The 72,089-nt window shown below is 37.5% G+C and overlaps 1 long non-coding RNA gene across 5 annotated transcripts; it reads right to left on the bottom strand.

The window, feature by feature from the left end:
• Positions 1–14,687: 14,687 nt before the first annotated feature.
• LOC107312974 lies at positions 14,688–61,049 on the bottom strand. Of its 5 annotated transcripts, none has more exons than XR_001554709.2 (6): positions 60,432–61,044; positions 29,616–29,688; positions 25,622–25,740; positions 25,108–25,293; positions 23,468–23,770; positions 14,688–16,111 (listed from the first exon to the last, which is right to left on the bottom strand). It is a non-coding gene; the product is annotated as an uncharacterized LOC107312974 (long non-coding RNA). The 5 variants fall into 5 exon arrangements; XR_001554711.2 differs by having other exon boundaries at positions 25,108–25,290; XR_004307235.1 differs by having other exon boundaries at positions 25,622–25,679; positions 60,432–61,043.
• Between the last annotated feature and the right edge of the window lie 11,040 nt (positions 61,050–72,089).

Genomic DNA, 72,089 nt, shown 5'->3' with positions numbered 1-72,089 from the left:
ATTTTTAGAGCCTGATTCATGTATTGGTATAATTATTTTGAGCGATTTTGAGTGACGCTATTTAAAAACAATTATTAATAACAACTAGATCCTACTAGAAACAGAATTAGGTGTTAATATGTCATATTTCACATGCTATGTGTCATCAATACAAGCATCAGTACTGGCAAAAGTCTTTCAGTATTACGAAAGCTGTCAGAATATGATATTTGTATATGTTTAACTGAAGTGCAGCAGCACACCTGAATCTCCTTTCTTCCCAACTCACATTTAAGAGACTGATTTTCTTCCTGAGTTTGGTAACCTTCAACTTTCCCTTTGAAGATCCTTCCTGTCTCTGGCCGCAGTCACTAGCATCAGTGCTTGTGACTACTATTCTCATTTTTTCATCAATTCTTTAAGCACTAAGTATGTTGAAAAATGCATGAAAAGCACAAGTGTGTACATAATTCCCATTTTCAAGACAGTACCTTGTAAGGACACCAGAGAAGTCAGGCTTGGAAAATGAAAAGAATATTTAAAATCCCTAAAAATGCACCCATTGGAAGTCTGCCTCTCTTTAAAGGTTAATAAGTAATTTATACATCCTGCATCAGAAAAGCAAAAGGGAAGAACAAGACAAAGGTTTGAAACAGAGACTGTAATATAGGAGGTTATTGAGAGTTGTGAATTCATTTTGACTAGGCAAGTGAAACTATGTAGTGCAGTATGCATCAGAGGCCTAGGCACAAGAAGGACTAGGGAGGCAAGAATAGTAATTGAACTGACAAAGCATCCCCAGACAGCTAAGGTATTAAGTGGCAATGGCAGCTGAGTTAATGATCAAATTTCTTGACATGTTAAGGACTGTCCATTTTCAGTATTCAGTGTTATTTTTTTCAGTCTAAAATGTACCTGTGGCCTTTCCATTTCATTATTTCAGCTTTCTCCCTTTCTTCATTTCACTTCTGCCATAGAAAATGAGGAAGAAAGCACAGAACTGAATAACAGAGAACTTCAACTCTGAATTCAGTGTTCGGGGAATGATACAGTATTTTTTAAGAAACATGATGGGAAAAGATCATTAGAGGAAGCCTCCACAGATAGTTCCCTGATCATTCATTGCTAACAGCTGTGACATCATTAAGAGTGGGGAAACTGGGATCCTTCTAGAAACCCTGATTTATCAGGAGGAAAGCTCAGTTATTTGTAGAAAGGCTTATCTCCTTTCCTTTTCCCCGTGACTCCTTTATGGGGCATTTCTTTCCTCAGAACTGTTCCATCAAAGGTTTTTCACTGACAAAGCATCTTGAAATTATGGGTTGTATAAAAAGCATAGCCTTTCATATTATCTTAAAAAACAAAAGCAAAAAAAAACAAAACAAAAAAACCCCACCAACAACAAAAAATAGGAATCTGTTGTGAAAGTAAAATAACTGCAGGAATGGATTTACTTTTTAGAAGTAAATGTAACTACATCATGAGCTGGAAAAAATGTTTCAGAATTATAAAATTCTGCTTTATATATAATTAGACAGTGTTAGGTATCACACAGAAAAGGTTTCTAATATTTATGAAATAAGCACAGACCCTTTGCTTTTCAGTAACAACAAATCTAGTTGCTATTAGAGATGGAGATATTCAGCATAGGAAATATTTATAAATATGTATTACGCAATTGCATTTTTCTAACTTAAAGGGAAAATGAAATGGCCAGAAATGCAATACCAGAATTGAGTTGTAAATAAGAAGGTTATTTCTCCATAGATCTCAGAATTAAGATGCAAATATGCACCCAACAATTCACGTACAAAATTTAAAATGTTAGTAAGCTGGGAGAGAATGAACAAGATACGGGTTGGAGTAATGAATTGGAGAACTGGTGAAACTAATATAAGCACTGTAACTTGCTACAAGTGCAAGTTCATGAAATGAAGCAATTCTATTTCCTGTTCTTATTGTTTCCAGAGAAGATGTTAGAGAACTAAATAGCAACAATAGCACTATTACTAATATAATACTAATAAGTTTTTTTTCCTACATTTTTTTTTTCCTTTTTGAAACCTACATACAAATTAAAGCAAAAAATATTTTTTTTAAAAGACAATTTTTCACCTTTCCCAGTGTATACATTGGCTGACAGAAGGAAACTTCTGAAACAGCAGGGGGAAGTATATCAGGCAGAGCCTTTTAAAGAACTGACGGATTGAATAAGGAGGCTTGAAAAAGGATCTGGTAGGCGATGGATCGTCAGGATGTGTATGCAGAATTGATGCGACGTGTTCTGTTCCCTGCATCAGTGGGAGGGAAGAGTCTGCATCAACACATCTTGGAGAGGACAGACTGCAAGCCATGGTTTCTTGATCCACAGCCAGAAGGAACAGAGAGCAGCATGGTTTTTAGTCAGATGGAAGTAATAACCGTTCAGTTTAATGGATTTTCTTATTGCACTAATGTTTACTAACACAACTATTTCGTATCTTAATTTTATGCCAAAAATTCTGAAAGGTAAGGCTGAGGGACTCTACTACTCAGCAAAGCAGAGAGTTGGCCACTGGGTTTGCCTGGGCTCTGGAAGGAAGGTTTCTGCTGATACCAAGAATGGGCATAATGCTTGCAGATGCTCTGCCAGGGGCAACTCTACTAGAAAATCTTGTCACCACCAGGTCTGTAGTGTAGTTAGACTTCAGGTTTTGTTGGATCTGTCAGCCTGAAACAAGGAGAAATAAGTATTTTCTCCCCAGTTTTCAGCCTTCATTTCATGTTGTCCTCCTCCTTACCTTGTATTCTTACAGCCACAGTGGGATGCACTCTCAAAGGATCTTTGGAGAGTCGGCCCTAAGCCCTCCTATGGTTTGCTTTCATAGAGAAGGCTGCCAAAGTATTGCTGCTTCTCACCTGTGGAAAGACCTTTCCATCTTTCCTCTGCCCTCTGTTACTTCTTCAAATTACTTTTTCTCTAAATAGGGAAATTATTTGTAACTTTCTTTTTACCAGAAGGAGGCTAAGAACTGTGTATAGCTCCTACACTGCTGCCCATCAAAAATTATTTTCAGTTCTTGAGCGTGACATTTCAAAATCATAGCTACTGTATATATATGTTCCAGCACACTCCCGTGCATGGGAAAAGAAAATAAAGTGAGAGAAGATCAGAAATAAAGGAGAAATAAAGCTTTCTTGTGTTCAGAGAACCAGAATTCAGCACTGACAGGAGTTGCTGAGAGAATGCAGTTTTTAATAGCTTCGTGGATGTAATAGAATTCACTTTTATCCCTATAAACAAACATTAAATATATGCTTAAAGACATGATGAAATGACAGAATAAAGTCAAACTCTATAAATGAGAAATGCATTTCAGCTACAGGCAAAACTGAAGGAAAACTTTAATCAACACAATCACAAGTAATTTGACAGTAAATAATTATAAAGAAGTAGAAAGATGTCAGAGCTCATCTTTATATATTTGTTCCTTCAGATTAGGTATGAAGCAGAAGATTTTGCACAATAAAATGAAACCATATATCTTAGGGGTTGATCCAAATACAGAATTTTTATATTGCACCATGAGATATCATTTAGCTCCTTGTGTTTATGAACTCCAAAGAACCCCGTCTTTCAACAAAAAGATTTAGATATATTAGTCACAGTCACTGCAAACTAAAGTCATTGGTGGACATCAGAGTAAAGAATAACCTGCTTTGGAGACATCATAAATGCAAATAACTCCCGTCCTTTTAAAAAGGAGAGAAGATCACTTAACAAATATTAAATTTGTCATTTATGTTCTTAAGCATGGATTATACTGTATCAAGTCACATAGGGCTGAGTTTATGACCTTGTCCTGCTTTCATGTGTGTAAAATTATGCTAAATCAGTAGAATCACATGAGGGTAAGCGAGGTCAGGATTTGGGTTGATTCTTCAGAGCTATAGGGAAAATTAATATGCTGTTTAATAATCAATCTGGGATAGGGTCATATTTGTGTTTTGCTTGGTGCCAGGTTTTACTACATCTGCTTTGCATATCCTAAGGCTCTGTGTTGCATAACAGGACCTTCTGCAATGCTTCCCTGAAGTAGCAACAAAAACTGGATGTAGAGACATGGCCTGGCAACAGCTGCTATGCTTTACTATTCACATTTTTTCTCTGCATTGTGTTCCCTTAGCGTTTATCACTGCGGTAGCTGAACACAGCACGTCACGTGGAGCTATTAGGTTCCACAAGCAAGGCAAGAAATTATTAACTCAAACTAGGAAACTGAGCCACTGAAGGACTGACAGACTGTAGCAGAGGAGTAACCAGAAGGGACGCCTCCTACTTTGACAGTATTGACCATCTTTCAGCAAGGTCACTGCCCATTCTGGAGTGAAAAATTATGGGAAGAACTTCTCAAATTTAACTGCTGTCAGTGTCAATCATGCTGCAGAAGGACTGGGTGATTTTGTAACTTGGCAGAGGCCTGAGAAGAGGAAGTGCTCAAGAAATTATTGCAGCTAGATGCTATGAGTTGTCACAAATCTAAGCAGGGCTGACAAGGTTTGCTCCTTGAAGATAACCCAAGAGTAATTCATAACAGTTCTGGCAAAGTGTGTGTAGGTGTTGTGCAAGAGGACAAAGTATTTCAGGATAATAATTGTGGTCACTAGGATCTAGTTATTTTGGGAAAAGGATATGTAAGGATAAACTAACACTGATAATTTCAGTGAGTAATTGGATACTACTGTTGTAAGTCCAAGGTAAGACATCACTCTATAAATGCTTCTAAAAAATAATATGATTTAAAGTGCATTCTAAATTATGTTATTTGCGCTTTTTTAGCTTCTACAGAAAGCACAACTATACAAAACAAATGAGTCTTGTATTGATTATTCTCAAAATTCTCCCAGTCAGCTACCCCTGCAGCACACAGTAAATACCTCTGCTTCTGAAGCACTCTTAAAGGCTGCTTCCCTTATCATCCAAAAGCATCTCTGTTTTGATGTGGTTGTGCCTTCCCTTGTCATACCTACAGTGCAGCCGGGATTCATGGGCTGAGCAGCTCAACAGGCTGCAGACTTCTTCAGGCTCACCCCTACACACTGCTCTTATAGCATTTAGGAACAAACAGTGACTGGGTGAGATGAATGAACAAGTACAGTTCCTGGAGCCCATCTCTCCTCCCCAATGAATAGCTTGCCAGCAACATGACATGCTGTTCCTGACCAAAGCAACATGAAGGCAAACACAGAGCAAACACCCAGAGCAGTGCTTAAGCCCCCAAAGGAGACAGCTTTTATTAAACACATTTCATTTATTTTCTTGTTAACAAAATACTGGCATCAGTGGATTCTCTTCTAATTCACCAAATTTATCATGTCTCTAGAACTCATCTTTTTTGTTTGCTTGTTTTTCCCCCCCTTGAGTGCTCAGAACTGCAGAAAAAGATAACATGGACTGGAGTTAACCCTGGTGTATTCCAACATCCTCTATCACAGTCCATGTCTATTCACCAAATAATTCAGAGATTCATTACAAAGGAAAAATAAATAAGAAAAATAAAAATCAAATTAGGTAAAATTGAAGTTTCCAGACAGCAAGAAGTTTCTTTTCAAGTATTAAGAAAGCAAAGTGAAGCATTAGAAAATGATGAATCCTTGCATTGCTACTGTATCTTTTCTAGTGGTTTTTCAAGTTGAGAAAAAATATATATATATTTTACAGAAAAGGACTGAAGTCACCACCTTTTCATCTATTTATCCTGAATTCTCTCTTTACTAGATTCAGTTGTTGTTTTTAGGCCCTCCATTAATAAGCTAAGTAATGTGTTTCTTTCCAGAAGCAGAGATTCATGCTTCTTTTTTTCTTTCAAAAACCCCTCTTTTTTCTTTTATTCTCTCCTCAGGGGAACTGTAATAATTCTTCTAAAGCTCTCTGTCTATATTTTTTGCATAACTACCTTTAGCAGAAAAAACACATTTACTTAAATAATTTTGACTGGAAGCTGAATTACGTGTTCTGTCTCTTCTAGATACAGCCTCTGGCTCATGTAACGTTCTCTTAGTTAGCTGTCAAATAACTCTGCAGATCACTTTGTTCTAACCATTTGTAGTTCAGTGTGTGATTGTTTCAACAGAAGAATCATGGACCCCTGCAGAGCAGAAAATCAAATCTCTTACCTCTACCAAACAGAATGTGAGAAACTGAAGTCTTGTACTGAAACATTCTGACACCAGTGAAACATTCTGCAGCCAGTGGCAAACCACTGATGAAATGAAAATATATGTGATGCCTTAAGGCAAACTAAGTCTGTGCACATAACTGTAGAAAAACAGGTGGATTGGCCTGCAGTGCAGTTGGGCAGTGTATACAGTGATGATATATAACTGTGTCACTCAGTAACTGACCTACTCTTCCAGAAAGTGGGAAAAAAAATTCATAGTGACTCTAGTTTCTATTGATTATGCTTTCAATCTGGAGTTGGAGATCAAAAACATATGCCACTACTACTGAAGCCAAAGTTATAGCCTCCCTTGTTGTGAGAAAGGGGACTTCTCTAAAGCACTCAGTTTGGCAGAATCATCCTTTGTTACCACACCCTAAGGGAGGGCAAAGATCAGTAAATATTAGCCTAAACCTCCAAAGATTATCTAAATTCCTAATAACACTCCAGAAATTTAATCTGCCACAAGGGATGTAATGAAATTTGGAGGCAAACTTGGAAGTCTCAGAAAACTTTGACAGATTTCCTTTTGCCTTGTAAAATAATGAAAAGAAACACAGTCAAAACACCAGAAGATTAACTAGTAATAAGCATCATTACATGGTATTTTAGGAACATTTTTGTTTAGATTATGTGCTTTTCAAATGTATATCTCAATGACTTTTTGTCTGAGTCAGAATGATTATTCTACAAGCCTTGGTAACAGAAAGCTTGTGGTTAATTCGGCGACAACCCACAACAGATATTTTGACTTCCACAAAGAGTTTCTAATCTATTTGGATTAGGATTTCTGCTGTGCTTTTTAAACTCAGGCTTGATGACACATTAGTAACACAGAAACAGTTGCATAATTTAAGTACAAAGTACAAGAAAGAAGAGACTATCTCAATTACAAGAAAATCAAGGTTCTGGTCAACAGAAAGGTCAACCCAAGGAAACATTTCTGTGCCACGAGGACAGTCAAACACTGTAAGAAGCCTCCTAGAGAAGTGATTGATACCTCATGCCTGACTGTTCAAAATGCATTTGGAATATGCCCTCGGTAGCATGCTTTAACTTTTGGGTATCTCTGTATTTCCGAGATAGTTGGGCTTGGTGATCTTTGAAGGTCCCTTCCAACAGAACGATACTAATCTGTTTTAAGATGTCTGCAGACTGCATACTTAGAAAAACCTGGTGACAGAATACCTTAAAGAAAAGGCAGAGTAGTATGTAATAAAATCACAACTAGCTCAAGAGTGATTGGCACAAATTTATTTTAATTTGCAGTACCTTCTGGCTTGTCAGCTTGCATAGGCCCTCTGCTGAACCATGGCTGTATGATCCATTTTAATTCAGGAATCACAGGCAAGATCACATAAATGTTGAAGGATTGTCACAGCTGGCAGACAGTGATAAATATGAAATGCAAAAATCTTACTAATTTTGTAGACAGTCTTGCATTTTTGCTTATTTGGCTTGCATTACTGCACTGCAATACAACAAGTGGCAGCACAATTAATCACTAGCATCACAGGGTAATTTGTTATGACAGAGAGCCATGTGTGCTAACTGAAGGCAACTTGTCTTCTACTCCTTTGTATTATGTGCCTTCCTTTGTGATTCTCATCAAGGAACCGGATTATACAATGCTGTGAAGTATCTCTAGAAATATTTGAGATAAGGGCTCATGGGTGGTGGTTCAACATACTCTGAAGTGCAAAAGGACTTTCTGAGCACCTAACCAGCTTTGCATGCAGGTGATGGAGGGCCCAGAGAACCTGTATGCTGTCCTGCAAAACAAGGATTAGAGAAATCCAAACAGGTATAGTGATAAGATCTGTGCTGTTAGTGTAGCTAACATGCCACTGCCAAGCAGTCTTGTACTGATTCCTTCAAAAACCAAGAGAGAGCAGAGAACCTCCTCTCCCCTGGCCACATCACCTCCCAGAGGATTTTATTAGCAGACAATACATGGGATATGGGCACTGAATACGTAATTTCCCCAAATCAATACGCTACTGATAAACCATTGCAGTTATTGGATGGCTTTTTGTTCTCTGGGAGGATTTTTTTTCTCACAGCATTAAGGTTGTGAGATTAAGATTTTAAGTTTTTTCTTTCCTTATAACTTCTATGGCATAGATGGTCTTGTGCACTGATCCCCTTTAGCTACCTAACTGATGACCTCATTTTCTAATTAAGCTAAATATAAGCATAAACTGTGAAAATCTAACCATTCCCCTCAAGCAGCACAGTATCCACAGACAAAAGTCGCATTCATGACACCTCACCCTGCTGCACACTTTTTTTGCAAGCTTCTTCAGCATTAAATTCTGAATGTCTAAGATAGAATTGTATATGCCAGTGATAAAGACTGGATCTGTGATGCAGATGCAGTAGCTTAGACTACTTCTAGTAAAGCATTTTCTGAGTTCAAATAAAAGTAAGTGTTTCATTGACTTAGTCTTTATTTAATTTATTTGTATGTGGTAGAAACTGAAAGAGCTACCTAAATTCTTGAATGAGCCAGTAATAGATATATTTTTCTCCTAGTTTGTGAAGAACTACACTCAGGCAGAGCTGATAAATAATACTGCCCCAAACCCATTTAATGCTAATGGGTCATAGAAAACATAATATCTCTTGGGACATATGATCTCATACTTGTAACTTGTGGAAAATATTAGGGCAGTATTAAAATATCTCTCTATTCATATTCACTAAGAAATTCTAACATTAATTACATATGGATAAACATGTTTAAGGGAAAGTAAGAAAATGTAACTTAAAATATGTACTTTCCTGTAGGAAATTTTTTAAAAATACCAAAATATTTCTTAGAACAATTCACCTTAAAGGAGAGAACATTTCAAAAGAATAGGCTTTTCAAAACTATCTTTGTACCTAATTATCCTGTGCTTTTTGTTTTGTTTTTTTTTGTTTGTTTTTTTTTATTGTGACAAATAACAGAACTCCTATTGCCTTTCTTGCGTACATATTCTCTACTATTTGTTCTTTCACTTCTAACCCACCTCTTCACAGTTTATTTTAGCATTCAAAATGTCTTATGTAGGAGCTTCAAACATACATTTTAAACAAGAAAAAAAGAAAAAAAAACACATAAAAATGAGAGACCCTCCTCCTCTCCCCACCCCCCACAAATGTCCTCTGATTATTAATGTGCTCTTTCAAAAAATATTGCTTTGACTAGGCTGATACCCACAGTGAATAATACTCTTGATCCAGTAATAGGATCAAGAGAGCATGGGATAATGGAATAACCATGTTCTTCTGAGCTACCTAGGAGAACCTTGTCCCACCAAACCACCCACCCCTTGCCTTCTAAGTCTTTAGACACTGAAGTTCTTAAAACTTTGGCAGACTCCACAGCAAAACACATTAGCAAGAAATCTGAAGGGCTCAAAGCAATACAAGTTGAAATTTTCTGTAGCTAAATGGCTACGTTATTGCCTGGAGGGAACATTGTACATTTTAACCCTTTTAAATCCTTTCATGTCTTTTGAAAGTGAGAACGATATCGGGCTCCTTTTCTTTAAAAGCTTAGTCAGATATGCTATTTTAAAGCTGATAATTAATCAAGATAGCAAGCGTTCAGTTGCTATAAAGTAGGGTTTTTTCCTCTTATTAACAGCACTAGCACCTCATACAAAAGTCTGCTCCTGTTCTCTGTCTGGTCTTTGACGTCAATGCTGATTAAACCCTAGGAAACAACTGAGAAATATAGACAGTCCTGTATTTCTCAGAGTGGATTTATGCATATTTATATAGAAATGAACAGGTGGATCCCTGAAGTCAGACACATTTCTTACAGTGGGACCAGAAGATCTGTCCTCTCCATCAAATATCACTTTTAAGCTTGTGTCCTGTCCTTGGATCACAGGTGGTATAACACAACCAAAGTTTCACAATGTGTGTATAAACATATTACAACAAAGCCTAATAATTTCTTACTGCAAAAAAACAACTTGGCATCTTCCCATCCCTCAAATTTTTAAATTCTTCAGTCAGACGCATTTACATGCACCTTCTTTAGGGTTTCATTGACAGCCCCATGCCCTTATAGGCTGGGATTCTGCATGCCAGGTTAAGCTTTAAAAGAATTTTACCAGGAAAACAAGGTATGAGAACTTATTCACGTTAAATACATATTTCATTTACTGTAATATCACAACTAAAATTTATCTTTCCTAAGAACTACATTAATAATGAATAAACTACTCCAGTACTCAAATTTGTAATTCTATTGTTTGGAGAAGAAATTAAAGAATTAATTCCTCAGTGTTTTGATATGAAATATACATTAAATTTACTTTATTTATCTGCAGAGAAGCCTTATATGGAAAGGATTATCTTAGATTATCCCTTTAATCTCAGTATTCCTGCCATAAATTACATCTGCTTAAAGGCAATTCCACAGTATTTTTGTAAGAGAATCTGACAGCTCCAAAAGTTTTGCCCAGTAAGACCAGTATATTAACATATTCGCATACAAATAGAAGAAGCACAGGTGATTTCTATATGTTTTTACATCTATCTTTCACATTTCTCATACCAAGCTATAATACTCATATTATTTTGTTGCAAGGAAAGATTAAAGTAAATGTAATACCTACGCTGCTATTACAAGGGAGGATGCTAAGATAACAACCCAAACCAATTTAAATTAAACCAATGGGAATATTGTAATCAGATCTGAGTATGGACCTTCAATATAAGCCATATTTCACCAGAAAGACAATCTCTGAGAAATCATATCCGATAAATATGAATCTATTAAATAAATTTACTTAATATTTACATAATGCTGTCATAAGAAAAATGGATTACCAGTTAGGAGAAGCCATAACCTAAAAATGGTCATTTTGGCCCCAAAAACTTTCTTTATATTTTCCCACTGCTCTTTAATTTGAGCTGTGTGAGACATAAACATGTTTGGATATACAGGGTTATAGAACAAATGTGCCATTGTAACACTATAGAAAACACAGCAGTGACAGCAGGGTTGCAAAGTCCTATGCTGCACCAAAAGAAAACCTGATTAAATGCAACAGCCACAAAAACAGAACTAAAGGAAAAAAGCTGCTTACCTTCAGAAGACCTCAGGTAGTCAGGAATCTCCAGCAAGATCCGTGCCTCTGCTGCCAACCCTTAAGTGAGGTCTGGGAAGGGGTGGATCCTGGCTCCACCCTTTCTGTCAGAAAGGTGCACTACATGCACCTGAGCTCCCCTGGGTTGGTCCTGCCTTCCCACCAGTTGCTCATCCACTGGTTCATACCATGACTTGGCATTTCTGCTACAGTAATCTTCTAGTCCTAGCTATTGTCATCAAAGAAACCAGTGTAAATATTCAAGTGCTTCTCTATCTTCTCATACCAGTCTTTGCATCCTTCTGAGTGTTTTCACTAATAGAATTCAGGTTGTACATGGTTAAATTCTCTCTTATAACAGCTGAAAAAAATGATGAGAAGGTCATTATTTAAAAACTTGAATTAAGCAATTGGCATTTTGGAGTGAATAGCAAGCGTATCTATACATGCAGATGTTTGTGTGGAAGGGAAAGAGATACATTCTCACTGGTGTCTTTTCTCTTGCTGTGGTGTAGCTTCCCACATGTCATATATGAATTACAGAAGTACTGAATAATGGGATAAGAGGAAAGTATTTGGCTATGATAATGACAGAAGAAATACCAGTGGATAAACCATTTGATTTTGATCTGTGCTGGTTGGAAAATAAAGTAATATATATATATTTTTTTTTTTTAGTTTAGTTTATTACTGAACAAAAATGAAATATATTCTATGTTGACATTTAACACCTGTTCTGTAAGTTTGCTTAGCCATGGGAACATATGCCAGGCTGTGAGGGACCTGTGCCAAAACCTTCACTGTGGTGCCCCACACTCCCTATAGGTATTTTACCAGCTGGCCACCCTGCAATTGAAAATCCTTCCTCATGAAAACAATATATCTTTGCAAAACAGATTGGCTTTGAAAAAAATCCAAAGCACATGCTGCAAGAGGACTAAGTGGAAGAATATACTTCATTTCTTTTAGACAGTGCATTAAAAGTCATTGTCAAACAGGCAGTTGGCAATTAAGAAAAATGACACTGACATGAGAATTACCAGTAAGTGCTGCCTGATACATATGACCCACCACACATCACAGACAGTTTTAGATTAACAAATACACTTCCTAAAAGTGTCAAAACTGAAGTAATAGAAAGAGATGCCAGCAGCAACCACCCTGATTCTTCAAATTGTGATTATTATAATTTCTGCACAGAAGTTATCTCTCTATTCCTGTTTTGGCTTTTTCAACAGCTTCCAGGAGGTTTTCTGCCAAAAAGTAGCTCCAAACTGATTAATATATAGTGTTTTGTCCACAACATCTCAAAGCAAAAGCTCATTAGCCCAATATCTTCATCGCCAGCACTTTTTAACTTCTGAGCATTTAAACCTGGCACAAGTTTTAGCTAGGGAAAATAGTTTTAGCCTTTGTGATAGCTTAGGTATGCACTGCCAAGTATTTTTTTCTCTTATGCAGACTGTTTTACTATAGCATTTTTGAAGATTGAGGTTAAAGCTTGAGAACACCTAATTAGTTTTCTGTACATAAAAATAGACCTATTCAGCTGAAGGCAATACTCAAAATGCAGTGTATTGAGAACTAACTAACAGAGCAAAAAATATGCTGTAGGGACCACGTGCAAACCAGAATAATCTCTCCTTTGAAGGATGTTTTGATATCCCTGAACAGGTTGAATCATATTTCCTTTTAAAGGTCTGTGACTGATTACTGGATAAAACCTTTGAAGCCTTTCATTTTTGTTTGTCTGAGATAACAGTATCTAATCAATGTCTTGCCACACCCACTGCTGACCCTGTAATATTTGTAGCTTCAGTAGAGGGCATTCAATTGAGTGAGCTGACAGCTGGCTTAACCAAACTTGTCTAAAAAGAATTTATGAACTCACATGATGACTTGCATTCACAAGATGTTGGCTCTAGGCAGAAACCCAGAACAGTAAAACTTCCTGAGAATGTCCTCAGGAAATCTACATAAAACTTACAATTCCTGACTTTTCAACCCTAGCTTTTGAAATTAATGTTAAATATCCTTATTCATAAACTAAGTATGCTGATAATTTATAACATTATAAGAAAGCACTGTTTACTTTTAGTAGTAAAGGAGAGATCCCTTTTTACTTGGTAATACCTATTTGGTAACCAAAACAAATAACCTATTTGTTGTAGCCCCAGCTGCCTTCAGTGTTGACTTCTGAATTCAGCTTTATAATAAGTTATGTCTTTGAAGCATCAAGCAAAGAAGGCTCTGCCCTCTTAGAATCATGGTTCTCTGATATATAGTTTAGCTTTCCCTATTATGAAGGTTGTAAAAAAGGAAAATCAGGTCTGAGGATGGAGAAGTCGGCAAATATGTATATCCATCATACGAACCAACTTACGGGACTACAAGAGATCCAGGGACAGGATCACTGATAGAGCTGGCAGCTGAGATAAAGGAATGGCTGTAAAATGCTTCCTGGCCTAACATCAAAGATGTTGTTCTTTCCTCCTTTTTCTGTCAAGTCGGCATTTCAATATGGCATTTGTTCAGGAAGTGCAACCCATCTCCCCCCTCAGATATAACAAAGAATTAGAAAATCTTCCTAGGGTACATAAAACTGAACTGGAAACAAAACTGACTTGAAAGGATTTTGATATTGGGAATTTTGCTATGGAAAAATATGAAGGCTCAAAATTATCAGTCCACAGTTATGATGTCTATTTGCTACATCTCAGTTTCTAAACTCCTCATGGTGGATTATTATATATTGGAGCTGAAGTCATATATAAAGATATATGGTTAATTAAGTCTTCATCTTTCTTCAAGATTGACAATATTATCCAGCTATACAATGTCATGTCCTTTATTGTTCACCATCATCTCTTGGCTGGTTGTAACTATAGGTAACAAAACACTATAGCGGAGATTGGTATTCATTTGTTTTGTATGACAAATTAGTACATAACTTTTCTTCATGATTATGCTCTGCTTCAGTTCTTACTTTAATCTATGTTTAAAGGAAGCCTTTAACAGGAAACATATGTCTTGCTCCAGTTTATAGGAAGGAGAGGAAGCTCTTTGATATTACTATACCCACCATGAGATTAAGAAACAAGGGTTCAAGTGTTGGTTAGACCGGTTTTTTGCAAATCTTAATCAGGGAGATGGGAAGGGGAGGACTGACACTATTGAGGGTGATGGGGAAGGGAACGTGGACAATAGAAAAGATAGGAAGGAAAAAAAGGTTACTATTTGTGTTTTAATCCCTAGAAATCATAAAAATATTTCTCTTGTATACAGAGATAAAACTTCGTTGTAGCAGTCATTGATTTTAAATCTTACATCTTGGTAGTTTGGAGGTGCACTCAAGTGAGTCCTGCCACAGTATTGAAAATACTGACAAATATGATATGGGATTTTTAATGATCTGAGTACATGAGGACATTTATTAATGACGGTATAATATTCACCAGTGATCTTCACAGATACAAATCAAATGCTCACTGAACTATCTATTATACAGGCCACCAAGTAACTGAATAGTGAATGCTTCATTTCCCTGGCAACTGTATGCTCTACTTATTATCATTAGTTCTTCCAGAGGAACCATATTACACTTTTACATCAGTCAAATGTAAAAGCACTTGAGAACACATGAGGCTCAGTGGTTAAAACAAAAGAGAAAGGCGTCATTGGGACTATTGAAAAATCTAATAAAGATCAACATATCTATGCAAAGTGCAGCTCATTTCCGATGGTGTCTCATTCAAATAAAGAACTACCTAGTTTTACCAAAAGGATTAATACAGGCACATTTGAGGACAACTTAGGACTAATTTATTAACGGTAGTGTGGAAAAGAACACAAAGATCAAAAAGAACATAACAGTTAGCTACCCTAGATCCACAGACAGAGGACATGAGTTCTGTCCTGCCTGCAAACCTGTTGACTTGGGCTTGCAATTCCAGGGGGACACAGTGTGCCTTAATTTGTCCCTAGGCAGATTAATGGGCCAAATGAGTAGCACCCTGGTGCTGAAACTGGTTTAAAATCAACATGTTGAACAATAAGTGGTAAGTTTTACTTCCTATAACCTTCAGAGGCATCATTTTTTAATATATCTTTTATTACACCCATCACTTAGCTTTAAAACAATAAATCTTACAGTATATTTTTCTCTAGAAGTTGTATACTGAGTAACTGTAAATTGCCTTGAATAATCACCCAAGTCCCTTGTGGTTTAAAGTAATCAATAGGTGAAAATAATTTCTACTGGCATGGTAGCTCCCTAATCACTAAAGCTGGATGAAACATTTTATTAAAAAGAAATAACAATTTAAAAACCTTCTTTTTAACACTCTGCTAGACTTCCAGTTTTCAGGCAATGAAACACCTGTTCAGTGGATATCTGTGAGCAAGCAACTCAGTCTGGTCTGAACTCTCCTTCCTGAAGATACCCTTCCTTCTAAGTAGTAGATAAAGAATGTTGCTACAGAATCTTCATCTTTCCTTCATAGGAAGAGATAGTACAGCCACAGAACGTGATGTTTCTTCATTTAGATTACTGGAGGGGAATCTTTCTGTGCTGGTAGATAAGCAGTGAGCAATTGAAAGCACCTCTGTGGCTTGGACTGCAGCATACGTGTTCACGCACCTGTGGGATTTTCTCAGACCCTATCTTGTAAGAGTGATAAGCTGTAGGCCTTGTTACATGGATTATTCTGGTTAAACACAGGGAAAGGAAAAAATAGCACAGACCATTAGTGTTCAAAGCAACAGAAGTGGGTCACAGTAACTTCACTATGAAGAAGAAGAACCTCTGCAAGGACATCTTTGGCTTTCTGCTTCTCCCAGGACCTATAGTATGGACCAGAAATACAGTCTGATTAAGGTAAAGTGTTCACAAAGGACAGAGAAACCCTGAGAACATTTTATTGGAAAATATATTTTCTTGGATTTATCATAGAATATTAAATTCATAGGACAAGGATAAATTGGCCACAGTGTCATATTGTTTTCAAATGAAAAGATGTTAGAAAAAAAGGGCATTAAAAACAAGATCAGTTGGTAGAACAGGACTCAATACTTGGTAAATACATAGGTATTATGTAGAAGCATTCTCATTCAGATATCAGCCAGATGGCTAAAAGCTGCATGTATTTCCACCACATATAACCCTAACCCAACCTTGGCAAAGCCAGGGTAAAGAAAAGTAAGTAACAAAAGAGGAAGTAGAGAGTCCTGAGAGGTGTAGAGAAGGTGTCAAAAGGCATTAGAATGTGACAAGAGATTTGCTTTTAAATGGAGGAAAGTAGCAAGTCATCAATCCACCAGAAACCCAGTTCAATTAGTTCCCCTGTTTGCAAAACAGCTTGTTTTCTATGAAACGACTAACAAATTTTCTCATCACAATTAACAATAAAATTTCAATTAAGTATTGAAAAATTGCCCTTTCCTGAAATGTAGCTAGATGAAGATAATTTTATTGAGACTGATTAGCTTGTGCTTGAAACGCAAGGGAATTTGATGGTTCTATTCATTTGTGCATCTGTACTATTATATGCATTTTTGTACATTCATGATAAGCCTTCTTCCTACTAGTTTCTTCCCCTATAAAGATGGATGGCAAGAGTCAGAATGACAAATCCTGATTCTCTGACTCACTGCAAATAAGAATTGCAGTCAGTTATCTGCTGCAGCCTTGTTGTGGCAAAAATTATCACTCTCAGAGTTACACAGATCCTTCTGGATACGGTGCTTCAAACAGAATCTGCTGAAATAAATGAGGAGTGTCTGAAAGGTTTTGATTTGAGCCTGTTTTATCAGTTTGCTCCCTTAAGGCTAAAGAAATTTTATACTATTTCCTTTTTCTTTTTTTTTCTTTTTTTTTCTTTTTTTAATAATAATATTAATAATATGGAAACTGAATAAGGAAGAAATCTAATAAGGATGCATTTTTAATAACAATAATGCAGATGTTTTTCAAAATGGAAACAGAAACTGGTGGGAAGACTGAAAGACTTCATTATATCCCATAAATTATTGAGTAGTTATTAGACTTTGCTAGTAGGACAGGATAACCTACAATTTTCTCAGGAAATTTAAAAGTTGTTAAAGAAAATGAAAAAAAACTCAAACCCTACTTTAATAATTTGCTTATATTTAGAATTAATTGCCCTATTATGTCTGTCTGTCTGGAACAGCACATATCTGCATAATTTTTTTTACAGAAAACAGATATCAAATATAGTAATAACCTTAGAATTATCTTTCTTTTATTATATGGAAGCCTAGTGATATGTTAGAAGAAATATAATTTTCAGGCATAGTTCTATACTTCCTTTCATCTTTTGTAGGCATAAGTAACAAAGTGAATGAAAGGAAGCTATAAGCCTACCTGGATTAGAAGTACCTCATTTTGCCAATTTTCTTCAAATCTGAGTGATAAACTATCGCTAATCCAGGGGTATAGTGCACAGCTGAATTGCTTCCAAATTTATTTAAAATTTTTAGGGCTTTATATTAGGAAATTTACCTTTCTATGTTTCATGTAGTTTCCTTCTTCCTCTCTCTCTCTCTTTGTCGCTTTGGGTATCTGGATATTTTCTCTTGTAAAAGATGCAATTGCACAGTGGATGTAATCTGTAAAACGGTGAGTTTTTGCTCTCCTGATGTTAATGACAGTTAGCAGACAAGCCACAAAAGAAAGTTCTCTAATGATAGTCAGACATCTGAAATGGCTTAGTATCCTCCTCCCTTTCAGGCCTTTGTGAGGAAAGATCTATACCCCATTTCCTTTTGCAGTTGGGGAACACAGGGAAAACCCTTTGTGATTCACTTCTCATACTAGTTATGTAAGCACGAGCCAGGTTGCAAAGCTTTGTAGGTGCAGTTTCTCTCCTGCCTGGGATTCTTACAATGTTATTCACTTCTTTCATGTAGCTTAAAGCTTCTCCACAGATCCATGGGGTAGATTTATTTCTTGAAAAACAGTAGTAATAATATTTTCTGTGCAATAAAAGCCCAAAGCACTTTTGCAGAGGTCATCGGGCATCATTATCCCTCTCTTATATATTAGAAAATTATAGAGCAGATATTAAAGACTTGCCTCAAACCATAAAAAAATCAGAAGCTGACTTATAAAGTCCAGTTCTCATTTCCAAAGCCTGCCCTTGGCAGTGAGCAGTTATCTACACGAATTTAGGTTTAGAGACCTTTTAGCTGCTCATGCGTCCAGTTGCATGGGTGTGATACAATAGTAAATTCTGTGTATTATGTGCAGAAACTAATTACAAGAAATTTTATTGTTCATGGAAAGAGCTATTTAGATTCAGTCATGCATTATACATGGATTGCATATAATAGATTCATTTCCAATAGAGGAATGATATTTAAATGAACTGTTGTATGTTTAATGTAGCTTTGGTAAGTCTGGTGAACAGTTACAGCAGATTCCATGGGAATTTTGAGACAGAGGGAAAGAACAAGAGGAACAGATGCTGTGTGTAGCTTCAGAAAGATACTGAAATCAAATATAATTCTCACTGTATAACAATGGTAAGGCTCATGACTGAAAAAGAAAAAAAAAAGTGTTTTTTTTTTTCTTTTTTGACAGGTTGACAGGCAATGTACATAAGTACCAAATATGTACATTAGTACAGAACAGTACTGAGTATGCCCTTACATACTCTTAATTTAATTCAAGAGGGAAATGAGAATTTTTGAGTCAGCAGGAAGCAGAGCTAAAAAATATGTTATTTTCTTTTGCCTTTGTTTCCATTTAGATATTTAAGCAATACAGGAAAGAGAAACAAAATATTTGAAACATGTCTTAGTCATTTAATACCTTTGGGCATAAAGCAGCTGCCTTCTGCAAGCTCTGCTTGATCTTAACTTTCTGACTTTATCACCCCAAAAAAATGTAGCAGAAAAACAGAAAAGGTCAAATCCCAAATTATGGAGCAACATGACAGATTGCTTTTATTTCTGCATTTCATATATATAACTGAGCTTCAGAGTCTGCCAGGAGTGGTCTAGTAGATGACCTGCTTCTCTTAGGCTGCTACCTTGAAAAGCATCACTTCTTCCAGCAGAAAAAGACAGAGACTGCTAATAATGGGACAGAATCATGGAATGATCATAGAATCATAGCCAACCCATAGCAGAGGGTTGTTGGAGTTAGGGTACTTGGCTAGGGTGCAGTTGGACTTGATGATCTTTGAGGTCTTTTCCAACCTGAGTAATTCTATGATTCTATGATTCTAACAATTTGACTCCCATTTTGAATATCTGGTCCTTACAAAGTCAACCAAAACAAACAAGCAAACAAAAATGTCAAGCGATAGAATGGCTATTTCTTTCAGTCCTTATTAAAATAGATGAGTTTTGAGGAAGGTCTTTATCTTTGAGATCTTTAAACAGCAGACTGCACTTGTAAAAGAGATGTGGGTTTTTTTGTGGATTTTTTTTTTTTTTTTCATTTTGTTTGGTTAAGAGAAATCAGAAGCAATCAGTCTATAAACACATTTCCAAGCTCATAAACTTCATCTGGTGCACTGGCAATAGTTTAAAATGTGTCTTATTTTTATGAGTATGACTTGCTGCTGTGTGGAAAGCTAAATTGCTACTGGAACCGAATAAACACCACATGAATCTTTAAATATAGTTTCAAACATACTATGGTGAGGTGAATAAATTTCATAATTACCGTGGCAGATTAACCATAATACCCTGTTAGGATACCATTTTACACCCGTACATAAAGCATCACAGCCAAGGGCAGTTATCGTGAGCTTTATGAGGAATCTAAGCTTTGCATAAAAATCTGCATTCTGAACAATGAGTAGAAAGTAGGTGAAAATAATTTTCCATTAGAACCATTTCATGAAGTAGTCTCCAAGGCTTCCAAGTACAAACCTGTCTACAGATACAAACTGCAGTGGGACATAGGCACCCATACAGACCTCTCAACAGTAAGTGGCTCTAAAAAACCTAGCTAACCCCAATAGCTGAGGATTAAGAATTATGCATCATCATATCTTTCAATGTTTACTAGATAATGATGGCAACTGGACCCAGGTTGGCTGCTTCATAGGCACTTGCAGAACACAAGATATCACCATCATCATTAGTTTCCATACATTCACATTCTTTCTTAACATAACTTTCTTAAAAGCACCTGAGCTGGGCCACCTTTTGGGTGGGAGTAGCCCTAATAACTCTTGACCATACACAGGAATCTATAGCTTCACACCAACCCTTGTGTTCTTCCTACAAAAAGGTGAGTCATCTTCCTCCTTCACCAGGGCACAAGACTGTGGGACCTTATTAGCACATCACCCCCCATGAGCACTGGCATGCTACATACATATTCCAGTGACTCTAGTTACACTCCACTCCCCTTCATAATGAATTTAAAGATCTACCAATGAACCTTACCAACTTCCATCATAAGACCACTTTCCACTGGTGGGAGAAGCTGCTCCTACTGGTTACCAGCAGGCCTGGTCTCATGTAAATCAAGCAGATGTCAAAAACCCCAAACCTCTGCTGAGTACGCCAGGCTTGGAGCCAGGTATTAATCCGCTGACCCATCATGTTCAGCCCCTCATCATTCTCTATTACCAGAGGGATAGAGTAGAACACAACTTGTGCTCCCAAACCCTTGACCTGTTGCCCCAAGGCTCTGAAGTCCTTTTTCATAGTCCTTAGGGAAGTTCCTCCCATACCATTGCAGCCTATCTGAAACAACAATAGGAAATGGCAATCTGAGGGACAACTTCATGTGTCATTTGAGGCCTGCTTCATGCATCAAAGCATAATGTCAGCATTAGCATTTTATTTTGATGCAATAACAATTCTTGAAATCATCCTGAAAAGATAACGAACTGCATGTTCAAAGTAGTACAACTGCTACCTTGAAAACAATCAACTCTTGGAAAGTTTTGCTTCATTGAGCATTGGCAATGCTTAAATGATCAGTGTTATATTACCCAGTTTCCAAACCAAGGCTACATTTCTGAGCTAATGACTACAAAAACATAAAGAGGTTTGTTGTCTACTGTAAAAAAGTTAAACATGCACAAAGAAATATTGTTCTCTATTAATAACCTAGAAACATATCCTCATTGAAATATAGACAATAACAACATAAAATTTGCATGGGGCAACAGTATTTCCTATAGCAATAATATTTTTCCTTATGTAAGACGAGAAAAAGACTTTTTTCACCATTATGAACTACTGTCAGAACAGAAGCTATTTGGTAGTTATTTTATGAGCACCTGTGCTTTCTCTATCCAAATAGCTTCAGGATTTCATAAAGCTTGGATGCTACTGGGTATCTTGAATTATTCCTGAGATTTTTGTGCTAAGGTACTATCACACTGGAAATGACTTGAGTATTAGAATCTACCAAAACACAATATATTCTATCCACCACAAATATTCAGTGAGGTAACTTTCTAGAAAAATAGTAAAATTGAGATGTCTTCATAGCATATCACCTTGCAGCAACACATTTGGGAAAGACTCAAATGATGTAGAAGAGATGGGTGGTAGGAATAATAATTTCAGCAAAGCAGACACAAAGGAAGTGCCAGATACTAGAGATAACCTTCCAGCCCTAGTCAAATCTAAAAAATCCATTCTGAAATCATGTATATTCATGGTCTTGTATTTAGGATGTATTTATTCTGAAGAAGCCCTTGGCAGGTGCTCATTCTCTCCCGAAGTGATGCAGTATAACTGGAAATGTCCTTGAGCTAGTGTGTGTATGTCTGTTGTGAGAATGATCTAATACAGATCTGAGGCTGGAAATTAGTCATTTATAGTCACGGCAGAACTTTTTTCTGCCACACCTCTTCAAAAAAAGATTACTATACACTAAAAGCTTGTACATAGCTAACAACACTGAGCAGAGCTTTTCTGAAATGGCTGCTGATACTTTCTGATTTACCACCAGAGAAAATATTTCTTTTACACATCTACAGCCAAACTTTCAGCTGCTAAACAGTCAAACATTTTAAATTCTGAGGAATACTTTTAAAAGATACTATGACACTTGTCCTTGTTCATGTATGAAAGAATCTACTGCTACCCCGAATGCGTTCAATAAATAGATTCTGATTTACCTCCTGTGTTACATATGGATTAAAAATCTTTTCTGTTTCTCACAAGGGAAGATCCAGAAATGATCCTTCTAAATGCCTTTCCTTTGTCTTTCTTTTGTGTCCCGCTCTTTTCTTATTCTTCTCTTCATACCTTCTTATCTCCCTGTTACGCATTTTCTGTCTCTCTTTTCTCCTACCACACTTTTTCTTTCTTCTTTTTTCTTCCTTCCTTCCTACTTTTTCTTCTCTTCTTCCCTTTATCCCTTGTTCCCTCCCTCCCTCTCCCTTTCTTCCTTCTTTTCTCCCTCACTCTGTCCCTTCCATCCTTCAGCTTGTTTCTTTGCTTTTTTCTTTCTTTTTGACCTTCTTTCTTCTTTCTGTCTTCTAGTTATTCCTTTATTTGTTCTTTTTCAGTGTTCCTCACAGAGGAAAAAAGAAGCCAAGACTTGGATGAAATTAGCATAATTGAATAATCCTCATTTGTCTCATTATCCTCTTGGCAAAAGAAAGACTGCATCACTTGAGGTTAGAGATTCTCTGAGTTGTTCTACTACTGCTGTAATTAAAATATCAAGTCTGGTACTGCTTCTGAAAGTTTTTTTTAGATATTTGTTAAGAAAAAGACTGAGGAAGACTCTAAATAATTTTTCAGTGATGTGGGAAAAAGCTATTCTTCTTTATATGTATACCCAAGATAGGAGACGAGACAGGCAGTGAATATCTGTAACAGTTCACATATGTTTTCTAGCAATTCTGTGGCCTTTCCTTATCCCAAAGACTGTCTTGATGAGGTCATAGGAAGTGTTTTTGAGCATGTAAATGGGCAAACAATAATTTTAATGTAATTATTATAAATCACCAAAGGTGAAAGATAATTTTCATGCACAGAGCATTTAAACAAAAGAAAAAGAGAGAGGCAACTGAGAGCTATGGTGTATTCCCTTGTTACCAAGGGAAATAAAGAAAACATAGTGAAGCTAACAAATAATATCTTTTTTTACTGCTTACTGCATGGATTTTGAAGCAAATATGCTCTGTGCAGAAGTCACCTCTTCTCACAGAGAGTAAAATGTAGGTCTTTAACAAACAGCTGGAGACTGACCTTTAGAAGCACATGTTGCCTCTGATGACATCCTTGTTTAGAGGCGGGGGCTTCTGTGACCTGACACTTGACAGTGACTGACGGACTGCATACAGACAAGCAGGAGCCTCCAGAGCCACCTGCTCTGCCTGCCACACCTCAGTTGTCATCCACACCTGAAATGCAGGTATCAGCAAGATTCCCAAAGTGGACCTGAGGTACTGTTCTTCACTGAGATGTTGCCATATGTTGTTCCCCATGCATAGGAATTAAAAAACCCAAGGTCTTGAAAAGGCAACCAGGCAGAATGTAACTGGAGAGATGCTGTAACAAACAATATAAAACAATCTTCAGATTTCTCTGGGTTTTATAGGTCAGTCTTCATACAGATAGAATCAAAGAATGGTCTGGGTTGAAAAGGACCTCAAAGAGAAGAGAAGGCTCTGGGGAGACCCCATCTGTGGCTTTCCAGTAATTGAAGGGAGCATACAAACAGGAGTGCAAATGACTGTTTCCGTGAGTTAACAGTGACAGGACAAGGGGGAATGGTTTTAAACTGAGACAGGGGAGATTCAGGTTAGATATTAGGAGGAAGTTTTTCACACAGAGGGTGGTGAAACAATGGAACAGGTTGCCCAGAGAGGTTGTGGATGCACCATCCCTGGAGACATTCAAGGACAGTCTGGATATGGCTCTGGGAAGCCTGGTCTAGTGGTTGGCAACCCTGCCTATGGAAAGGGAAAGGGCAGCTAGATGATCTTTGAGGTCCTTTTCAACCCCGGCTGTTCTATGATTTAAGGATGAAATTACTTTGATTCTTTTCCATATATAATGCAGTAACAAGAGCACATATTTTTCTTATAATGTTCTGTTTTTAAGAAATGGTCAGAAAATCTAGAGAAAAACTTGCATCTAAACAATTAATTACCATAAATACCCAGCTTGCTGAAAGCATAGCTGCAAACTTAACTTGAAATTGCTTGAATTAATGCATCACTAAGGAAAATTCCAGATGTTAATGAAATACTTTCACCTGTTTGTTGGAATAAGATGGTCAAGAGATTTCAAATGAGTCAGTGAACCACCATCATTAACTAAGAGGTCAGCAGTATACAGGTGAAAAACATATAATGGCTTTTGAAGTATCTACCCTCCCTTGTGCCTTGTATGAAACAAAGATAATGTATCTTTTTTGCCCCATTGACTGCAAAAATGCTTCTAAAGTTAGGACTTTAGAAGTCCTCTTCCAACCTTAGCAATTCTATAATTCTATGATTCCTTTCAGGACTCACAGAACATACTTTTGTGTACCTGTATGTAGATACTGTAGTTATTACTATAATTTAGGCAATTGCATTTAATACAACAACAACAAAAATCTGAGATTAGTAAATAACTTTCTAAGGTAGCAAAGTGGTCCATTTAATATAAATAAACCCATTGTTGCTCTTCCAGGTTTTTATTCTGTTCTTACTTGCATAATGTGAAAGAATTGTTACTATTAGTAAATAATAATTGTATCTGCTCATTTTCAGAATGACTACAGCAGTACAAATATCTAGAAGAAAGAGCTGCAGAAAATTAAGAAATGCATTATTTTGATATTTTACTTTAAAATGCTGATTTTTTTTCTCCTTCTGTTAGCTTTAAGGGATATCTACCTTTCAGTATTTAGTACTGCTGTTTATCTGCTTTTTCCAATTGCAGGGTTCTCTTATTTCAAGTTGAACATGGCACACATGCTTGCTGGGGATTCAGAGCAATCCTTTCCATCTGTACACCTCCTTCCCAAGTTGTCTTCATCATTTGTTCGTGTGGAGGAAAAGCAGAAGAGGTGGTATAGCCTGCTAGAAAATAAACATCTATTTGCTTAAAACTTCCATAAATGCTGAAATTAGAGGAAAACAGTTTGGTGGAGTAAAGAGGCAAGATCTATAAAAAGATATTAGATTGAGCTGTTGGATCAATCTAGTAAAAAAATTACATGAGGAACCTATTAAAAGTGTCTTCAAGCAATCAAACAAATCCACCTGAGTGCAGTGAATATGAAACAGGGATCAGCTTAATTGTACAGAGAGGCTCTTTTTGATCCACAGATGTCTTCTGAGCCTCTTTTCCTGCAGGTTATAAAAGAGGAGTAAGTATTAGGAGACCATAATCATTCTCTGTGCATACCTTCTTGGGTACCAGCATGACCAGTGCAATCTTCAGTCCAGAGAGCTGACTCTGCACTCTGTGAAAGATTTTAGGGTTAGGTTTTTAGTTCAGCATTTTGCACCATATGAGAGATGTTTCTGCAATAATAATGGGAAAACAAAATAATGTCAGTGACAGAGTTTGAATTATATTAAATTGACATGCCTAGCTATAGAATGTACCTTTTTATTTTTCCACATCATTAATATAAAGTACAACCGGCTCTTGATAAACAGAAATATCCATTACTCAGTGGAAATACTTTAGGCTATGTGAATGACTGCTCTGAGTTCAATTCTGACTGTTTCAGTAACAATATTTGAGGAATATACCACTTTTGAGATAAACTGACCCCTCAAAAGTGAAAGTGCTTCACTGTCATGTTTGTGAAACATCATATCATGCAAGTTCTCTGTTTTTTTAATTTGTCCTTAGGCATCACCATGGTCACAGTTAGAGACAAGATATTGGATTAGAAGGGCATTGAATATGATTCAACACTACCTTACATTCTTATGACATTTTAACATTCCTAGCTTTGAAAGTCTGAAATGTAAAAAATGAAAAGGACATTTTTGAAAGAATGTAAAATTTTTTTTTTAGTGCTTTTGAAGCTACTTTGTCAAGAACTTTTTTTTTAAAAAATTCTAGAATATGCACATAATAAAAGATGATTCATCCCACATATTTTATGTCACAACTAGAATTCTTACTTCTTAATGGAAAATAGAAACAAAATTTCTTTTTGATTTTATTGTTTTTTTTTCATTAAGACTAGTTATTGAAGAATGGACTGTTCAGTGGATTAAGAATTGTTTGGCTGGTCACAGCCAAAGGGTTGTGATCACTGCTTCTATGTCAGGGTGGAGGCCGGTCACAAGCCATGTCCTTTAGGGATTGGTCTTCGAACTTTCTACAGTTGCACAGTGACAGTAAACACAAGTGCTAATTATTTTTTAATAGACTGGAAATACTACTTCAAATGCAGAAGTACTCAGAAAAAAAAAACCTCTCCTACCCCATAGTCTAGCCAATCAATATCCTGTTGGGAATGAAACTCCATTTTTAAATCTTCAGGAAGCAAAACTCTTGTGTCTTCTTTCTTACCTCCTTCCACTTGCTAGCACTTGGTTTTCTCACCTTGAGGAACTTTGCGGTTGCATAGTTTCACCTGTTCCCAGACTGTTTCCATGTCTTTGCATTTTTTTTTTTCTCTGGTGACCACCATCTTTTAGAGCTTTACATTCTACTTTCCTACTTGGCAAACAAGGAAAATTATAACAGCGCTGAAAAAGGCTGGGCAGATCCTATATCTCAATATACGGTTCATCAGGAGCTTGTCAAGTCTCGACATGCTCTGTGTCATTCCAATTACTGGGGGCTGGCAGACTATTGGCATCAGTTTGACAGAATCTTACTGTATTCCTTTTCCTTACTCCATACATACTCAGCCTTATGTGAACCTTCTGTGGTGTTGTGGGAATCCTTCTGTCAGTCCCTGAGGTTGCTACACCTCTATGGACTCTGCCCCAAGGACCTCCTCGGTGTGCTGGGTGTGAGAGTTTGAAGAAAAGGTAGTTCTTCAAAAAGCTCCAAAATGGATTATGAAATCGGTCACTGACTCATTCTTTTCTTGCTTTTGTGAAACTGTGTTTGCTCAAAAATCATACTGCAGCAAGCATGAAATATTTATCTAGCCCTTCTTTACTGTGCCCAGTTTCATCTGTGTAGCCAGGAGGCTTCTGGGCAGGATAATATCCTCTCTGGCAGGTTTTCATAGATGGAGAATATTAACCATGAGCTTGACAGTATAAAGGGGAAATGAGCATCAGAAGGAGATGCAGGTAAGCCCTAGTTAGGCTGATGAGGTTGATTTCTTCAGGCAAACAACTGAGAAGCATAAAGCATGTACTGAGCACACCCTGATCCTTCTTGATGAAAGTGGAAGAAAGAACAGTGCATGCTAGACCAAATCTGAAGTGTCCTTCACATTCTACAGTTTTGTTGGCAGACATCAGACCCCCATGAGGGATCTTCTGGAAAATACTGGCTCAGATATGCCCATCCTGTTTCTTGGTTGCTTGCACAAACACAAGGAAAAAGCTTGATAATCTTGAATGTCTTTTCCAACCTTAGCAATTCTATGATTCTATGAAAGCTGCCCTTCATGGGTGGCATGGCAAGAGAGATGTAGCTGCCAGTTTTAAAGCAGTATTGAACACCAGCCAGCACTTTCTGTGTTTCTTTACTCTTCCCTGTGTTTACTCTATCATGTAATACTGTGGGAAAAACATAATGTAAAAACTGTAGTATAATAAATTCATATGTAATATCTCCTGGGTTAGTTTATAGTCCTACTTATTGCTCTGTTAGAGCCCTCTTAAAAATCTCACAGAGCTTTAAAACCACTGATGTATGGAAAATATGTAACATCTGTTAGGATCATATTTTTACTCTACTCTTGGAACAAAATCTGACATTTGGGCCACCTTTTAAAAATAAGTGCTCATTTTTTAGACATCTCATCTTTACCACCCAAACTTGACATAGTGTTGGCCCAGTTTCCAGAAGATGCTGAGCTGCAGCTGAGATCAGATCTGTGGTTAGAGCTCAAGCTGGGCAAAAAAGAATCCACATCACAGCATGCTTTGGAAAATGTTGACACTATGTAGTTAGTAGGTGTCTTTTAGCTCCATAGTGGACTTCTTCATAGTCTAAACTGCTCATAGTCTAGCTGTTTTGCAAAATCTCTGACACAGATCAGATGTGACGTAAACTTCAAAAATATTCCAAAGAGCCACATTCAAAGATGGGTTTTAAGTTTTTGTATTAAAAAAGCCTCTCCAATGGCAATGAAAAAAAAGAAGTTCTAGTGCTGAAAAAGTATTATCATAAACCATGCAGGCCTAAAGCGGAAGAAGCTTATATATTTCTTTGCCTTAAAGACAAAATGTAAGAGAATAAGTGACAGTGTAATAGTATTAATAAAATAACAGTCTGAAAGACTATCTGCCTTTTCCTGTTGATAATATCTAAAAGAATAAAAATGTTAGTTATTTCACGTGGATCTTTTTGGAAGCACTTCTTTGATTGCTGCCAGAATTTTCACTGCAACTTGGCTTGTAAAATGGAATAACTGCTTTGCCAACAGCAGTCATAAATAATGCTATATAGGGAGGTCAGAACCCAGTAGACATTGTTGTCTATTACATGATTGCCTTGTAAGGGTTTCAAAGGCAGACAATCACAGTTCCTTTATTAAGCAGAGGTTACTCCATGTCATCATTATAGTTATTTGCTGTTTTGTATAATAGTGTACCTAAAACTTCTCCAGTGCTTTCAAGTAATCATTTAACCTTTTCTTGCCAAACAAACATATTTTAACAATAACAAAGAAGGGAATAGTGGCTCCTCTAGCAGAAATTATATTTAACAATATTGCTAATAACAAGAATGATTACAGAAAATTGATATAGCAATTAACTTGTATTTTCTTTCCCAAAGGAAGGCATACATCAACATCATGGGCAACAGCAAAAGTGTCCTCTTTATTTTGTCTTATCAGACTTATTTTTGTCCAAGATTAAAATTTCATTTTGAAGATTGTGTAAATTATCCAGTTTGACCAAGGTATTTATATTCATCCTGTATGTGTTTTAGTTTGTTTTACCAAAAGCTCAGTTCATCTCCATTTACCTCCCTGAAGGGCTTCCCAGGCTTCCTGGGAGAATCAGCAGCATGCTGGCTTTCAGTCATGTACTCTATCTTTGCAATTAGTAACTCTGTAATCTAAAATAATTCCTAAATATTGAGAAAATATGAAGAGCTTGGAGTGAACCTAGCAGTGCTGGTATGTGCATAAGGCTAGTTTGAGTACTGATCCAATTGCTAGTACCTGGGTAATGTAAAGTATGTTGTATGCAAGTAATTTCTGAAATAAAAAATGTGTCTGTATCTGGAAAAAAGTTCTTACCTTTTCTTGTAACCTTGTATAAAATGGGATCACAGCTATTTTGCAAGAATAATCAAGAGAGAGCTGGGTGTAACTGAAAAAAAAAAAAGGTATGAATAATATCAGTTTGATTTTTCTCTTAGCTCCATATCACTCTCTTGGGCAGCACACTTCACTTTTACTGTACCACAAGGAATTGCAAGCAGCAGAGTTCAAGACTTAAATTTGTCTAAGTACTTTCCAAATGCTTTTCTATTTTAAAAAAGGTAATAGTACCAGGATGTGCTTACTTAAAAATAAATGTATGCTAGTCACATCTCTTCTGGCTTGTACCTTACATAGACAATCTGCAATTCTAATGAAAAATGAAAATGTTGAATTAATCATAGAATCACAGAATCATCCAGGTTGCAAAAGACCTCCAAGGTCATCCAGTCCAACCATCCACCTACTGCCAATATTTACCACTAAACCATATCCCACAGTATAACATCTAAATGTTTCTTGAACACTTCTAGGGAGAACAATTTAACCACCTCCCTGGGCAGCCTGTTCCAGTGCCTGATCACTCTTATCAGAGAAGTAATTTTTTCCTAAGTCCAATCTGGAAGAAAGGAATAAAGGTAGTGAGACATAATAAATATAAAAAATGCTGCAGCAGCATATTTGAAAAGCATGCCAAAATAAACTAATTCAGTTTTCCCCAATAGGTATGGAATAACTAGTGTTTTATAAATGAAACTATCAGAAACCATAGAATTGCGTGGGTTGGAAGGGACCCCAAATATCATAAAGTTCCAACCCTCCGGCCACTAACACCTCCAGATCTAGTACTAGACCAGGCTGCCCAGGGCCCCAGCCAACATGGCCTTGAACACCTGCAAGGATGGAGCATCCACAGCCTTTCTGGGCAACATGTTCCAGCACCTCACCACTCTCTCTGTAAAAAATATGGTGTAGTGATCAGTGGCAATTTTTTCCATCTCACCTAGCAAGGTATTGGCCAAGTGAAATGAATAACAAAATCCAAAGTTTTCTCTGTTATCACTTAAAATGCTCAAGAATTGACATATTTATATAAAAGAATTATTCTCTTCCACACCCACAAGTGCTTAGAGAAGCACCTGACCTCATCAGCACAAAGTCAACAACACTGCGACACAATGTTTCTGAGAGGATGGCAAAGAAGGAAGAAAGAACTGCCTCTCAACATCTGCAGGAACTTGTAGAAAGACTACAAGACTATAATATACATATATATATATATTTATATATATACACACACACAAACATATACATATACCCATTTTTCTAACATACTGAAGTTTACTGAGAGTACCACCGTGATAGTTAGCAAATGCATGCTACATACAGGCATGTAACACCTGCCAATTACCTCTGCAGCACGAAAGTACTTTTTCACTCTTGTAAAAAAAAATAATCAGAAATTCCTATCATCTTTGAAACATCCCATTTTCATTCTCTTTCTTTCTCTGCTCCTCCTTGTCTGCCTTTCATTTCTCTGCAGTGGAAGAAAGAGCTAGGAAATAAATAATTTATGAGAAAAAAGAAAAATCAGAGTTTATTTATAAGGAACAATAGTTTAATACATGAAGCAGTCCTTAAAATGTCTCAGTCTTGCAGTCAGTCATGCTGAAATCTTACTGGGCTGGGCAGAGAGCCAATATAATAAAGACCTCTTTCTTCAGTTAAAAAATATCTATAAAAGGGGATTTTGACACAGACACTTTCTGGGCTCAAAGTTTTCCTTCAGACAAGCTTCCCTTTTCTTGCTATTAGCCTGGATCTTCCAGTATCTCAACCCCCTATATGCCCCTGCTCCAGCTCACACCTCCCCATGCTGCTAGTGCCACATACAGTGCATGTGTCAGAAGTGCTATGTTCTGCCAGTCAGCAAAACGTCAGACCTTTAATAAGGATTGTTCCTATTCTGTTCTGGATTGCTTTCAAATAACAGGAATAAATGGATGCCAAAGGTGTGCATTTAGTGGGTACACTGAAAGGCCGATAATATTTCATGTGGCTCGAGCAGATTTCTTTGTTTCTCTGCATCAGTATTGCTTTGTCAGTTGTGTATCGATGCAGTTGCCATCCCCTGTGGGGACTGCATCCCTCCTGTGATGGGAAGGGATGCTCTCTACCTCCAACCCTCAGCTACTTGCACTCCACCTTCCCACTCCCCCTCCCAGCAACAGCTCTCTATTTATACAGACCAACTGAGAATGGTGTCAAGAATCAATTAGTGGGGAAGTTCTGAATGCAGAAAGTTACTTGTTGCCTAGCAGCAGCCCAGCAAACCAGGGCTCAACTTTGATTCATTTAACCCCAAACAAACCAGTGCTGCTGGATTCTTCTTCCACATCACCTTCCAGTGTGGTGCTGGCCAGGCTGGAATGAAGTGCTCAAAGGCTTTCCTAGACATGCAGACAGGGCCTCACCACCCTGTAGCTGACCAAAACATCCAGCTGATGGAATCTGTGAAACCCCACACGAGGCTTATCAGGGTACGCTGCCTCAGCCTTGGAAGCAAGGAACATGATGGAAGTCCCACTCAGTCTAGGGAGTCAAGATGGAGAGAAACTGCTACAGGAGGACAGGCAGAGTCCGCCAGGACTCCTTGAGATACACGTTAGCTGAAAGTTCACGTCTCAGTCTCTGTTTTCTTCCTTAATAATTAATTCCATGGAGAGGAAAAGATTGATCATTTGCATAACTAAATTTTTCAGACATAGTGATCAGCCTATTAATAGAAAGCCATCCATTTGTCCATCATCATTGTACACAAAGCACTCTGTTGTTTATAAGACGTGATATTTTGAAGGACAGTAATTCATAAGCAATGAGTATAGAGGCAGACACTCTATACAGCTTAACCCCAGTTCAGAATGCACTCAGACCTTGTATTATACCTGTCAGTCGAGGAAGTCGAATCTGTGCTTTACTCTTCAGCACTACAGGAAAGTTTCCAGGAAAATGCTGGGTATATTGACAATAAAATTCATATCAAGAGGAAAAAAATTACAAGGAAATGTCAAACCACTATGTAACTGATGCACAGCAAAATCAGTGCTGTTTCATCAAATTATTAAGCTACCACACTAAAATACCTTACTAATACAGGGAAAGGATTTATGTGGAAAATACAGATATATCACTTACATTCACAAGCTGCATGAACATGAAAAACATCACCTATTCAGTCCCTGTTGTCTTCACCCGTACTTGAACTTCAGACAGAAATATTTCAATTATAGCCCCATTTTCAATTAGAGATATGAATAGTCAGTTGTTCCACCAGAACATGCATGCTTATTATTTGTCTAATTATGATCTGTGGCAGGAGAAAAAGTCTGAGCAGCACCTATTCAGATGTTTTAAGCTTTCAGTACTGTTGAAATTGCACTTTTTTCTTCTCTCTTTATAAAACTGGATTCATCTGCTGAAAGATGGCAACCAGTGTCTCTGTCTTCATTTTTAGTTTTAACAATACCATTTATATTGAGTGCTGCACATAAGAAATGGCCCTAAATACAGAAAGGAAACCCAGTTCAAATAAATAGCATGCTGATCTGAAGTGAAGCATTTCTAGAAGCTTTCTGGCCTTTCTGCAGGGTGTCAAGACAGGTGATACCAGACTCACTCCTCACTCACAACCTGTTTGTTCCACCCTCAAATACCAAGAACCAATGATTTTTGTGGGGATTTCCTGTTTTCAATATGGTTTACATGCAAAGCAACAGGAAACAGGGGCGCTGGCAGGATATATATAGGAAGGCAGATCAGAGCCCAGGAGCCAAAGTCTGAAATGCATAATAAACACAGTCCTGCCTTGGGAAATCTTTAGTGGAAATAAGCACAATGAAAAAAAACCAACACAAAACCAATTGAAAAAAATAACTACTGAGCCTGCCCTGAAGATCTCTAATACGATTTTAAATTAATAAAGTCTGAAAAGCCTTTATGTATAAACTTGATGACTGTCACTATTTAATACTCTTGCTTTAGAAGAGCAAAATCAGTTTGCTGTTTCTTGACAGTTGGCTACAGCCACACAGAAGTAACACATCATAAGAAATTCACAAGAAGCAAACATAGCCTGTTGGGTCCCAGCAGCAGAGAAATTATTAAGATGCTGAGCACAGAAGCTTCAAATGACCTTTTAAAACCAGTATGATCACACTGATCAATCCAATTTCACACCAATATGTGTAACAGTAAGACAGAGAGCACTGATGTAGTGCAGTCTTTTGCTTTTTAGTAAGGAGGAATGAAACCCTGCAGTCAGAATTCATTTTCTTGATCAAAAATAGCAACACAATTTAGTTAAAATGTCTGGCGACTAGTGAAAAGAAGCTAAGAGATATTCAATTCTTTTCTGCCTTCTGCCACTTCTCTTAAACAACAGCTTTCAGAACAGATTTCTAATTGTTAATACATGGAAATACATCAGTACCATGCTTTTCCCACCTAGCAGTGAGGTAAGAGACATAAATTGTTTCCAGCATTGCCATAGGCACAGTGACTCTAGGCATTTCATTTTTCACCTTTTTTTTCTGTCCTTCACAAAATCAGGATAACAGCACTTAGGAGAGCGGTGTTAGGAAGCTACGTTAGCCAGCATCTCCATGTGGTTGGAGAATGTGGGAGAACAATGCAAAATGCAAAGTACTACTCAGTGGATTTCCAACCTCATTCTGCTGCCATAACTGCCACCAGCAATGCAGAACAGAGCTCTCCGTGTCTTACTGAATGCAAGTGTTCAGTGAATAATTTTTTTCCCCAGGATCTTTTCCTGTCCCAGCAGTGTTCTCTTATCTTTCATCTGTGCATATTTCCCTAGATTTGTTTTGCCATAATTTTTCTCCCATACACATTATATATTTTCCAGAGTTGTTTTGATACTGAATCCCTGAATTAAACATTTTGAATAAAAAAATTCTTGTTTATTAACTATAAAAAGAAAAATCATGGAATCGTGCAATAATGGCATCATAAAGGTTCAAAAAGACCTCTAAGATCATCAAGTCCAACCATACACCTACCACCTAATCATCTCCATTTCTTTCTTGTTTCCTAACTAGAGTGTGTGTTTATATATAGAGAGAGGCACAACAACCCATTTGTGAATAAATTGCCATAAATGACAAGAGCAGAAAGACAGCCAATAAATAAATAAATAAATAAAATAAAGGAAAAAAAATAGGTTCTGATATCCACTTCCATATCTTTGCAAAATCTTTTGCAAAGATTTATATCCACAGCACACAATTTTCTCTCGTCAATACATTTTTTCAATCCGGACATGTGGAATTACACCCACTCTTTCTGAGTCATCTTTAGATCTAAGTGGCATTAATTTCAACTAACTTCAGGAGGACTTGTGCTTACTAATGCAGCCCAAATGCTATCAGTAACTGGTTAGGAAGAGATTTCATTCATTTCAAAAGCTCTGGGCTCCTGGTAGGCATTTCCTGCATATTCATAGTTAGTAACAAGATCTCCAATTAGCACTAGAGGGCATTGGAAAAGAAAAAAAGAGTTAGTGTGCACTGAGATGCAAATGCTTTTTAGCAGTGAAAAGGAGCAATTTCATGCCAGCATGCACTGACAAGAAGCTTTTTAAAAGTTATTTTTCCCTGTTAGAGATTTGCATTTTGAGTTGAAGGCCTGAAATGTTAGTAACATAGTTACATAATCATTGTCAGTAATGGATCTACTGGTAGTTCTGATCATCATCTAACTAGTAACAAGTCATATTTTGCAATTCCATGTCAGAAATCATAGAATAGAATCACTGAATGGCTTGAGTTGGAAGGAACCACAAAGATCATCAAGTTCCAACCTCCATACCAAAGACAGGGCCACCAACCTCCAGATCTGACAGTAGAACAGGTTGTTTTAGAAATGGGGCATTGAAAATCTGAAAACCTCGGTCATACAGAATAACACAGTCCCTCTGACTGTACCAGGATACCCATTTACAAGAAGGGATTGATCTGATACTGCACATCTTGTGATGACACCCTGAGTTTTGAGATGGCCCCCAAATGGAGCAGGATCGACGAAGCCATATGAAGTTCAAGAACACTTGAGCCTGGGCATCTCTCTTCTGTGTCTACAGCCTTCTGTGTATGCACATGCCCAGAGAAACTGGGGGAAAAAGTGACAAGCCTCAAGCTAAGTCCTTACTTCTTCTAATTCATCTCTGTATCCCCCTGAAGCAATGTCTGCAGCTGCCTCTTCACATTTTTTTTTTAATCTATGGCGCAGATCTTGATAGAGGTCTTTGGAAAATAAAATTATAATCATCAATGAGGTCTCTCCTTAAAAACATTTTAGCTACATAGCATGTAAGATAAAAATATAGCTGTTTAAAATCGAGTGAAAATGTTGAATTAGTTTCATTTGTTTTTGAACTGGATTCTAATCCAGCTGATTCACTGACATGGATGAAGATTCATTTCAGAACTACAGCTGAAATCAAAAGGTTTCCAGGGGTGTTTATCGACTCACAAGATGCATCTACAATAAATTGTCTTAATACCCAGAGCATGCAAGTGGGAAGCAAGTTACCTATTAGAGGTTCAGTGAATCTTACTGTAATCACACATAACAGCCCTTAAGTAGCAATAACATTTGCAAACCACTCACATATTTGCTATTCATCATAGTATTTCTGGACAGTAAATGTCAGTTGACTAACATTCCCACTTTACAGGATGGAAGAGCAAAACAGAACGACTCATAAGGTTTGTCAAGCAGTAAAACCGTGGTTAAAACTAATTCTCACAATCTGCAGCTAAAACTTGGTGCAGTCTCACATGTTCAGTCACAGCTGCTTGCACAGAGACATGAAAAGCAAAATTTATTTTAACTACTGTTTCACTTCCAGGTTTATTTGGGGAATATATGACTGCAACATTTCATTGAATAAAACTTATGTTTTAGACACTGCCCAGCTAACTAATCTGAGGAGTTGTAAGCTTTTATTTTAACAAGATTTGACCAGTGATTTTCAAAGCACCTTTTGCCCTCACCCTATTTTTCTTCTTGAATGGTAAGTTCATAAGATTTCACGTCTCTTTATGCTTGGACACGAAATACTTTCTGACTTCTTCAGGAACAAGCATGAAAATATTCTGACCATTCCCACTCAGGTCAAGCTTTTACTTTAGTGAAAGCAAATATTATGCTTTAACAGGTTTATTTTGAGGCCTGTATCCAAAAAGAAGAAAAAATATATTTTACAGTTTGATGGAAATAACTTATTTTTAAGATACCGTAAATGATCAATAACTAGAAAGGTCTTACACTGATATTGAAAATTTTGCTTGCTGCTGAAATACCACGGTTTGGCTAAACAATGATTGATTATTTTTTTTATGCTCTAATGAACAGTGAAACAATTCGGACCTCAGGATGAAGTTAAATCACTTTTATGAATAGAACACAGTGTTTATTACTCTTGTCCAGTTACTGTTTCAAGAAGGAATGAGAAAGGGAGAGATTGGCAAGTTCTTGTTGTGATGTTTCCAATTTATGCTGGCAGATTCAGGTCATTCGCTTTGTACTGGTATGCATTCTGTCAAACTCACTGGTTTTATGAATTTTTACAATCTACAAAATATGGAAGTTGGTTTAAAAAAAAAAAAAAGCTACACTGCATACAGAGTCAGAATGAAATAACTTTTGGTCACTAGTGAAAGTGAAATAGTATGTCTGCAAGATAAAAGAAAAATAAAATGTTTGGGTATGCAATTGGTCTGAAAAAGTCTTTTAAGCCTCTGCATGAGTCTGACCATGGATTTAATTCCCCATTTAAGAACTCCAGAAATTCCTCATACAGATCAGTTTTGCTTCATCATAGTGATAGCACAGAAAGAGGACTGCATTCTTTATTTCTTTTGAAGGTACATAGGTTGCTCTGAAAGTAATGTTTCCTATTTATTTTCATGGAAACTACAACAGCTACAAAGAACACAGTGACACTATTTGGTACAGTAAATTCTCAGCTACTATTTTTCAGCAGAGTCACACCACTAACTGTGCATTTTTGCTAACAATGAATGACATTCTTCCTGCTGCAGTCAAAAACCTTCACAGCTGACAGGAACATGGCTTGTCTTTCACATCACTGACTCTACTGTTTAAATGCTCCACCCAGCACCACACTGTACGATCTCCACCAGCATCCAGCAAGATTCAAGGAATATCAGTGGATACCATTTTTTTCCACATGGAGGAATTCCATGGTACACCTTTACTTCATGCACACATCAGATACCACTTAGTCAGACTGCCCCTCTGCCACCATCTGTCACACAGGAGCATCATTTAATGGAATATTGGTTGGAAAGTTCAACCTCTACTGTTATATGTACCAACATGTGCTTCAGATGTCATGAGGCAACTTAATAAAACAGGAGACATTACTTTAGGAGCAGCCCACTTAAAATACATAATATAGTTTATACATATTGGTAAAAGAAAAAAAAAATAGTATTTTTTATAAAAGCAAAAAAAAATGGAGAGCAAAAAAACCATAAAAACTAGTGGGACCTTTGACCTTGTTTCCTTGAAACTAAGGCATTAGTCCTGTTCAAATGATAGTAGCTACACTTCTTAGCTATCTCTCAAGGTGTTCATCAGAGATTTTGGATGCAATTTTATTTTTCTTCTGTTTCATCCTTGAAGACAGTTGTTCACAAAGGTGTGGACTGCCAAAAGGAATGATGTGAACAAGACGTGATTGCAAAATAAGGGATATTTCTCTCTGCTAAGACAGGGCTTATAGAAGTCCAGTAGAGAGACATGATCAGATTTCTGAGTTGAATATCTGATTGCAACTCCATACATTCCAATTAAAAATTTGCAGGACATGTATTTTTGTTTACTGAAAATAGAGTTGCAAATATACAAGAAAGTGAAATACTGATTCTGGTGTTTCCACATGACTAAAGCCAGTTTAGCAACTTGACATTAAGACATGAGATCTTAACATTCTATTATAATGTGCTTGGATGACCAGAAATCTCATTCAGGAGAAGCTCAAACTATTCTCTCGGAAGCCACTGTAAGAGAATATAACCTGTGACAGCTCAGGCACATCCTCAAGTTGCTCTTGTCTGGCAAGGTATTTTTTGAATTTGAGTATTGGTCAGAACCAGATGGATGGCCAAGAAAAAACAGACAAATAGACACTGGCTACAAATAAGTGAACATCCTTCCATCCTTCTGGTTTGACCCCCTTTCCCCAACACTTCATTCTGTTATGTTAAGCTTGAGCATCATGTAAAGTCCTCACTTTCAATATTTGCAAGATATACATTTGTAGGTAGTTTAAGGGCAACCCAATATACCTTTGAGTCTATAAAACCTAGAGACCCTCTCACTGATTTGCCCTCCATATCCCACATCCTTATCCTACAAGGACCAAGGGGACAGGGATGCGAGGCAAGCAAGTGCCTTAAAACCTGTGGCCCGTAGCAGAGTCACACTGGTAGAGACTGTGCACAGTACACATGCTTAAGTTAGTGTTTGTGAGAAAGCATTGAAAGGACCTTGCTGAGATAGTTAGCCCTAATAGCCATGATGGTTCATGGGAAAGGGATGAAGCTGTTACCATCTGCGGGAAGAGAAATATGGCAATATAATTAATTTGATTATAACACTGTTTGAAGGGCAGATGCTGAAGAGCCCTCACAGGGGCTAGCACTCTGCAAGGACCACTTCATCTCCACTAAACATCCTCACAGAGCAAACTGAGTGGAAAGAATTTCCTCTAACAGAGCAGCTTTCAAAAACACTAAGTCAAATAAGCAAGATAGCACAACTGTCTGATCTATTTATTTTGCTGATCCTCTTCTGAGGTCACCTTTGCTTATTTTTGCATCAGTGGAAAAAAATACCTTAGTATACTAGACAAGGTTGGTATAAAAATGTGTGCATTATTTATATGTAAACATTCTCTAATGAAACTTCTGGTTTAAGCAGGCTTATTGTTTCCCCAGCTTTTTCCTTAACTTTATTGTTTACTTAGTCGTTAAGATGAAAACCAATAGTACATTTATAGAATTCTAATCCATGTCAGATTTGCACACAACTTTTGGCTGTGTAAAGCTAAAAAAAAAATAATAATAATTTAAAAGCTGGTAAAAGTGTGCTTAATAATATAGAGTTAAAATAAATAAATAAATAAATAAATAGAATAAATAAATAAAAACACACCTCTACCAAAATGCAAATGCAAATTGTCAGCACATTCATACCTCTTTTGTGCTATATTGTCTTTGAAGGAAACTTATGCAATAGGTATTGAAAAGATTATTTCACCTCCCATAACAAACAAACATAATATTTACAATTTTTACCTTGATGGATATTTTGTCTAAATTGTTTTCTCATTGTATTGACTCCTGTTTGCATAACAGTGTTCTCTTAGTGGAATATCTAACCAGGTGTTATTTCTAAAGAATGGGAGATTACTGGTATTATTCAACACTGCAAGATTCCTATTTCCTACCTAAACTTCTCCTAAATTCGTCATTTAATCTATTATTCTTCCTTTCAGATCTGCTATGTGTCTGTATCTTTTTTACTTCTCCTTTGAAGGTGTGCTGGGTTACTTTTTCAATGACAACTCCATATAAAGTAACATAGATTTTAGACTATATATATTCACTAAAAACATTTTAGATTATGCTGTTCTCTCTCCCAAGTCAATAATACTATAAAAAAAGCTTAAAGAGATCACAGCTTTTAGATCATGGACTCAACATATGAATAGCTAGAAGAAAGTCATAAAAATTATTTTAGCTCTACAATATTTCCCCCACACACAATATAAACAACCAACAATGTTTTTCCTTATCCTGGCTTAGGCTTCCTCACTGAATTCATTCTCATTATTCCCTTTTGGGAACATGCCACAGAAGTACAAATTAAGAGCTAACATAATGAAAGGCTTTGTCTGGGAGAACTGAACAGTGTGCTGATTTGCTGGCCACACCTTTGCATTCAGCTGGCTCTCACACTCAGCTGAGTAATTCCTAACACAGTTAATTCAGTGGCAGTATCAACAATGGATTTTGCTTGGGAGAAAAGTTATACTAAATTAGGTCTGTATTAAAATATTAAAATATTCAATCTCATGTTTTGTGAGATGTGGATCAGGGGGTTTTGTTTCTATCTCCATAAGAGACTTAAATTGATCAAAGCCTGTTTCCTCTAAAATTTCTTACAGAGATTAAATTTGAGTTTAGACCAAAAAAAACACTTTTGACATCAAGAAATATTTATATTAGTGGAATGTGTGTGAAGCATTTGCAAAAATTACAATAATAATAAATTATTATTTAATTTAGAAAGTATCAGCTTAAGTGGCCAAAAAAATTTTACACAAGGTAAAAATCAGTGCCTTTAATTTATCATGTTTAAGCAAAAGACCCTGCAGAATGCCTTAGGGCACATTCTAGAGCTCAAAACCAGACTCTACCATACAAGTTTTTGGAATAAATTCTCAGTTTGAGCTTTTGCTAAATTCTGTGTTCAGTTTAAATTTAGACTTTGTTCGCTCATATAATAACCTCCGTCTGACAATCAAGGAAACAAGGAAATAGGTAAAAACAAAGCCATGAAAAATACCACTTTATCCACACTTTCCCCACACTAATTTGAATCAGGAATAATTACTACTTGGGATTTTTTTTTTTTTTTTTTTTTTTTTTTTTTTTGCTACATTCAGAAATAAGTTAGAGGCCAGTACAAATGACAAATCACAACCACAACCTACTAGGAAGACTTATTGCTCTGTGTACAAGGAGCTACAGAATAAAACAGCTTAAGTTTTCTTTGGCAATTCAATATTTAAAGCCCAGGAAAGTACATTGCAGCAGTACTCATACCAAGGGAAAGGTTGCAGGAACCCTAAGGTGAATGAAAAATGACAGACTTTTTCTTTTATTTTTTTTCCCCCCATGGGCTAAATAAATACACAGATTAGGTGAAGACAGAAATAACTTATGCAACTATATGTCTATTTGTATAGGTCAGCTTCTAGAGAAAGAATCTTCAGAAGGAATATTTGGGAGCAAGTGCTATCGATGAGAGAGAAAATTAGATAACCAAGATTCTGCATGTTTGTTTTATCTTCTTATCTGCAAATAAACTGACTAGACCTTGCAGTCTCTTCCATCCTCATCACAGTACTATAAATAACTAGTGGACTACAGCATCCCAAACAAGAGATTTTATATTTAAAATATTGAACTTATAGGCTTATAACCAACTGTGTTCTGCATGTGTGCTTTTTCTTCAGGCCCAGCAACATGTCATCATCACAGAATCACAGAATCACAGAATCACAGAATTACCCGGGTTGGAAGGGACCTCAAGGATCATGTAGTTTCCAACCCCCCTGCTAGCAGGGCAACAACATACAAACAGCACCGTCTATCTAAACATGCACGCACTTGTCCGCCACGCGCACCATGGAATGCAGCATCCCACAACAATGGACCTAACGAGACCGAACACTCAATAGAGGATTTAACGGACTCAGGTACATCGGCACAACCTCACTGGGCCCTGTTTCAGGACCTAACCACCGACTTACTAGATAAGAACTTACCCCTAAATCCAACCTAAATCTTCCCTCCTTCAACATCTCCAATCATGGTTCTATCACACACACTCAGCATCAAAGCTACTTATACACAGCCCTAACCACCTCACAGAGACGATACCTCCCAGTTAAGTCAACTGAATGTCAATGAGGCACCACACCCACACGATATATCCCTCAGGCTGACCACACCCACATCTTCCACGTCACCAGCCCCTGGGTTTTCCTCATAGGGAGTGCTCCAGCCCCCTGATCAATCTTTGTGGCCCTACCTGCTGGAACCACTTCTTAACACAAAAAAATTACCATCGCATCAATATCTTTTTTGTACATGAGACGCCGGCGACACACCAACATGGAGAAACACAAGTACATCACAGACTAGGAGCGCGCATCACAAAGAGCAGAGTAGAAGAGGGAGCTACGATACCCACCTCCTATCCTGCTGAACCACCTCTCTGCTGAACTGGAGCCCAGGATCCATTTGGCTTTCCGGGCTGGCAGAGCGCACTGCTGGCTCTGTTAAGTTTCTCATCTATCAGACGGACCCTAGGTCTTTTCAGCTGAGCTGCTCTCAAGGACAACTCCTCGCCAGCCTGTACAGGTGCTAGGGGTTTTCCGGCCCAAGTGCAAAAACTTGCACTTTGGCGTGTTGAACTCATTGGTTTTACCCGAGCCAGCTTTCAGCTGTCAAGGTCCTCTGAATGCACTTTCCTCCACCGTATAAACTGCACAACTCAGCTTGGTGTCATCAGCAAACTTGCTGAGGGTGACTCCATTCCCTCATCGATGTCATTATGAAAGATGTTAAAGAGCCCGGTCCCAAGACAGACCCTTGAGGACGCCGCTCGTTACCGAAACGGCCTCGCACTGGACAAGAGCCATCTGACCTACCACCTCTGTCCTGCGGTCTTTTCAACCAATTGTTAATCCATCTAAGATATAATACCCCACCCATCAAATCCTCTACCAATTTGGAGATGAGGATGTGCTGGGGGACCATGTCAAAGGCCTTGCTCAAGCGTCCAGGTAAATGACATCCGGTCGCCTTCCTTTATCCACCAAACGCCGCACTGCCATCATAGAAAGGCACAAGAATTAGTTTAAGCCATGAAACCTTCCCTGGTGAGCTCGTGCTGGCTGTCCTCGGATCACATGCTTGTTTTTAATGTGATCAAGACATGTTGTCCAGGAGGATCTGTTTCCTAATCTTCCAGGCACAGAGGTGAGACTCCACCGCCTGTAGTTTACCTCGGTCGTCCGTGCCCGCGCCTTCTTTGTAAATGGGAGTGACGTGACCCTTACTCAACTCATCCGGACCGCAACCTGACAGCCACGACTTCTCAAATATGTATGAGAGAGCTCAGCACACCCCCTCAGCCAGCTCCTTCAGGGCCCTGGGATCACGCCATCTGTCGCCCATAGACTTAATATACACAATTCCAGTCTAAGGAGGCACATCTCGACTTGCTCTACCCTTACAGTGGGAGGATTTCCTCCTGGTCCCACGGAGGGATGGGGGTGCAAGACTTAGGGACGTGAAAAAGAACTAGAATCCCTGGCCCACTCAGTGAAGACCGAGGTGAAGAATCATTCAGACCTCAGCTTTCTCTTCATCTGTTGAAGCCATTTCTAATCATCCTAATAAAAATGTGGCAATATTCATTTTAAAAGCAGTTGTGCTTTTAAATAATAATAAAGGAACTGTGTTATTAAACACAAAAACTCAGAGCATACTGGCATAGGAACTGCTCAGTTCCTCCTCCCTGACAACTGGCAGAGCTACTAGCAGCACTTCCTTGCCCCCAAAATCAAGTGCTGTATACAAAGGTTCCACCTAGGGGGCTGAACAGTTTGAATAGAGGCAAATTAAGGCACAGCTCCAGATTAAATGGGAAACACAAGCATGATCACAATTTGGTACCTCAGAGTAGGGTAAATAACTGTGTCCCAGACTTCTGTCTTTAGTAGCTGAGAAAAACACAGATGTTTTGAATCTGATTCTGTTTCTATCTCAAAACAACCTTCCCACGGGTAAAAGTGCAAACAACCTTTCTCAGTACGTTGCAAGTGGCCCCAGGTGATGAGAGCAAAGAAAACTAGGTTTTTTAGGATGCCTCAGTCATACGGTAACTGAAAGACTTTTCCTAAACACCCAATTCCACCACTTTAAGATATTCATTTACAGTAATTTTTCTTAAATAGAGCTTAAAAGGGTTGTAATGACTGCTGTAACTACAGCTTCATGTTTCAGTGAATACTGGCTTTGTCTTGTTCCATATTCAGTCTCTCTGGATGAAAAGTTTTATTATACGCATTGAGAGAAGTCAATGCCTGTTTGTTATTTCAGTTTTATATGTTACCAAGCTTGAACACAGAGAAATTAAGTTGTTAGCTCTATTATGAGGCAGTTTGAATGTGAAAAAAAGAAGAGAGAGAAAGAAAAATGGGACAGAAAAAAGTCCGAACAAAAATACGTAGCAACAAGCATTAGGAGACTGACTGTAGCCCCAAGAAAGAACAAAATTTGTAATGCAAAAGAAAGGGGAGGAAGCTTTATAGGAGCACTAATTTTGAAGCAAATACTTGCAGGATAAGGAATTAAAAGTCCTGAAGAGCTTCTGGGACAAAATAAAGAGAAACATTGAGTGTCAATCTTCATCAGATTCAAACATGTTCAGAAGAGGGGTGAAGGAAATAGGCACTAGAGATGGCCAGCACTGACATATGCCATACAAACAGAGACCCCATTGCAGAGCTGGACACCTGGCTGCAGGAATAGCACAATTCTCTCCTTCTCAAACACAGGAGTTATGACAAAGGCATGTGGAGCAAATTGAAAAGGTTCCTGAGACAAGCAGGTGAGAAAATACTGCAGCTAAGCAGTACTAATTGTCCAATAGGTGTTAATAGGTGAGGTTGGACAAGAAGAAGTTATCATCGCTATTACTTTTTTTTTTTTTTTTTTTTTTTTTTTTAGGGAACAGAACATATTTCTCAGATTCTACACAGCCAATATATAAACTTGTAACTCCAGTTACATAGCACTTCCAGTGCTATGCAAAGTCCGTGGCCTGCAGTGAAACATGAAGAAACTTCTGCATCAGACATTGAAGGAAAAACAAAGAGAAGGCACCCTTGAAAAATAAAATTTGAGAAGAACAAAGGAAGGATAGGAGGTCCCTGCAAAACAAGATAAAGAAAAAGCTGAGAAGACGAGTTTCAGTCACAAGGATCTGGTTAAATACCAGGTTTTTCTGGCACAGAGAGAGAAATTAAAGCTGAAAAATGCAATCTTCCTTTCCTTCTTCTACAGATAAAACACTCAGGAAGGCTGTGCATGCAGGTAGTCTCCTAATGACACCTACAAACCTGAAAGTCTCTTGGCAGTGAACTGCTATTGCAGGGTGCTGGGCCTTGGAGAATAGGGCTTCTTCAGCTTGCCAATGGAGGACCAGAGCCTACATGCAATTTGAGCACCCCACATTGTCTTGTCCATTCAGCTCAGTACCATGAGGCAGAAGCAAGGATCACTCTGGGCTGGATGGTGGCAATGGGCTTTTTTCCTGTTTGAACAGTATTCTGTAACTCCTAGGACACCGGGTAATTCAGGATGCATGATTTTGTGGACGATGTGCTCCTAGCCATTCAGAAAACCTGCCTGTTTATCTGTACCATGCAAATAGAAGATTTACTTGTAAAGAAGTATTACTTAACAGATTTTTATTTTAAATATTGTAAGCTTCACAGAGATGTAACACTTCAGTGAAGGCTTTTTGATAACCTGCATACCCCACTAAGTAGACCAACTTTGTTAGAATGCTGAGGAACAAAAGGAACAAGGGAAATATTATCTTACACCATATGCTGAAAGACTTACTGAGTGTATTCATGAAGGCAGAAGGCGATAGCTCACAATTTGCACATTTAAAAATGCAGCTGTGAAACTAGGGTCCATTTTTTATTCTAGCTGGTGCTTTTCCAGGAAGAGGATGCTGAGGGACTGCAAATGTTGCACCAATACTTCAGTGTCTGATAAAGAGGAAAAGCCCTCTGAAAGTGTAGATCAGATTTCCAGGAATTCTAGCAGGCATTGGCATTTGCTATTATCATCCAACCTCTTCACTTCTGGTAAATGAGCCATTGCAGGAAATATAAAAATATCACCTATCAGCTAGCTATGGCATTCGAACAATACATTTACTTTCATAAAAGCCGTTTTGTGAAATAATTTCCATTCAGTACAGCCGTTAAGGTACAAAAGGCTACAGATATTACTCATGTTCCAATAGAATTACATTTGGAAATTAAAAGTCTGATGTATGAGAAAGACAAGCTACAACTCTTCCTCCCCCCTCCAACAAACAAACAAAAACAATATCCAAAAAACAAGCAACCAACAACCAACACATTTATTAGGTGTAAATAAACAGAAGGGATAAAATGCTATTGTCCCAGTGATTTACTACTATCATGTATCCAATAAAGTATGCTGTGTGATAAAGTCATCCACCATCAACTGATAACAACTAAGCTGTGTTAGTTTTATACAAATCTTTCTTCTCTTAGACCTTGCAGACAGATTTTTTCAACATATTTTAACCTTTGTGTGTTCTCCTGTTGAATGTGTCCTAAAGGAAATATTTCAAAGAGCTTTGCAGTAAAGCTCAGAAGAAAAGAACAAAGAATAGGAGCATTTCCATTTCCTTCATTTTTAAATAAGCATCTGTGATGGTAACTATGTTTTCTCTGGAAATAAACACAAAATATATGTAAATGCGGAGTATGGATGGGAAGCTTTTTATTCAACTAATGAAAAGTTTTTTTTTCAAATTCTGCTGTTCTCTGTGCCCATACTGAGATTAAATCATTCATAAAGCGTGTAGTGAAAATTGATTTAGGCATGCAAATAAAACAAAGATGAAGAACTGTAGGTGAAACAAGAGGTAGACCTCAGTACAATAACCCATCCCTAGGCAAGTCATTTTCATTATGTGGATGCAAAACTCAGCATGCAACCAATAGACAGGATGGCCAGCCACTGTTGCTCTCATAGGGTCTGCATTAGTAGAAAGTCTCAGATACCACATCTCACCACACACCTTTCTCAGACATACGTTCTCATACTGACATCTGATTCTTATTGCAGTGGTTCTACAGGTGAAAGAGGGTAAGAACATTATTTTGTCCTCATTTTCCAATGCTTTGTAAAAAGCAAGTGGCTGAGACTGAGGGAACCTTTCCAGAATATTTTCTCCCTTTAATCAGCTAATAGGTGCATACCTTTACCCTGCACTGCAAACCCTGGCAACCAGAGCAAGAAAAACATGCTGCCCATTTCATCACAAATCTAAAAATTCCAGCACTATATCAGGATACCCTCCTCCATCTGCTGACCCCAACTCATTGTAAAATCAGAGAGTTGCTCAGGGAGGGTATGTTTTGGTTCATGTGTGCTGCCACTTGGAGTACACCCAAGTTACAGACCAAATTCCTGAATTGTCTTGCAGCTGTGGTGATTGTAACTCTGGCCACATTCACATTTTCACCACTGTTCTGCTCCCTTGCTAGGAAAACACATTTCCCAGTGACATATTTTAAGGATCCTACCATTAATAGATTACTATATTTTAGCACATACATTCCAAATGTATGCTCATTATTTTGGGGGGGAGGGGAAAGGCAATGCAGGGCAGATTTTCACACAACAGTAACTTTGCAAGAAATTCCTCTGAAAAAAATAATAGCAGTATGTTCTCAGTGATGATCACACAATATTGCAAGCATAAAAACATCAATACCTTTCAATAATTCTTTCAGCAGCTGTAAAGAAATGGCATTGGTACGTATTTATCTGGGGAGGCGAGCTTTTTAAGATCTGATGAAACTGAAGAGTTTATCTAAAAATAACCCAAACTTCATAGTTCACTACATCACCAATTTTAAAATAAAGGTTTTCTTTTCCCACACAACACCCACACCTTTAATTCTCAGATACTGCCTTCATCATGTCAAGCTCTTATATAAATCTTTTCTCAATTGCATTTTTTTCCTCATTTAACTTTAAACAACTACTATCCTATGTTTCTGATATATTATTTTTCGGCCAAAGAAAGGATGGAATTATGATACTAACTGTCCAAGCCAGACTTTTTTTTTTTTTGCCACATTGGAACAATGAACAGATGTGTCACAAAGGTTCACATCACCAGACTCACTTCAAATAGCTCAAGAAATCCCTACAGTCACAAATGGAGGTATGCTGTTAGGGGTCTCTGTCTCTTTTCATGAAGAATGGCAAGTCGATCATGTGGGTAGAACAAGAAGTCCTCAGAAGGGTAAAATAAAAAGCACAACACTCATGCATGACATGAAAAGCCAGAAAGTATGGCAATGTTTAAATTCTTCAAAGAAAATGCCAAAGAAAGAAAGAGTACATTGACAAAATCCATTATCTGATTATCACAGTTATAATGATTTGTATAAAGCATGCCTTAAAATAAGCTGGCTTTTTTATTGTGCTGAAGTATATAAAGTAATTGCTTTAACTTCACTGTCATCATCCTCTCTCTGTTTCAGCCATAAGGGTTCATGGAACAGCATTTGGAAGTTGCTGTGTCAAGCAGAAATACTTCAAAATATCATAGAATTTACTATGATTTGCATATAGTTTTTAAGATGTAAATGTCATATGTTAATTTGCAGCATAATTAGACTCATACCAGTTGTAATTGGATAGCAACTATGGAATAAAAAAAAAAAAAAAGGAAGAATGATGAAGCAAATTTCATGCAAATTGATATTGATTTATAGAAGCTAATGTCTATTCCCTTGATTAGGACCCTTGAATAAGAAGAGGGAAGAGGTTATATATATGTTAACACAAAGGGATTGATACAGCTTTCTCTGGTCCCAAGGTGCAGAATACTACTGACCTGTAGTTATAGTTTTATCCTTAATACTCCTTGATGTTTTACTTTTTGGCATTCTGAACTTCCAGAATAGATGGTTGCAAACAGAAACCATTGCAAAATTGACCACGAGGAAGTCTGCTACCATTTCAGCTGCACATAGAGTAGGAAACAATGAAAACCTTGGAGCAGGTTTTCAAGTCTGTAGAACAACATTTCAAAATTGCTGACAGCTCTTCATAAAGAAATTAATGCCAGAACAAGAACAAAAGAAATCATAATGAGAGCTGTAAGTGACACTGCAAAGCAATAGGCTTCTTTTGACACTCAGAGTTAGCTGGCACTGTGATAGAAGACAAAAGCATACGCGTGACACAAAAGAATTTCAGGATTCTGTAAATCTGCAATTGACTTCTCACGGCTGTTTTGAAGGAAGAGACTAGGAAATAAAAACATGTGAGAGAATTCCTGAATGTTATTTTTAAAAACTTGTTTACTTGGTTGGTTGATGGGTTTTGTTTCTGTTTTTAAATATTAGTGATCTTTTTCCCACTTCTTGTTTCTTCTCTAAGATACCTACAGAAAAGTGTATTGATTCTGAAATAGTCGCTCTGGATTTGTCTTGGTATAAAAGAAGAGCAGGATTTTGTTCTCTGCTTTCAGTCATATGACTGTAGCCTCATGCTGTTAGCTTCTTTTCCGGTAATACTGCATGAAAGCCAAGTGAAGTGGCTTGAAGCTTTTTGAAATGGTTAACAATACAAGAAAGGAGATAAACCTAAGCAAGAGAAAATTATTTTCTTCCCTTTGTATTTCTAGTTTCATTTCAAAGAAGAAAGACATTTTCTTCCACCAGGAGGGAAATTGCTTTGTGACTAACATGGCATTAGACTGTCTCCTGTGTATTTTCTCAAACGCAATAGCAAAAAAGAGCAAATAAATGCTGCTATGTGAATTGACTTAAAAAATAAAGCAGTTTACTCTTTATATGTTAGACTTTGGACCCAGATAGAACTGTTAGGTCTGCACACAAGCCCATACATCTTTCCTTAATTACTGTTTAATTAAAATGTAATAAAAACTACCACCAAGTGCTAATTGTTGAAGTATTAACAATTTGGGACCACCTGTATCATTTGCTAAGTAATTCCAAAGGCAATTACCCTCACTGTCAAAAATCCACACTTGATTTCCAGCTTGAATTGATCCAGCCTCAGCTACCATCCAGTGGGATTCATTACACCTCTGTCTGCTGCCTGGGGAGTCTGCTGTAATCAGAGACAGTCCCCAGGGCTCTGAAAGGCCGGGAGCAAATCTCACTTTATTCACAATAAGCATATTTTTTTTTCTCTGCAAAAGGATTAAAACCTCCATTCATGTAGATTACGAGAGCAAAGGTGAAAGTATTACTTTGAATATTTGAGTCTAACAGAATAACGTGAAGGGGGAGGGTTTTTATTCATGCTAGCTGTAGAATGAGGTAGGCATACGGTCCTTTGGTTTTATAAGCAGCAATAACACACAGAGGGACCAGATCAGTTTCAGACCAGCATTTTTAAACTATGCAAGAACAGCCTCAACAAATCTTTGCTTGTGAGCAGAGGCAAGTCAGATTGCTGCATTGGAGAGCATGTTGGAAGGCAGCGGTGGCAATGGAAACAGCTCAGCCCTGCGCATATATGCTGATCCATGCTTCATATGGATTGAGCCCTTTGCACATTTCTGGCAAGCTTTTGACAAATTGTACAAAAATAGCTTTCATTAACCTTTCTGACAGAAGTAGCAGAGTAAATTGGACTCCACCAGGTAATCCAGCCTGGAGCTCCTTGCAAAGGCTAATGTTGGTAAAGGAGAAAGTAGGATTAGAATCGATGAAAACAGGACATTTGACCATAGTAAAAAGCTAAATCTGCCCTTGCTGGTACCTAAAAAGGTCCCCAGGATTTCAAAGGATCCATATAGTTGGGGTTAAAGTGGATGAGACTCTGTAATCAGGTTTGCATATAGTTTCTCACAGCATGCTGAAAAATGCACGTTCAAGGAAACTTCTGATTTTTAGTTTCCCATCTCTGTGGCTGTGACGGAGAACTGCATACTCAGGTCAATATAAATTCGATTTCTTCATAATGCTCAAATCCCTTTCCTAATCTTATCATGAAAAGTATATCAGAAAAATGTACCTTTCATGGCCAAAATGCAGAACCTGACCAAGGAACCATCTAAGTTACATAATCATCAGTTAAAATAATACAACTAATTGGAATTCATTTCACCCAACCCAGACAGCAAGTATTTCTATCTTTTATGTGATATAGTAAAAAAGATTATAGTATTGCAATAGTAAAAGTGGTAATAAAAGTGTCATCTGACCCAGGTGACTGCATAGTTTAAACTACACATATGAGAGAAAAGGGTGCAGTGGACACCAAATCCCATCACATACAACTTCCAGACATCCTACCTAATTCTCTACTGAGGTGACAAACTGATTAGGGAAACAATTATATATATAATTCCACATTGTTAGAAAAATCTTGTCCAGGCAAGATAGACAAATGTCTTGTCCAGACATAAGACAAAGGTGATGAATACTAACTACATCAGCAATAAGAAGAAACATAATCAAGTATAGCAAACACCGAAAGTGCTAAGATGAAAATAGTTCAAATACCCACTCAAGGTTGGCTGTCTAATATGGATTTTGTATAAATATCTATTTAGAAGCAATGAAAGAGCAAAATTTTGTAGTTGTATTATAAATAGCTAGAAATAGCCTCTTCTTTTATAGCCTCTTCTTTTATACTGTGTCAAAGTGTAGGTGATAACATGCTTTTAAATTGCTCTTCATAGGACAATTAGTTGTCATAAGTAAAGCAATATGCTGTGAAAATATTCCTCACCCATACCCACAAGACTTCTGCATTTAAGACAACGTACCATCTTTGCACGCTGTGTGGAAGAAACCATTTGATACTGATCTGGATCTTCCTACAGCAGTTCAGTCACCAGAGCTTTGGGAGATTCACATGAATCTCTTACTATTAATAGGATTGACTATTATCTAATTTCTATTTTGGTAAGAAAATGGTCTCGGGAACTGCTGTTAGCTACAATAGATGCATAATAGGCCTTCTAAAGTACTTACTCCCACAGCTGGATGTCAGTTGAAACACACTCATTCATTACTTTATAGCTTGTCCTTCTTTCACACAAAGAAACAAATCTCTCTTCTAACTAAACAAATGCAGATGGAAACCCTGGGACAAGTCACTGTGTCAGTTATGAGAAAAAGTTTGTTTTTTAAGTGAGAAAAATTGTAAAAAAAAAAAAAAAAGGCTGTTCTTAGATGAGGACACTAGCTTTTACTAATGTTAAATACTTCTAAGCTATTTACCTTCCCATTCAACTATGAGCTCTGCTCCCATAAAACTGTTAAATAGAGTAAAGAGTTTCATTTCAGTGTTGGTTTTGGCATTTGCTTGGGAAAACTCAACCAAGCTCTCTGCCTACTTCCACACCCTTCTATTTTGGAAAGATACTGTACTTTCAATATGAAGTAGTTGCAGTAGGAAAGCCAAACAAAATGCAAGTGTCTTCCTGAGTAGCCCTGACTGAAATGGCAAAGACAGAAACTGTTCTTGTTCGTCTAATACCTAACAATTTTTCATATCTTTTTTCTTCCATTAAAGTATTAGAGATGCACTTTTATAATGGAAGAGCTAACAACAAAAATCTGGTATTCAAACAGCATGTCATCATTTGATATTATTTGATTTTGTGCCATAAATGTATTATTCCTTTATTCAAACATTTACCTAAGGAATGGCATCTTACATGAATAAAAAGCAGGATAGATAAAATGCATAAATATATGCTACAGTCATCAACTTTGTCATATGCTATATGCTTTGTCATTAGTTGGATCAACAACAAAAAGTTAGCTTTTCTTTCTATGTAAATTTATAAAATACTTCTCAGTTGGTACTTATTTGACTAGCTTGGACGAACACATGCAAATGAAAAGGCTGGTCTATTCTGACTGAATAACATGTCACATTAAATTAAGAATGTGATCTGCTGTAGATGAAACATTAATTAAATCAAGAACTATGAGCTCAGACTTGGAATTTGTTCGGAAATGCTCTAGGGAAAAAAAAAAGACAAAAGAATCCCATCTTAAACTATATTCAGAAAGTCATAGCTGGAAGCAGACAGTCATAGTTAGAAATCACACATTTGATACTGATTAGATAGCAAGTTACTACTAAATGAATGTTGTGTAATGTTTACAATTTCAAGGTAAGTCTTCTTAATGAAACCTGATAATCAGCTTAAAAATTAATTGATCCAAATATTTTAAAATGTAACGTATGAAAATCATTAGATACATTTACTCCACAATTTAATGATATGCAAAATGGGAAACACCAGGCTTTTAGTTTCTTGGCACATTTTATTTTACCTCTCCCATGTTTCCATAGCTCTAACATAGCAATTCCTTTAGAGATAAACAACAGTATCAGAGATCCATATCTGATTCACGCACATTGTTCAGAGTAACACCAGTTTTGCTTCATGCTACTACCTAAACAGATACCACTTCATAGCTTTGTATTTCGGGTCCATAATTACATAGAAGAAAAAAACTGAAAGAGGGGAAGCCAAGCAAAGAGAACTTAAGTAACAGATTTCCCAGCTTTATTTCAAGCATCAATAATATTAATTAAATAACAAATCATATGTTCTTTTCCATTTGGGAAAAAGAAAAGCAAAAAATAAATAAATAAAAATACAGATAGCCTTAGGGAAAATTAACAACTAGGAAGTGAACTGGATACTTGTGAAAGAATAAGCATGCCATTAAGGTGGCTAACAGTGAAGCTCATACTGGGGGGAAGGTGAGGAGGGGAAGCAAGGAATCTCTACATTACTCTGCCAATGCTTAGCAGAACCCTGAAGTTTAGGTAGAATGCATATGTAAGTGTAGATCAGAATACAGTTTATATCTGTCCTTCAAAACAAGTAAAGACTACATAAATTAATGGCTAGGGATATTAGGACATATGCAACGGTGTTTGAAGGTCTGTTATGGCACTCCATAACACATAGCTACAGTTACACGTGGTTTGTACTATAGCATTCATGACAGATGAATATTTCCCCAGCAGCACTCCCATACTGCATGAACCTATCTTGCTACCCAAGAATACAAGGCAATATTAGAATAATGCAATGACCACCCTTCCTGAAGAGCACTCACCCAAATATATGGTGAAATATATATGAATATATATATATATATATATATTCAAATATATGAATCTACTGAATGCTAAGCATTTCACAGATGATGACCTGCAAGTATTTCTGGAAATTTTACAGAGTTATGTTGATGAAAACCTGAATATATTTTTTTTAATCTAAAGCAAATAAAACTGAAAACCCTTAGAGAAATGATCTTTGCTCCTTTCCCTTTGTAGTTAGGTTGCTATTTAAAGAAAAGTTGTCTGTTTTCAAACAAGCTCCTGTTGTCAGCATAACTCAGAAGGACTGGCACATTACAGTCAGTGTAATGAGGAAAGAAAATGATTTATGGGATGTGAAGAATGATTGACTGTGTTGTTTTACCAAGCATATGCATGGAACAAAGCATAGTCACAGGGCCATATGAAAAGATCTTGAATTATCCCTCATATGTTTAAGGAGTTCTCTCTTTAGAGAGCATAGGCAGAAAGTAATAGTTAAACAACCGACCACCACAGGCTTAACTTAAAGGTAGAGTTCAAAGATTAGCACTCTCAGCCAGCATATAACTGAGCTTAAGGCTGATATGAACTTCACAATTCAATCACAAGTCATGAAAGAATTGACCAATATTCAGTTTTCACTATAAAATCATCGCTCCAAACCTTGACTTTTTTGTTTGTTTGTTTTTAAAGCAAGCAATCTTTAAAGCGTTTTTGGTCTCTTTTGTGGTGCTAGACAAGTAAATACCAGAAAAAAATTAAGTTACTTTCACTAAATTGCGAAAAAAAATAGTGTCTGAAAATCTATTTAATCAATATTACCTTGAATTAAACCTTTGAGCTTTTATAAGTCAGCAACCCAAATTTTAACCAAATGCTATGATAAAAATGCCAAAAATGAATTTTGTTATGTAATAAAAGAGCACATCCAGTAGAGTTTTACTGTAAAGCCTGTACGTTGCTGTTCTGCACAAACTCCTTCTGAAGGAGTCACTCACAAGCAGGCTTCCAAAGTTTTCAATATTATTTTGAAATATTTTTTGTGTTCCTTAAGATTTCTCCCACCGTTGTTATTAATTTAAGTGAGTGGATACAGCAATTGTAAAAATTCTTCTCCTCATAACTATTTTCATTAACACTAAATAAAAGGAGTAGATTCATACATAAAGCCAAGGGGAACAAGGAAGTTAAAAAACTCATTTTTAACAGCCACATTTTCCAATTGTCTCTGCTCTTCTAAGTCCTCCAGGCAAAGATCTTTGACAGGAGAAGTAAAAGTAGCAACTTTTCATACAGCTTTTCCTATCTACTGCATGTATCAGTTTATTACTGTACATGGAGTGGAAGTAAAGGTTCTAGTGCTGAAGGAAAATAACGAGTGGGTACAGGCCAGAACTAAGCATGGCCAGAGGCAAGAAACCATGCTACATGGCTGAAAACAATAGGAAGGGTACAGATCTCGAAATTCCTAGGAAGCAAAGTTGACCTTGTGTCACAGAAAACATACAAATGATAGTTAAACTGGAAACTGAAATAGAATCCTTAAGGCTGGAAAATTCCTCTAAGGTCTAACGTTGGAAAAGACCTCTAAGATCAAATCCAACTGCCCACCTACCACCAATATAGCCCACCAAATCATGTCCCCATGTGCCACATCTACACTATTCTGGAACAGCTCCAAGGATGGTAACTCCATCATCTTTTGACAGCCTGTTCTAGTACATTACCACTCTTTTGGAGAAGTTTTTCCAACTATCCAACCAGAACCTCCCCTGGAACAACTTGAGGCCACTAACTTTCATCCTTGGGAGAAGAGGCCAACCTCAACCTTGCCACATCTTTCCATGGTCACCATAGAGAACAGTAAGATATCCCCAAGCCTCCTTTTCTCCAGGCTACACAATCCCAGTTCCCTCAGCTGCTCCCCATAAGGCTTGTACAGTACATTAAAAACAGAAGACTTACTATTTTATAGGCTGTATTAGAAAGTTGTGAGCATCATGGAAGACTTTGCTGATTTTTGTTTCAGAGAAACCAGAAGCTCTGATTCTGTAGTAATTTTTTGTAGTTAAGGCTTAGAATGTATCCCTTGCTCATAGGGTGGTTTGGGTTGGAAAGAGCTTGAAAGATCAACCTTAAAATCTCTCAGACCTAAGGCTTTAGAAACAGATACGGCTGCCACACACACCTTGAGGCACCCATGACAATGGATAAATGCGCTTGTGAGAGGTAATAGCCATCCATGCTCCATACCAAGAAACATCTCATCACTTCTGCCCTGCTGAAATACCTGTGCACAAGGCAAGGAGTCCAGGCAACCACTAGCAGCATGCTGCTGCTTCCATAGGTCATGTTTCCTGGCTTAGGCCAAATTTTTATGCACATGCAGAGAACACAATGTGCAAAACAAGTAACCTGCTGCTATGAGAAGGGATCAAGTTCATCCTTCTGAGAAATGATTAAAAGGATTGCCTAGTTTCGAGGAAAAAAGGGCAAGGAGGAGAGGAGTTGCACACAGACAGCAATGTAAGTAAGGTTGCAGGCGACTACAGAAGTACCAGTGATTCTGTTATCTGAGAAGAAAAACACATTGTTTCTGCACTGGGTAAAGTATACAATACAAAATTAAGTTTGTGACACAACACATGCTGGAATAGCTTCATACAACTCCTAATAAGAAAACCATGCAAGTCCAAGGGTATAGAACATTTGCTCTTGAAGTAAAACTTGCAGATTGAGGGTAATGGGAATGACTGTGAAACTCACGTGAACATAGACTTGAGTGACCGTGGGCCAAAGAGGAGGAAAAAAAAAAAAAAAAAAAAAAAAAAAAGCTAAGAATTTTGAAGAGATCATTCAAAGAGGGAGGCAGGGAACTGACAAAGCTTTTGGACCAGAAAAAAATTAATTATTTTGGAAATAATTTTACCCTTTCTTAAATACACAAAGAGCATCAAAGATTTATTCCATCTCCACTACATTACTGAAAGTCATAGAAATATAGTGGCTCTGGGATAAAGTCTCTGGAATTTGTTGAAAAATCCAGTGATTCAAATAATCCATGTTATAAAAAAAGATGTTTGTGCAATGAGTGATGTTGCCTTCAGTGAAAAGGGAGTAAAATCAGTCCCTTAATACTTGGAAAAACACTCCAATAGTTGCAAATCCTCTAATGCCACATTTTTCACTTCCCTGCCTAAAAACACTCTTGCAGCTGTTTCATTCACTCTGCAGAAAGCCTCTTCTCCAGATGGCATGGATAGCCTACCGGAGACTGATGCCAAATCAGACCCTGTTGTAGGAGGTCCAGGGCTGAGAAAAAACGAAAGAAATGTTGGATTTCACTGAAATGTGGAACGCCCTTGAGGAAGACTCAGAGCACCGTTACTATTTCAGGGAGTTACTATTTTAGGTTGGAAAATAAAAGCACCAGTGAAGAGCCGCAGCACTTAATTTCCTCTTTGCTCTTTGGAGTTTGCTAACTACTTACTCCCATTAGATTAAATGAACTAGAGTTGAAAAAGATGAAAATTATCTAGCTTTTCTTTAGAGTCACTTTGCCTACAGGGATAAAACCGCTTGGCTTCGCTTGACATATTGGGGTTGATTCTCTGCTAACCCGTATCCTGCGCCACAGCACTGAAGTCAACAACACCCAAGGAGGAGGGAAGAAAGGGACATTTGACACATTGTTACGCAATACCCTTGGGGAGACTTTTCATTTACCATAGCATGCACAGCTGGGAAGGCCATTCATTAACAGCATTTCTTTCAGGATCCCTCTGAACCCAGGATGTCTTTTCTTTCTGGAGCACTGAAAAAACAAGTGCACTATTATTGCACTTGTTGACACTGTCTTTTATTGACGTGAATACAGATTATTTGGACAGCAATGGCAAATGATGTGCAGTAAATCAATCAGGCCAAATTGGCAGAGATTATTAGCTAAGAATACAAAAGTGTTTTTCATTTGAAAATAAACATACATAATGCAGCAGCTATTGTCATTGTTCGCATGGGGCAAATCTTTTCATGGGTTTGATCCGCTAATTTGAATAGGGGGAAACACTTAATTGTGGGGTGTCTTTTATAGAATACACATTTAGAACCACAAACATTTCCCCTGGTGTATCAAGAGAAGGATTATTTCTTCATGTGCCACTAAATGCTTTAATAAAAAAGCCCTGGTTTTCTGCTATAAAACATGACACTAATTAATTTTGCAGCTCCTTGACTTTAGGTCCTAATGTTTTTTAGTATATCACACAGAATCCTATATTTTGTTTATTGTTCCAGTGCTCTAATGCTGAAGGATTTGGAGAACATACCACAACACTAGCACTGTACTACCAACCTCTCCCTTCAGGAAATGAAGGATTTACTGGAAAAGAACTTGTCAGCATCCAGACTATTTAGCATCTAATTAGCACTGCTGGTTTCTCTCTTCTGACTTTCCCATGGAATGATACCAGCTTGACAAAACTTAAACATTCTTGTAGCAGATAATTTAACTGCGTACTACTTTGAAATACTGACCACAAAAGAATGCTTCAGATTTTTTTTTGTGTTGCACTTAAGCTAGCTGTAGCAGACTAACTGACTTATTAATAATGAGGTCTAGTGTCACTAACAATATCTTATCAATACATGAGTGAAGCAACCCAATCTTAACCTCCTACCAATCATATGCTATGGCTTCTGATTAACCTATCAGAAGAAGGACTAGTTATCATTATAGTTCATCCATCTCTCTGAATCTAAGAAGCTGTGCTGCAATAAGCATTTCTTTAGTAACATATTTTTCTATTGTCCGTGGTTAATCAAGCAACTCTTTACATATTGCTCAGAAATGCAGTTCTCTTGCAACAGGTTCAGGGATGTAGCGGGTCTGAGGAGTTAATGCTACAGCTGAGGGGAGAGTCCCAAGTTAAAAGCAATGCTTTGAGATGCACAGCTAACTCCTCTGCCAACAGCTTTCCTGCAGAATATATCAAGTTACCTTCAGAAGGTAATGCAAACAAAGCATCTGTTTAATTATCTTTACAACTGTTAGGTAGATATACACCAATATATAAATGAACAGACTCATTACACTGCACTAACATTAAGATAAATGGCTGTTCTGCAGTTTTAATGCACTACTACATTCAGTGAGTGCTCTATAAAACCACTCTTTTAATTTTCAGCTCAACTTCAGAGCAATTAATTCAAAGCTATTTTCTGTTCTGGGAAACAAGTCTGTATAATGGTGCATTTTCTTCTTCCTGCCAGGCACTTAAAAAATATTCATTTTTTCTTTTTTTTATTAGATTGTTTTTTCTCCTATACTTTTAAATTACTAATAATACTTTCATTCAGCTCCACACCTCAATACACACTGCTAAAGACGTTCAGAGATTAAATTGCCCATTTATTTCTGAAACCAAGATTCCAGTAACACTGGAATTCCAGTTTCACTCTCATTCCAGCAAAGAATAGCAGTGACAGAAAAAGTTGTCCAACGAAAAATTACAGAGGAATTCTTTCTCAGTATTACCACATTTCTTAGTTACAAGCTCATCAGGATTCAACTTTACAAAAATGAAATGCCTACTGAGTAAATTACTTTCTCACTATGCAGATCAACAAAAAAGAACAACAACAAAAAAACCACAACCCACAAACAACAGCACATAAATGAAAAACTTCAAGTAAACATTCACATAATCAGCCACTGATTCTTAGGAGATAAAGTTAAAGACAATACTATATTTAAGATATCTGAAGCTATTATGGAAAATAAAAGCTAACAATATAGAGATTTCAGTTTTGCTTTGACACTTTCTGTAATAATGGTAACCTATCATGTCTTTGTCTCTGAAGCACACCCGCCTCCTAAACCATTCATATAAGTTTTTCCCCATATTGAAGACCAGCCACAACTGAATAGGGAATGTAATTACTATTTTCAGACACAAGAGAAACCACTTGAGTCATTGCTCCTGAACAGTAGCTTTCAGCTAGGAAATAAGAACCACATTAAATCAAAAAAACTTACAGAATCAGCCCATGAAGCAGAATCTTCTCTTCAAATTCTGACTACTCCTTTGTAAAGAATTTAAGTAAGCCACTATTCAAGTAAATGTAAACAAGCTTGATTTAAGGGAGGGTATCATCCCTCAGCTGTTCTCTATGCAATCTGTAATATATGCTGGGTGCCCACCTGTTGGGAGCAGGTGGATGCTGAGCTGTTTGAGTTCCTTGTAGGTGGCAACACCAGTTGTTTTCCCCCAGTGGCCAGGCTGGTGGTGAATTCCCTGCATGATTTCCTAGCCCGTGTTAAGTGGAATTAACTGTTGTTAAACAGCCTTTTTGGATTGGTACTTTACTAGTGAACAACCAGCCATGTGTATAAAACAGTATCCATCCCTACCACACTGATGCAGGGGAAAGAGCACATTTGTCAGGTCTTCCTGAACTATTTTATTTTATTTTATCTTTAGACAATATCAACAGTGTTTACAGCTCCAGGAATTTCAGCTGCTGGCAACGCTAGCCTAGGTCTGAAGGTCTCTGCTGTAAGTGATGCGTTTTCTCACAGCTGCCAGCTGCAGCCTTGCAGCACACCTCCTTCACAATAACAATGCGTGGATGTCATGTAGCAAGGCACTATATTTTCCAGACATACACATCTGCAGCTAGTGTTTATCTCCAGATATGTTGTGGCTTGGCATGGTTCCTTCTTAAGTCCTCAATTTCAAACATCAGTGATGTCATTCCTTTTAGGCCATGCATAATGTGTTTACTATCTGTATGTTTTAGCCGTGGAATTGCATGTTCCCATCATAATCCCATTTTAGTGAAAGACTGGCTTTGGAATAACTTCTAAACAATCATTTTTTAAATTTAAGGTCTGATTGTGGATGGAGAAAATGCAAAAGCACTTTTTATTTTCTATCTGGAGAGAGAGAAAAAAAGCAGATACGAGTTTCTGTTTATTCTTTTTTTTTTGTAATTCAGCACAATATTTCTGTAGGATAAAATCTATTCTCCATCAGCTATCTGAGGTCTTAACAATTGAGAAGGGGCAAATATTTTAATAACACATAACATGCACTTAAGTAGCTATGTTTTCTGAAGCTGATTTAGAAAATGGCTGCTGCTATAGCCATATTACCCACCTGGATGTTCCTGTCTATACAGCAAATACTTTATACAGTTTTTTTGTTTGCTTCAGTGTAGAAACAAAACAACAACCCCTTAACATTCTTCTTCCCCCTCTTCCCCCCCTTCTTTTTCTTTTCTTTTTCTGTAGGTGGTCTGTCAAGTCTCTTTCATGTCAGAGTTTGTATTTTTACTTTCTTTCATCTACCAAGCAGAACAAAACCTCTCAATATTTATTTCTTTATGGTAAGGTCACAGACTGTTTTCCTTAATGGGATACACTTTATACACATTAAACATTATAACAAGGAATCTATTGGTACAAATGTTCAATGAAAAAAAAAAGGGGGGTGGGAGGGGCATTTTTTCCTCTGTGGTATTAGCATGAAAATATCCAGAATCTCATTGTTTATAGTGAATTAAATTACTTTATGTTATCAGATGATCTTGAATCTGAAACAGTAGCCCTATAAATTACCAGACTGTGTGATTAGCTTAATATCTCCTGTGTTATGATATTCCTTTAAGTCCTTTGGAAGAATGTCATAGTATCAACCTAGGTTATTCAAGCTCCCAAAATTGTAACTCCATTAGAGCAAAGGCTTTGAAAAGGAAAAAAAAATCAGCAACAACAACAAACAGAGCACATATTTGTCACAGTATTTTTCACATGTCCTCAGCTTCATTTCATGTTTTCAGCTGTCAGAGAAAAAATGTCAACTCTTAGAACAAAACATGTCAAAATTTCTTCAGAAATATTTCAGAACAATGTTTCAGAATTATGCAGAAACCTCATCAACTGCTTAGTGAGTTGCAAGATATTAGAAATTTATCTCTTGAAATGAAAATATTCATCATCAGCTAAGAATTTAGAAGCTCAAAACACTCTGGAGCATTATGTAATACTGATAACATCTTGGCAACAAAATTGTTTCTGGTATTTCAGTACTGAAAGTGGATAAAATTAATGAGATAAAAGTTAAAGCTAACATTTCAATAGCTGGAAACAGGATGCATTGGAGATATTATAATCTACAACACCTAAAAAAATCTAGTATGTTAAAAGAAGTTCATGAAGAGCCAGCCACAAATTGTGTTCTCCAACCAATAAAGAATTCATCTTGAAGAGGTTCTGATTAGTTTCTTACAACACTTTAAAAAGCGATTAATTTTTATTATTATTATTAAATGAAAGTCATTATGGTTTGTACCTTCTCTGTAAGAATAAATCTATCTCAATCCCCTTACAGCACAATTTCACATTGCAAAATGAGTTAATAATGATGAAAACAACTATTGATGGTTTCACTGGGTAGAAAAAGTCAACTAATTTACAAAGGAATTCATACATTCTCTAGTATATTTCCATTTGGTGTTACTGCTCTCAGACTGTTATTTTTCACTGAATAGCTTTTCATTAAAATTATTATTCCCTGAAACATTTTGTCTGCTTTCCCCTTCTGTAGACTGATAGAAATCTATAAACTTACATTTTCAGAAGTAATTTCAGCCTCCTAAGACGATATATTTAACTTTATGTTGCCTTTGGTTCAAGATTTTAAGTGTGATTATCACCTGCAGTAAAATAACTTACTTCTTATACCTTATACCCTCCTTAAATGGTTTAAATCAAATTTAATAGAGTATGTTAATGCACAGATTTTTTTTATAATTACACTAATAAGTGTCTGGGTTCAGAAAGAGCATATTAGCTTAAGAGAAAACAACTTCCTTCCTGAGTATCTCTTGCAACTTATAAAAAAAGTGCCATTAAAATTGGCTTTACCTTAAAATGTCTGATCTTAGTCCAATCTTTAATGGTTTTCAAGATTTACTGTGATTAAAACAATACTGGAAAAGTTTGGTTTCATATTTTAATAATCAGTAATCTGATGGTATTATGTATCAGAGGAAAATTTTAGTAATAAGGAAATGAAAATGAATGTAAACCCTAGTGATGCAGAGAAAATATAACTTTAGCTGAAAATAGCAGGACTAGGGGAAATGGTTTTAAGTTAAAAGAGGGAAGATTTAGGTTGGATGTTAGGGAGAAGTTCTTTACTAGGAGAGTGGTTAGGTCCTGGAACAGGCTGCCCAGGGAGGTTGTGGATGCCCCATCCTTGGAGGTGTTCAAGACCAGGTTGGACAGGGCCCTGGGCAACCTGATCTAGTAAAGGTGTATGTTTGGTGGCCCTGCCAGGCAGGGGGGTTGGAACTACATGATCCTTGAGGTCCCTTCCAACCCGGGTCATTCTGTGATTCTGTGATTCTGTGAAATATTAGTGTTTGCTTTGAGAATTCAACCACAGGTGAAAGAAAGAGCTAAAAACAAGCCAAGGCTACATGGGAGCCAAGAAAAAATGTTCATTTTTCCCTGCTTTCTATTAGCATGTGATGTTCAGCCACATCTTGGGACACGAGAGCTCAGTGTGCATAGTAGGTGTTTGGGAGGACAGACTTTTCATGACAAGAGCCTCCGCTTATCATTTCCCTTTTATTGCTGAGTGTGACACCATACAGTACGGAATATCTCTTTGGTGGGTTTAGGTCATCTGCCCCAGTGATGTCCCCTCCCAACCTCTTGCCCTCAGCCTCCTGGCTATGGGGCACTGGAGGGAGCCTTGGTGCTGTGCTAGGGCTGCTCAGCAAGATTCAAAGTATTGCTGTGATATCAATGAAGTTCTAGCACTATATGGCTGCTCTGGGAAAAGCTAACACCATGTCAGCCAGATGCAGTACACAATAGAAGATGTCTTTGTAGTGTCATTCTTAGGTCTACAGCCAGACTGATTTAAAAAGAAAAAGACCTGACAACTTATCTTTTCTTATCTTCTTCTCCTTAGTTACCTTTCCAAAAATGGGAAAAAAATGTAGAACAACCCTCCAAATGAGTAGGTGATTGAAATTGCTATGCTGTGGAAGTGCCAAATACTTAAATAGAGCCATGAAGTTCATGCAGTGTTGGAAATTTTCATATTGGCCCAATGACAAATGGCAGGCAGAGATTAAAAAGAATGCTAACTTCTCCTGGCAACTTGCCTCATCCCCAATCAGCACCAATTGACTTATGTTCCTTTACAAGAAATCAACTACACTGGAACCTGTCCTGTGGCTACACTGGGGTTTTTACAAGCTAAGACCTCAGATATCGGTAATATATTCATAATGTTTGTTTACAGGGCATTTTATAAAGTCATAAAAGAAAATGTGTGTACCATGGCAGAATTGCAAGGTTTTACTCTGACAGGTAATGTGCTGCAGTGCGAACCATAACTCATTTCTGGAAAAGGTTTAAAAGAATTCCCTGTAGTTTACTAGAAAGTTTCCTAAGATTAGAATTTTATGACACTAAAAAGTTAAATTGCACATCTTCTATGAGCTATTCAAATTTGCAAGCTATTCATTGCATACATTATTCAGAAAGTCCACAGGATATGATTTAAAACAGCCATAAAGAGCAATTCTCCTATTTTTCATTCAGTTCCACATAATCCTTTTATCTTTCCTCCGAAATTCTACTCCACCAGATAGAGGCAGTGCTTCTTGGAGGTGAGAAATGTCATGCTTTCAAGAATCAGGAGCTGGGATTTTACTGTCAAAACCTGCTGGTGGTGCAGCAGTGTGTTAGAGGGGGAGGGATTACACAGATGACATTGTTTTGGTGATCAGTGGCATAGAAAAATATGAATTAACTTTCCAAAACCTTGAAGTTTTGTAGGAGTTGGACACACAAAATACATGGGAGCTCAGTGTAACACATCTTACACACCAGCTTTTCAAGCACCTTTCTTCTCTGCTCAACATAGCAGAAATTCAGATACAGAGCAATATCACCAGGTTTATGTGTCTTCACAACTGAAACACAGTGAGGCTCTGTTTGATGCTGAAGTTCCTTTATGAGCTAGAAACCATACCAAAAAATTAAAAGAATGATTCTATGTAACATGCATACTGTTGAGAATACCTCCAGGGACAGCAACTCCAGAACCTCCAGAACCTCTCTGGGCAGTCTGTTTCAGTGCCTAACCACTTTTTCTGAATATAAGTTCTTCCTAATATCTAGCCTGAACCTCCCCAGCACAACTTGAGGCCATACCCTCCTGTCCTATCAAACACTGTTGTGGTAGCAGTGGTTTCACTTAATCCTCGCTTTAAGCAAAGTATACCTTTGTTTTTTGCTGAATAAATGCAGCTGGAGTAAGAAGTGCATTTCTGACAAGGATCTTTGAGACACCAGGAGCAGTGACAGACTGGGAGAGCTGTGCATATCTTCTGTTAGTTGCGTAGAGCAGAGCCACCCCTATGGTTGATTATCACTTACAAATGCTTTAAAAATCTTAGAGAAGAACAGAATTATTTAAAGCCTTTGCACTGCCCATGTCTGGGCAACAGTGTCATGCAGTGCTTGCATTTATCAAATATACTCATCTACACTACCTGTTATTTTTTTGTGACTAGCTGTAACATTTGACTTTTCACAGCACTCTCAGACATATGTTTTACATTCAAACAGTTAGAGAGAGTTATTTCTCACTGTGTTCTCAAATGAAACCTACCACAAGCTTAAAAATGCTTACAGCAAAAACCTGTATGAGTGAGAGATCCGAGAATTCACACAGTGGCAGCTGCAGCATCTGTCCTTCACTGCTGTTGTGTGCTGACAGAAATGGGGCTAGCAGAAGCTATGAAGTCTGAGATATGCAAGAGTGTATCCTGAAATTAGGCCTGAGGGTATAACTTTAAGATTGATTGTTTTGGACATTTATCTATCATTTAGGAATCCAAAACTGCAGGGAACCTGCTTTGGCAGGGGGGTTGGACTTGATCTCTGGAGGTCCCTTCCAACCCCTACGACTGAATTCTGAAGCCAAGAGGGGTCTTGTTGCAGTTAGAGGCAGAGATGTTCACGTAGTGGTGACTCAGAAAGTCATTGTTAAGGACAGCATAGGTTGTTTCTTTTAGGAAGAAATGAATCCACTTTTTGCTGTATTTTGCATCTATGAATAACACTAGTAGAGAAAAAAGGAAGATGGTAGTTGTGAGTAATGATTTTCTATGAGCGTTAGAAGGATGAGGAGCTTGTGAAATTGTTGTTCTATGTATTAATAGTTGAGCAATCTATGCTTCCCTAATTAATGGGTGAGAAGCCAGACTGAGTGCACCTGCAAATACTACTGGCTTGTTGCATATGTTCAGGACATTGGAAAGTCTGGCCCCTGGGGGTGTGCAGAGCAATCTGAATTTCAATGTTAACGCAGCAGCTTCTGGGCTAATTTATATGAGAGGCAGTAGGCAAAAAGATCTCAGTTGTCCTCAGATATTCTGTACAAAATATCTCTGTGACAGTGCTGTGGAAAAAAATGTTCATCACCCACAGAGCAATGCACAAGTCCAGTTTTTATTATAATAATAAATGATGCAAATTGGAGGAAGCTCTCCCCAAGGAAAGGGACTTACATGGTTGTGCCACTGACACGTGGAAGAGTCAAATCAAGTCTGACAAAAAAGCCAGAGTGAAATTAGCTACCTGATTCAGTTATCAGTAGCTTGCTAATTAGCAAGCCATTTAAAAAGTCTCTTTTCACCAGAGAGAAAACAAAATAGGTGCAGAGGTATAGCTTCAGTTTTACAATGAGAAAGGAGAAAAACAAAAACCAAGAAAGCTGCTTAAATTCAGGTTGTGTAAACCAGGCTATGGCAATACAAAACTTAAGTGTGGTCTTAAATGGCAGTAACTACTTCCTTCCTCTTTAATTATGGAAGAATTAACTCAGACAGAAGCAAGTACTTAATGTAACCATATGGTGTAAAGGATAAGAAATACAATGCGATGAAGTGCTGAAAACCTCTTTGAGGAATTAGTATACTTCTTATCAAAATGCCTTGTTTTTTTTCCAAAAGCAAAACTGCAAACACTTCACCTACTTTAATAAGGCAACCATAAAAATCAAGTAAACAACTTGCTATTTCCATATTTGCTTACTGACTATTTTGACATTTACATTTAAATGCTCCATGCATACTGCTGTCTCAGTGTATAGTGGAGTTTTTGAAAACCTCAATCAGCTAGCACGTATTTCTAATGAATTCAAGATTCTTCTATTAAAATATAGTGCTCCCCTATATTTTGTTCTTATTCCTCAGCTGCAGGATCACGATAACAAAAATCTAATTTTAGACTCTACAGCTAAAAAAAAAAAACAACCAACACACCAAGAGCTGAATGTGATCATCTAATTCATATCACATAGTACCCTTCCCTTAAAGACTACTTTTATGTAGATTTCTGCCAACTTTGCCATTGAAAATCTACTTTTAAATTCCTGTCAGGTGCTTTCTGCTTGAAGGGCTCCAGTGTGTGGGTGGCTGTTTTTCTTGTATGTGCAAAGATGAGTCTCCTCCATGGAGAGCTGGGGGAGAGGGGAGTGTTTTTTCTCTTTTTGTTTCATACCACATTTGTAAAATGAGACAGAATGTTCTGCCTCCCCACCCCCCACAACAAAACATGTCCTGGAAAATTTTAATGCACCAGGAAGAAAAGCAATCTAGTTTACATGCTGCTATTTAATACCCTCTACCTAATTTGCTATTAGCAGCTTGGTAATTTAGATTGTTGCCTAAAAATCTGTTTATGTAGGGAAGCTGAAAGAATGCAGTTTGCTCTTGTGTAGCTGGAGATCTCAAGGCAATATTCTCTGGCTGTAGCTCTAGATAGAAAAAGACTCTGTTTTAAAAAAATCTGTTGAGAAACTGACAGTTCTTAAAGCCAGATCATGTATAGTTTTCTCAATAAGCAGTTGTTACCTTCTTGGTTTCATTTTGGCTTTGTGATACACTAGGTGCCCTGGTAATAGGCTGCATAGATTCCATTTAGCAGAATTTTCTCTAATAATGTGACCTTTAAAGGGAGTATAAATGAGCACGCCAAGGAAGATACGCAACTAGAAATTTTAAAGACATGTTTTCTATGTTTTTATAAAGAAAAAAATACATATGCTGTTTTGAGATGAGAGGTGATGTGCACAGCCCTCTATAGAAGCATATACACATCAGAGGTCTTTTCTGGCTAGCAGGAGTCAGACTTCACAGAATACATGTCTGTGTGGATAGGGGCAAGGGAATCTGTGTATTCATAGCAAACTGACATTGTAAAGGCAAGTGTTTAAAGGCTGGGAAAAGACTGAAATTGCTTCTGCCATTTTTGTCCAGTGCATTTGTGCATCTCCAATAAGAAATGCTCCTTAATCATATAAGATGTATTTCCTCAGGGCTCCAAAAGGCCAAATTTTAATGTTCTGAGTGAGTGAAGGCACCTGGGGTAAGTTCTTAGTGTACATGCAGCCCTAAGATTGCCACTTAACATCATATCCTGCATTTTCCCTTTCCATGGCTGTAAGTATCCTATACAGTGGAAATAATACAAGTATAGTGTTGTACAGCTGAAAGTATAGCATACAGCTGGAATAATACAAATATAGCTGGAATAGATAGCCAGAGGGTATCTAAGGAAAAGGACTCACCAACTCTGAGGCCTTCAGTCAAGAAAGGGCGCTTGCCAGTGTCAAGGCTCACCAAAGAACACAACAAAGGAGCAATCTCCAGAAAGAGATACTACTTTAGTGGTGGTCAGCCCTTAAATGGGATCTGGGAGAGGTGGAGTCAAGCTCTACCCTTTCCAGGAGCACAGCTCAATTACCTTCACCTGTGCTCCCACAGCTGACTCATTGCTTGCCTCAGATGGTTAATCAAAGGTTCAGGCTGTGATCAACTGTTTCACTTACATAAACATAATCATCTAAATATAAAGCAAAATACTATGTTTTCCTGCATTTAACTTTGAAGTGTGATAATGTAAAATAATAGACGTAATTGATCTTAAAATGCTACCATAAAACCTGCACAGACCAGGGGTGTCCCACCATTGCTACCACAAGCCATTACACCAGGCAGCTTCACTTTACACTCATGTTGTTTGCATGCACAGACTCTGAAGAGGGAGCATGCTTGCAAAAATACTAGGAATGATAGGTTGGGAAAGACCTTCAAGATCATCAAGATCAGCTATCAAACTGACCTACTGAGTCCCAAAGCTCTCTCCCCTACTTCCCATACAAGCCTGGTTCCCTTGTTGGCAATAACTTGGTCTCAAATGGCACATGGAAAGGGCAGTCAGTCACAGGGTCATATCAGGTGTCACTCTAAAGATGAGTATGTAACCATCATTTTCTGCCAGTTTCAGGAACAGCCTTTGCACTGAACAAGGTTATGTGTTGCCTCTGCCTGTTGCTGGGTCACTGTGTTTAATTTGATTAGCTGCTAGTCAGATAGCTTAACAGTTCAATTTGTTTAATGCGTAACATTTGCTGCAAGAATTAGATTTGTTACATGATCTGGTATATAAATTATAATAATATCCACTTAGGATGACACTTTCCTCTGGCTTTTACAGAATTAGTAAAAGTACTTGTGTCACACTAAATTTGCAACATTACTGTTCCCAACATTGTATTAACACTATCTTAATGAATGTTTCCCTCCATGTCTTTTCTATCATGGTGACATATTTCAAGCTAATGAGTTAATGGTGCAGAAGAAAAATAATTCTCAAAAATGTCAAACACTAAAAGGCAAAAAAAATCACGTACTTTGTGAGTTCTTCTGGTTCATAAACAGAAGCCACTTTGAGTTAGCTGTGTTACCACCTTCACCTCTACTGACTCTGAATAGTGGGTACTTGTTCATCAGGAAACACTGTTAAGAGCTGTCTGGGTTTGATGAGCTGTTAATGCAACAAAAGGTTGATGCACAGTTCTCTTCTGCTCATAAGGATTCAGAAAAAAAGATTTTTTGAGTTTTGAAGCCATGTGAGCCTTGATTGTCACCATTAGTAACTTGATACTGCTATCAAAGAAAAGTAGTCAATTTAGGCCAGCTGTTCCATGTCATCTTCACATTGCATTTCATCACACTACTCTGTCAGCCCAGCTGGCTCATTCTCTAGCTGACTCCTGGCCAGAGGGTTGGAGGCTTGCAGAGCCTTATCTGTCCTTATGGTTTTACCACACAGCACATATCCAGAACAAGACCTTACACAGATTTTAATTCTAGAACAGATTCAAAGTGAAATCCAGACGTGCAATTTGCCACTTTTTATGGCATGCTTTTAAATATATGGTCTGCTCATGACAAACATGAGAAGGTTCTGGATGGCTTCCCTTCCTTCAAAAGTATTGATTGCACCACTCAACTTGGTGTTATTCACAAACTTGCTGAGGGTGCACTTGATGCCATCATCCATGTTATTGATGAAGATGTTGAAGAGCACTGGTCCCAGGACTGACCTCTGAGGGGCACCACTTGAGACCGGCCTCCACCTTAACACAGAACTATTAATCACAATACTTTGGCTGTGACCAGCCAACCAGTTCTTAATCCACTGAACAGTCTATCCTTCAAATCCACACCTCTCCAAATTAGAGATAAGGATGTGGTGAGGGACCATATCAAAGGCTTTGCAGAAGTCCAGGTTGGTGACGTAGCAGACCCCAAACACTAGATACTCCTTACTGGACCAATCCCTGATCTTCACCCATAAGCTCTCAAGATAATTGTGGCTGTTCCTCAGACACAGCTCTTCGCAATCTACCCACTTCCTAACATAGAAGGCAACTCCTCCTTGTCTATCCCTTCTGAAAAGCCTGTAGTCCTCAATCAGAGTATTCCAATCATGGGATTCATCCCACCATGTTTCTGTGATAGCAATTAGGTCATACTTTCCCAATTGTTTCTATCTCCTGTTAATTTCCTGTGCTGTGTGCACAATAGATATGTTTAAACACAGCAGACTATATTAATATGTGAGAGATCTGTGGCACTAGATAGAGGTTCATAGGTTCTCAATTTGATGCTGCTGAGGAAGGCATAAATAATGTAGGCATACTATAAGTCTCTTGCTGAATACTTCTTCAACAAGGAGAGGGGTTGTCCAGGTGAGCTGAACTAGAAATACCTGTGCATTTACTCAATCTTTCCAGCTTCTCTAATTTGGGACAAAGTAGAAGTAGATCAGAAATTTCACTACCACTTACATGCACGTATATATACACGCACGTAAATACATATATACTTTTTGTATGCATGTGTTTGCATATGAATATGTGTGTCTTCCTGAATTTCTGTTCTGTTGCAGTGCAGCAAGCAGACAGCTTGAGTTCTGCTTCAGGGCTGCAAAAAGGACATTGTGTACTCAAATTATTCTGTCTGAGGTAACATAAAGAGTATACTCTCACCTCTGCAAGGAAATTTCCTCCATCTTACCTGTAATAGAGTGTCTTACACGTTCCTGGTCTGACATGACTGGCTCTAGTTCTAATACCATGCTTCAAATTCAAAATCAAATCTGATATGTTTTTTCTCTCCTGGAAGTCACAGAATGCTTACCCTGCTAGCACAGAATCATAGAATGGCCCAGGTTGGAAGGGACCTCAAGGGTCACTAAGCTCCAACCCGGGGCTTCCAACCTCCACATTTAATACCAGACCAGGCTGCCCAG

The sequence above is a fragment of the Coturnix japonica genome, chromosome 4 (assembly GCF_001577835.2).
Source record: "Coturnix japonica isolate 7356 chromosome 4, Coturnix japonica 2.1, whole genome shotgun sequence".
Classification (NCBI taxonomy): Eukaryota; Metazoa; Chordata; class Aves; order Galliformes; family Phasianidae; genus Coturnix; species Coturnix japonica.
Note: the sequence above shows the minus strand (reverse complement) of the source record. Positions and strands in the feature narration are given on the sequence as shown.